Below are 70,062 nucleotides of genomic sequence, written 5' to 3' on the forward strand. Positions count from 1 at the left end.
TTCACAGATCTTCATAACAGCATATTTCTATTAAGCTGAACTAGTACTTTCTAAAAGGTAAAAGTTAAGTAACAGTAACATTATGATAGGTTAGCAAGAACTTGCACAGTGGTAGATACTTCTTAAGGACACGATCACTGTACTTAGAACAATGGCTTCTTTGTCTTACCTTGTTCCTTGCTGTATCTGGTTTACAGCACATAGACACAGATTCACTTGCTGCATTTTACTCAGAAAATGGTTAACACAGTTAAAATGATTACTTAACATAAGCAAAGGCTTAGCTATCATTCTGCCTTGTGGTCAGCGGCATTTCTAGGTCACAGGTCATGCCTTGTATTCAGCTGCAAAGCTAATACTTCTTAATAATCTAAATTATTGTTAACCTAACAGTATGATATCAGAAAACTATTTTATTTCAGGGTAATAACAAACATGCTCACCACAAAAGGTAAGCAGGTTCTTTCCATTTGGAAAACATCCTCTGACCTCAAACTAGCTCTTGTTCCCGTCTCGTGAGAACGGGTCACACGTGCAGTCTGGACCTAGGCAGCTACTGCACAGGGCTCCTCCTGCACCAGTGGCTGGGCCAAGCCAAACCCCTCTGCTTTACCAAACTGTGTCTGTGTCCACACGCAGCCTGGACCCAACCCCACCCGTTGCTTGTATCCACCTATCCCCCAACCTGCTGCAGACACAGCAGCAGCAGCACTCTCTCCACAAGGAAACAAGACTGTTTACTGTGGTTTCAGGTCCAGTGACCATGGAGCCTGTCAGGGGATGACTCCTGGGAGCCCAGCTCTGTACGCTTTGTAGGGATCCTGCCTTTTGAAGAGGTCTGTTTCTCACAGGACCAGATTGAAACTAGCTGTGTGCAGCTGGTGACACATAAGGCTCCAAAGGGTTGCATGATGGAGTTGTCCCCCTGTTGTAACCCTTGGCTCTGGATGACCATATTATTCAAGTTTAGTCTGGTGGCTGCTATGTGTCAGAGCCACAGGCTGGAACAATCCTGCTGCGGGCCCAGGCAGGCCAGTGTTTCCACCTGGCCACTGATGAATCTCCCTGCTCCTTGGCTGCAGCACAGCCCTGGCACAGCTCCTCCCTGCCCAGAGCTGGGCTGGTGCAGGCAAAGCTCCTAGCACCCACACGCTGCTGGAGCTCCCTGGCTCCCTGCGCTGGATCTGGCCTGCAGGCTGCATGTTGCTGGCTCCTGGTGTAAGCTTTCCTGGTAGCTACTAGAGCTCCTGTACTGAACCTACTAACACCACAAGCTGTTCCTTCCCCAAACCTGGTGGGACAGAGCCCAGCAAGGGGCCAAGGTAGTTTCTGGCTTTATGCTGGCCTTGCACTAATGGTTCAGCCTCCCGCAGCCTGCATCATCTGCTTCAAGGATTAACCCAGGAGCGGGACACTTTGGTAACTTCCCTCTTCTCCTCAGCTTTGCATTTTTCTCCTTCCCATTGCACAGCTGAGCCTGCTTTAGCCCTGACCCTGAACGTTAGACAGACCCTCTGTCAACTTCTTTTCCAATCCCACCCCCCTGCCCCACACCTTTAGCCAATCTTGCAGGGTCAGGTTTATTGCTCTGGTGTCCTGCTCTTTCTATACAATATACACACAATATATAGTGATCCAGAGCAGAACAGAGGGCAAATATCAGTGCCACATTGGGCGCCTATACACATGCAGCAAGGCTGCTCCGATACACTATATTTACAGCACATTGGAGCAGACTCGATTAATCGTGTCTACTTAAGCATGGTAATTACCATGCTCCAGCAGACTCCAGCATCATGTGTATCAGTTTCTCCATGCTGAAAAATGGTGGGGGGGAGCTTTAGCTAACGCTCACGAGGCGAGCTTTAGTTAAAGCACCCCTGCCTCCATTTTTCAGCATGGGGATGCTGATACACATGAAGCTCTGGGCATTTTAATTAGAGCAGCTCTTGGAGCCACTCTTATTAAAGAGTCCCCCTGCCACCCGCAGTCCCAGAGCACGTCTATAAATGCCCCTGGTTCTGGCTTCTGCCTTTCAGTCCCTTGCAGGCTCTTCCCCAGGCTCCAAGACCCTCCAGCAGGAGCAAAGGGTGCCATGATCCAGCTGAGGGGGCCTGTTTGCACCACACAGGTCTGCAGCCCATGCAGGCAGCCCTGGGCCTTGGACCGGGAAGACAAGCACAACCTGCTATTGCAGAAGAGCCCATCAGGTTCGGGCTTTTAGGAAAGGCACTCACCTCCAGGGCAGGACCCATTTCCTTCTCCAGGGCCAGTGGGGACACTTCAGTCCTGCCAGGGAGAAGCAGATTTTTTCAGAGCTGCTGCTTCCTCTAGCATGTGGCTCTTGGCCTCAAAATACTGCCCATCACTGCATTGCCAAGAGCTTCTCACCACTCGTCTGTAGCCAGCAGCTCTCAGGGGGCATCAATACTTCAAAACTCACCTGGATAAGGTTCAAAGCAGCCCACTTCTGCCATGAATTTGGTGGGACCCTAACAATTCCTGAATGAACCCTCTCCTTGAGGGAGCAAACTTCTCCAAGAGAGAAACCAGCATTTGTCTCACATAATATGTCCATGTATATGAGACCCACAAGTAGGTGGCATGTGGCATACTCTGGAAAGAGTTTGAGCTGCCTTTAACCCAGAGGAAGGATATCAGAGAACCTCTGGCAGGCGAATTACCACGGTCTTCCTATTTAGCAAAGAAGCAGGACAGTCCTTCTCTGCCAGGGCAATCTTTCCTACACCAAATATCAGCAACAAAGATGGGCTTAGCTTAAATACCCACAGAGTTTAGAGGGAAACAGTTCAGGGTTGGTATAACGGGCATGGGCAGGATAAGGACAGAAACATAAAAATCAGCACAGCCGCCAGCCAGAGATAAGAAACAACCCACCCCACAGACGGAGAAACCAGAGCCACAACTCCAGCCCAGCTCTCGCCGCACCTGATCTCTGCTCAGTAGCACCAGCCCCAGCCCCGAAACACCTGAGAAGACGTCAGTCCAGGGGCTCACATGAGATAACTCTGCAGCGCAGCCGACAAGAGGCACTCTCTGCCCTGGCCACTGGGACAGGAGGTGAGTGGAGCAAGGTGGCCTGGGAAGGGGCAGGGTTAGGAGAGTCCCTGAGGCTAATGCAACCAATCCCATGTCCTTGTAACATCTCTCCTTCCTGTAACACTGTTTATTTGTTCCTCACCGTGTGTTTGGTTCACCTGGGTCTCAAATGGGGACTATTTCCTCGAGTGGAGGGAGCGTGGAGGAGGGAGGTGAGCACTGCATCTGTTCTTTACAGAGCATGTCTCTATACCTGTGTTTTAGCTATGTATCTCAATAACATACATGCATGTTTCATTAGCATAACTTTTGCCCGCCTAGGGGTGTGATTTTTAGTATTTTAATGAGCTCTTTGACCCAGTACTCTGATTCTGCTTTTGTTTTCAAGCCTCCTTTATCTAAGACTGTCTCCTCCTTATCATTGCAGATGGGCATTCGTCACATAACATTCACTTTTGCTTAGGCTTTGCATGGTAGTTTCTAGGTCAAACCTCACAAGCAGTCATATAGGATGAGGGAGACCTGTTTTCTAGCCTCTTTCATCCGTGGGGAGATGAATGCACACTGTCTGGTGTGTAGGGCAGGGATGGAGGAAATGGGCCCTAGCAATGGCAGGAGGAGAAGGGAATGGGGCCCAGTGGAGAGCTGATGCCAGGCCAGGTGTCTTTGGGGACAGGGGGGACAATTCCCCACGCACCAAAGGGAGAAGGTTTGTGTTGGTGCCGTGAGGCTCCGTCTTTCTTTTCACAGGTCCCTGATCCGCAGGGGCAGAGGAGAGGGGACGGTACCTGCAGAAAGGACCTTGGGCTGCTGCAGAGGGCAGGGGGTGCTGGAGGAGCTTGCCAGCAGGCTGTGGCCCTGGAGCTCTCTGGGCAGCTGTTTGAAGCCCTTCATGAACAGCAGCTTTCTCATGATCCTGGCGGGGATTTCTTCCTCCTGTAAAGGCATAATCGCCAGTGAGAGACTCTTTTCCCTCTGGGAGGTGGCAGCCACAGGATTGTCACAGCAGCAGAAAACAACAGAGTTTACCCAGCCCCTCCCCATCTCTAAGAGATGGATCAAGCACAACTTCTAAGACAGACTCTTTTAGGCTGCTTGAGACAGGGACGATCCTTCTTGGAGCAGGGGTCAACCTAGATGAGTGCCTGAGGGGTCTACTCTTCTATGACTCCATAGCCCGGGTCCACTTTCAGTGACCTGGGGCTGTGAAGGGGCCCTGCCCTTAACCTAGGCAGTGGCAGCTTCTCCTGATGGAGATGTACATGTTGTCATAGGTCCTGGCTGGAGATAAGCAGCTGAAGGGGCCGTATTTGTGCAGGGGACAGGCTGGTGCCATCCCGAGCATACAGCTGAACAAACTCCTTGCTCAGAAGCACTTGCCAGGGTTCCCATTTCCTTTCACACTAGTTTCCCCAGGTCACCAAGTGTCAATGGGTGAAGGGGCCTAGAGGTGAAGTGCCCTGTGCACCTCCAACCACTCCCTGAGCCTGACTGTCTGCTTACCTTGTCCCCGATCAGGTGGCCGGCTTCCCCCAGGATGGCATAGAGGAGGATCAGCGCAGCACAGCTGGCACACATGTTCATGTCCAGCACCCCCGCAAGTGCCCTCTGCACGAAAGATCTCCTTTGCCCCTCTGATAAGATCTTTTGAAACACCTGAAACCAAGGGGACAGAAAGTGTTTGCATATCCCAGAGCCAGGCTCTATGTCCAGGCCAGCCCCTCACCAGGGCAGTAGGAAGAACCTTGTGAGCTGCACAGAAGCAGCAGGCCTTTCTCCACAACCCTGGACACAGCCACTATTGACTCACAGCCCCACACCCTAAGCTTTGTCAGGGCTGGGCAGAGCATCCTTACCTCCCCGACTTGGGCCAGGTCCATGTAGCTCTGGACCTGGCTCTGCTGTTCCCAGCTTAGATGGAGAAGCCCCTCTGCCTCCTGCATGTCTCGGCCTAGGACACACAGAAAGATCTGACTCGGAGTTGACATTGTGGCTTCAGTTTTTGGTGTCTGCCCAGTGGAGTCAACACTGCCGCATGGCACAGCGTGCTCAGGGCCCTGGAAGGGTTTCATCATCCTGGGTCGTAAGTGCTGATCCAGGCTCCCTAGGTTTCCTGTGTCTTTTATGTTCTGGGGGCTCTGGGACTGCCTGCTTGCAGTCAAGGCAAGTGCTGCTCCAAGTTACTTCCCTGGCAACACCCCCAGGCTCTTGCTTGTGGTCTGTGCTACTGCTCCTGCCCAGCGGGGGCTCTTTCCCACCATGTCTCTCCCAGCATCTTTCCTTTCCCCACATTCAAGGACAGACCCTGAACATGCTGATTTTCCTAGCCTAAGACCAAACTGGGTTCTGGAGTGAAAGGGCTGGTGTACATTTGCACACTAATCTGGGTGTGGGCAAACACTGGCAGGGAAAGCTTCTTGTCCCCGAGCTGGGATCAGCGTGTGGACAGAAGGATTGTTTGCATAGGGGTCTTGCACCCTGGCCAGGCTTCCTTACCCTTGTGGTGCAGCAGGATTTGGGCGAGCAGGTAGATGCCCTCCCTGGCCTGACAGCTGATGTCTGCTGCTGGGTGGCTGAGGGACAGACACAGCTGGGCCGCGGTGTCACCCATCTGGGGCAGGTCGGGCGAGTCCTAACAAGGCGGAGAGGGGAAGGGAATGCATCTGCGTCGTACCTTGCATCACACACACACTTTCCCAACCTGGGTGTCTCTTTCCATCTCCTGCTGCCCCATGCCGCAGGATAGGTCAGGGCAAAACAGCTAGTGCCAGAGCACTAAAGTCCTCTGTTCCCATCGCAGCCTGGAGCCAAGGGACCCAAGCTGGTTCCCTGGAGGTCTCCCTGCCCTGCTGCTCAGGAAGGCCAGGACCAAATGTGATACTGCCCGGAGCAGGGTGATCACATGGCAGCCTCAAAAGACCCAGGAGGCACCCCTGAGCCCAGGGACCCCTTACCTCAAACTGTGGGAGGAGGGAAACAGCAAAGTGGAGAAGGGCACTGCTGCTCCTCATGGCCTTCGCCCTGTCTATGGCGCCAGGAGACTGCAGCCAGGATGTCAGGTACTGTGGGAGAAACAGGGTCAATGGCCACTGGCCCCTGCAGTACCCACGAGCCCATGCCCTTCCTCTGCCTCGAGCCTATCTTGGAGGATCTGCCAAATGGTCCGAGGCTCTGAAAAGAGCTCTCCAGGCCTGGTACAGACAATACAGATGCCTCAAGACAGACCTCTCTCTCTCCTGACAGGGCATCTCTGAGGATAACCTTGGGCAGCTAACAGGGCACTGAGGCTGTCCCTCCCCAGAGCCCAGCTCCTCCGCACTGTGCTCACCTCCCAAAGGAACTGCAGCCTGCCCAAGCTGGGTGCGGTGGCCAACAGGCTCCTCAGCATGGCCTCCAGGTCCTCCACGTGCTTCTGCTGTTTGGTCTGGAGGGGAAGGATAGCCAAGGCTCAGTACCATGCAGCCCGGGGCTAGACGTGCCAGGGGCTGGTGCGCAGGGCTGTGTAGGGGGAGGAGGACTGACCCTGACATAAAGGCTGTTGTGTCTTGGGGACATCAGGCAGATCTTCAGGGTGGTCTGCACCAGGCACGACTCCATGGCTGGCTCCAGGGCTGGCTTCAGCTCGCTGTCAGGAGAGAGGAGCCTGTGTTAGCCTGAGCTCTGTGGGGCTGGTGGGGCACTGCTCTGGGCTGGACGGAGGTGCTGGAGTCGGTACCAGTTGGCAAGAGCGGAAGGAGGAGCTGACATGGTTACGACCCATCTGAAGTCTCCCAGCCCATCAGCATCAAGGCTGCAATAGAGCCCCCTCTCCCACTGCCCCTGTGACCCTGCTGCCCTCCTGCAAGATCTCCACAGCTATCCTCTCTTCAAGGCCCTCCTGACACCCCTGGAGGGAAATGCTCTCCAGTCAGGAAAAAGAGGTGCCCGTGCTGTATTGCAAAATTGTACACTGGGGGCATGTGATTTGGGTGGGGTGGGCGAGGAACTCCGACCAATGCCAGAGCCAATATTGGGGCTGGAAGTGTTGGGCCGGTACACCAGTACCTGAGGCTGCAGATGGCAGCTATGCTGTTGCACAGGATCCTGTTTGGCTCTTCATCCTGTGTCACTGTCTCCATCAGGCCCTGCGAGACCCAAAGGACCATGTGAGATTAGGGCCCCACAGGCCTATCCTGCAGGGGAGACCACCCAGTGCTCCAGGCACAGGCAGATGGATCCTGCTTGCTATGGCAGGACCCCACCCACATTTCCCTCACACCTGTCATGACCCAAAGGTCTGATTTTTTTTGTGTGTGCTTCGGCACTAAGAATTATCCCTGTGGGTTTACAGCTTCATTGCACGGTGGAGTTCTGCTGCGCAGAGAACCCGCGTGCAGGGAAGAGAGTTCCCGCCACTCTACAGCTGTCTTTGCAGGGTGCATTTCCTTTGCAACACAGAGATGCATGGTGCAAAGGAGTTCCTGCTCGTCGTATGCAAATTCGTGCCCCGCAATTGGCTAGTGCTAAATTATTCCTACATGGCGGCTAGCGATTGGCCTGCTAGCCGTATAAGAGGCTTGAGCAGTTTCTGCCCAAGCCGAAGAGGACTCCACATCCATCTTGTGGGGACTCTGGGTGTGCGCGGCAGGGTAATAGAAACCCTGTGTGTTGCTCAGAGGAGTTTGGCGGCCTGATCCACCACCCACCTCTTCCCGTCTTCGAACGGAGCCTTGTATAAGACGTATTGACGAGTTTATGCGTTTTTGTCCTGGACATCCGGAGTTTGTCTGCGTGGAGCCTAGCAAACTCCACGTGTGTTCATGTTTTCTTTTGTAACTGCAACTCAAGCAAGTTCTCAGCCTGCACCGCGACCATCTTGGTGTAAGTAAACAACCTTAAAATAAACCGTTACGTGTCTGTGCCTAATTCTAGCTTGGCGCCCACCCTCTCCGACTTGGCCTGCCCGGGCTGCTGGCCACAGCCCGCGTGCAGAGCGACGAAAAGGGCCCGGGGCCCGACCCGGCCCGCACAGCATCCACCCAACCAACGTGCCCGGCCCTCCCCTTCCAACTCCCTCTCACACACACCCCTGGACCCAGCTGCTCACACCCTGATCCCACCTCAGCTACCCTCCAGATGCAGGATTCGCCCACTGTCCTGTATGGCTTTAGCCCAGAATTTCCCTTCCCCGTGCTCCCTTGTCAAGGCCCGGGCATGCCTGCCCTCCCCTGTGTGCACCCCGCCTTCCTGGCCTTGGGAGCCCCTGTCTCTTCTCCCTCCCACTCCCCACAGTGCCCAGTGCACGGCCAAGCTCACCATGATCTTCTGTAGCAGAACCACTTGGCAGGTCTCCGGCTCCAGGGTGTCCTCTCCCCTCTGCTTGGTGGCTCTGCAGAGTGCGGGGATGGCAAGAAGGAAGCGGTCTCCATGCTCCTTGTCCTGCATCCCCCCGGAGTGGGATAGGAGGAAAGACGGGGTGTTTGCCAGGGACCTTCCTATCCTGCCCAAATCAAATGTGGGACTAAGACCCCTTTGGATGCCCCCCTTTCCTTGCACTGGTCTCCTGCTGGGGAAGCAGAGTGAGAAGCAGAGGCAGCACCTGTGATCGGAGGCTGGCTCTCAGACCAGCACACACAGGTGGATGTGTCAGAGCCCGTGGGCTGAGTGTCTCCATTGGGGAGACCTTGGTTCATATGGTATGACTGCCGTAAAGGCTGAATGTTGGGAGTCAAGGGTGGTCTGGGGGCCAGTTCCCTTAGGGGACTTTCCTACCTTTCCTTGGCCCTGGAGGTGCAGTATGATGTCTGTGAGGGCTTCTTCCTCCAGGAGCATCAGGTCTTCACCCTCCTGTTCTTCCTCCACCTCCTCACCTGGCCGGTAGGGAATCACTTCACAAGGATGAAAAGGGAGAGGGTAACTGATGCTGCAGCTTGAAGGGTGTAAAGGGGCACAAGGGGCGCAGAGATGCTTTCATCTTCTTTCTGCATCCTAGGGCCCTATCCCTATCCCAGAGCAAGTATCACACAGCCTCCCCGTGCTCTGACTCTGCATTTTCAACCTCATGCCCCCATGACTGAGGGGGACCAGACTGTCCCTGCTTCCCCGGCAGCTGCTGGCCCCTGCACTGACCATGGTTCCCCCTAAGCCAAACCCCACGGCGCCCTCCTACAGGGAATGGTGCCCATGACACTGGGATCACTGGAGATGTGTGGCTCAGGCCCTTTGTCCTGGCTAAGATTCAACTGCATAATGCCAGGGATGGATGGATTGGTCTCAGCGACCGCGTTGTCCCCAGATTTTTGGCACCCAGGCTGTCTCCGCACCTTTCATGGTGGTGCCATAGGGCGGGTTGCTCCCGGACTCCACAGAGCTGTCAAGGTCTCCCTGGGAAGAGCTGGAGCTGAGGCTGGGGCTCGGGCAGGGCTTGCTGACCTCGTGCCCCAGGGAAGCTGGGTCCCCCTCCATGGCAATGCAGGGGGCCGCCTCCTCTGGCCTGGTTTCAGGGCACAGCTCCTGGTGGCTGGGTGCCCTGGGAGGGGAGCTGCACGGCAGCCCTGCCTGGTGCTCTTCCTGTGCTGGGTCCCGCCTGCCCAAACGGAGCCGGGGCACCACCCTGCTTTCCGAGAGGGCTCCTCTGCCTCCTTGGTCTTTGTTCCAGGAGCTGCGGGCTTCCCTCTCCAGCACAGCAGGCATGTCCACCACCTGGTCTTGACTGTGCCCACTGCACCAATCGGGCTGCTCTCCTCCTCTGGCACAGGCCTCCTGCTGCTGACCTCCTCCCCTGGGGACACCTTGGTCGTCCTGTGCTTCAGCATCTGCCTCAGCCTGTCCATCCTGGCAGGGAGCAGAAGCAGTCGTGAGCCACACATCAAAGCATCTTCTCCCTAACCACCTGTCTGCCCTCCCTGGCCACCTCAGCTAGTCTCCCTTGTCTAGGAGACAGGCAGCTCGCTCAGCTTTTCCCTCCCCATCCTAGCAGCTTTGGTCCCAGGGGTCTCAGGCTTTGAGAGCTGCATGGTCAAGGACAAAGACCTTCAGTTGGTTTGGACATGCACTTCCCTCCCACTGCCGCAGCCCACTCCCTGCTCCTGACTGGGATGGACTAAAACCCGGGAGTATAGGCCTCCCGTTGGATGTACTCTCTGACTGATATACAGGTTCCCCAAACCAATGACATGTGGAGCCCCTTGCATGAGAGCTGTGGGTGCTCAGCAGCACCACAGGTTTAGGCTCCCAGAGCCATTCAGCCTGGGAAGCAGTTCCTGCCTGGGGAGGGGTTGAGAGTCCACACTTGGGGATCTTTCCAAACACCCTGCAGGTGGCCTTGGAGAGCCCTAGGGGCTGCGTCACTACGTGGAGGTTTTGATTCTCCAGCCAAATTTGCAAATATGTGAAGCTGGCAGGGGCACGCTGAAGGCCACTCACTTGCCCTGGGGGATGGAGCGCTGCTGGGCAGATGCTCACAGACCCTCCGGGTGTGCTGTGATCCACTTGAGGCTCAGGCACTGAGGGGTCCTGACGCTCTTCTCTGGAGCCTCCGCTGCTTCCTAGGAGCTGTAGCCGGTGGGTGAGGTCCGCTAGGTGAAAAGGGACTACAGGATCACATCACTAGGGTGGTTTGACCATAGCCCTTTAGACAGCCCCTTCCCTTCCAAGAATTTGCACTTCTCCTTTTTCCTGCCCTTTTCCCTCGGTGCTTCCCCACTCACAGGAGACTTGTCACTCCCTAACTTGTCCATGTTGGCCCTTCACTCCAAACCAGATTGAACTCCTGCTCCTTTCAGGTAGATGTTTGAATCCTCTCTGCTGCTCTCCGCCTGTCTTCTACCTTTGGGGGGTCTTTATCCCTGTCAATGCCCAGGAAAGGATCTATTCCCCAGCTCTGCATTACCAATATATCTCACGCTACATTTACTCTAATGACATCCAGTGTTCCTGTCCACACTGGCTGTGCACCATGCCTTATCCATCCTGGCTCTGAAGGAGACCCTGCATCAGGAACCATTTGGTGGCTTCAGGTTCACAGTTGAGGAAAAACCTGTCTGAATCAGAGATATGAAACACACACAGGGTTAAAAAACAAACATTTCTTATCCTGTCCAATTCAGAGTGTTGCCTCTGGACCATGCCCAGCTCCTTCCTGCTACATGTGGAGCTGGTAGGAAAGGTTACTCTCAAGGCAGGTCTTCTGTGGATGCAGAATTAGTCTTTACCTGTTTCTGACCTGCAGGACCTGGGCCTGAAATCAGAAGAGACCCTCGCTTCCTTGCCACCTCCACAAGGTTGTGAGCCTCAGGGTGGTTTGTCCATTTACCCGAGCCTTACCTGCTCCCCCTCAGCTAAGTGATCTCTAGGACAAATCCTCCTCTGGACTGGCTTTGTTGTCCTTCTCCAGCCGCTGTCAGGCAATCACTATGAGAAACCAAAAGTGCCATGAAGTCTCACAAGTTTGCATGAAAAACTCTAGCACCCTGAGCCTGATTTAAATAGGGAAATGAATCCTGAAGTGAGGTCAGTGAGGAAGGATCTCATGTGAGCAACACGTCTGTAGGTCAAGTGATGGAAATAGGCTACATGCTCAGGGGCGAGGCTGAGGTTGGGAAAATGTGGAGGAAAGAGGAGGAGGATTTTCTACGACAACCTCCATCATTTGGAGCTGTGACCCCTGTCGCTTAAGGTGCTCTCCTCGCCTGGTGCACACACTTGGCTGTCCTGGTTTTTTTTAAACAGGCCTGGAAAGCTCCGGTCCTGGTTCCTGCAGACCAAGGAAAAGGAAACAGACTTTCTGCGGGGGCCACCTAGGCTGAGCATGGCTTGGTGATCCTCTCCCCTGGCTTGAAAAACAACTGAAAAAAGGAGTAGGAAAAGGGACCAGCCAGTTGTGCCTTTCTCAGACTGTGATGTAAGGGGTGTTTTGCTGTATAAAAACTACAAGCTGAGGTCCCACTAAACCCCAAGGCCCCATGAGACTGAGAAGTTGGTGGAAATGTCATCAAGTCAGATCATGGGGAACCGGTGCTGCCTTAGTGAGGGGGACACATGCCCCCCTTGCAACGAGTCTCGCAGCACAGGGTGTGGGGGTCCCCCCTGCAGCCAATATCGCTGCCCGGAGGGAGTTCCCCTGCGGCCGATCGCTGCAGCCACTTCTGGGAGCACATCCAGCGATCGGTCTCCGCTTGCAGGGGGGGCACCGTCACTGCATCCTGCTACCCTGCCCGTGACTTAAGCAGCAAGTGCGAACGACCAGGGGCGGCAGGAGAGGGGCAGCATCCCCAACGTCCCGCATACTGTCCCTGCCCAGACACGGGGCGGCCGTCAGCACCGCTCCAGCCGCCGACGGCAACTGCCTGCAACTCCCGGGCGCCGGCACGATTATACGAGTGCTGCCGCGGCAACACGTCACGCTGCGCTCCACCATGGCCAGCCCCTCCGTCCGCCAGGGTCACATCCCTTTCCAGCTCGGCCCCCTCACGTGCTCCCGGGGATGGACCTGCATGTGGGCAGGGCAGTCACACCCTCAGATGGAGGCGCTGCATAAATACATGTACTTGTGGGTGGCCTTTGGCAATGACAATGGTGCCAGTGCCATTTGGGTGTCTCATGAGAGACCTCATTGTTTGGAAAGAGGTGCCCTGTTTTGGGGAAATGGGAGCTTCCCTTCGACGGAAAAACCCCCACCTGCCTGGCGGCGTGGGTGAGCGGGGAAGGCAGGGTGGGGAGGGACGTAGATTCAGAGATTCATAGTCCTAGGGTTCGGTGGGACCTCAAGAGATCATTGAGTCCAACCCCCTGCCTAGGCAGCAAGGAGTACTGGGCTCAGATGACCCCCGCCAGATGCCTATCCAGCCTTCTCTTAAAGACCCCCAATGTAGGGGAGAGCACCGCCTCCCTTGGAAGTCCATTTCAAAGTTTGGCCACCCTTACTGTGAAGAAGTTTTTCCTGATATCTAGCCGAAATCCGCTCTCTGTCAGTATGTGACCATTGTTCCTTGTTACCCCAAGAGGCGCCCTGATGAACAGAGCGTCTCTGATCCCATGCTGTGTCCCCGTAATGAATCTGTAGGTGGCCGCAAGATCACCTCTCAGCCGTCTCTTGCGGAGGCTGAAGAGGTCCAGGTCCCTCAGTCTCTCCTCATAGGGCTTGTCTTGTAAGCACCTAACCATACAAGTGGCCCTTCTCTGGACCCTCGAGTCTATCAACATCCCTCTTGAAGTACGGTGCCCAAAACTGGATGCAGTACTCCAACTGCCATGTGACCAATGCCGCACAGAGGGGAAGTATCATCTCCGTGGATCTATTTGTCATGCATGTGCTGATGCATGGTGAGGTGCTGTTAGTTTTGCTGATGATATCATAACCCTGATGATTTATGTTCACCTTGGAGTCCACAAAGACCCCGAGATCCCTTCCTGCTCCTGCGCTGCTGAGAGGGTCACTTCCCAGCAAGCAGGTATGCTGGATATCTTTGCGCCCTACGTGCAGTACTCTGCACTTGTTGTTGTTGTACTGCATCCTACTGTTGTCTTGTGAGGCCATGCCAACTCTCAGGATTTCTAAATTGCAGTGTTAGATGGTAGGGTACGACACAATTGCGCATATGCACATATGAAAATCAATTAGGCACATACACACCCTAATGATCATGAGACAAACTCATACACAATACACACATACATACACATATACACACAGGTGAAACACTGACTCAGGTGACAGTGTGTGTGTGTTGGTGCCTGCGGTACCTATGCTGAGGGTGCTTGGTAACTAAAGAGCAAGCGGCAGAGATCAGGAAAAAAGGCAGTGGAGATGAGGCAATAGCAGTGGCAACGAGAAGTGGAAAAGGCAGTGGAGATGAGGCAATAGCAGTGGCAGAGATTGGGGAAAAAGGCAGTGGGGTTCAGGCAATAGCAGAGGAAGAGATCAGGGAAAAAGCAGTGGGTCTAAGGCAATTGCAGTTGCAGAAATCAGGGGAAATGGCAGCGGGAATAAGGCAATTGAAGTGGTAGAGTTTGGAGAAGTAAGGCAGTGGGGATGAGGCAATAGCATTGGCAGAGATGGGGGGGAAAGGTATTGGGGATGAGACAGTAGCAGAGGCAGGGGTTGGGGAAAAAGGCAGTGCGGATAAGGGAATAGCAGTGGCAGAGATCGGAGGAAAAGGCAATGGGGTAAGGGAATAGCAGCGATAGAGATCAGGGGAAAAGGCAGTGGGGATGAGGTGATAGCTGTGGCAGAGAGCGGGGAAAAAGGCAGTGGGAATAAGGCAATAGCAGTGACAGAGATCAGGGGAAAGGCAGTGGGGGTGAGGCAATAGCAGTTGCACAGATCAGGGAAAAAGGCAGTGGACATAAGGCAATTGTAGTGGCAGATATCGGGGAAAAAGGCAGTGGGGATAAGGCAATAGCTGTGGCAGAGATCAGAGAAAAAGCAGTGGGGATAAGTCAATAGCAGTCACAGAGATCAGGGAAAAGGCAGTGGATATGATGGAATAGCAGTGGCAGAGATCAGGGAAAAGGCAGTGGGGATGAGGCAATACCAGTAGCAGAGATCAGGGAAAAAGCAGTGGATATGAGGCATTAGCTGTGGCAGAGATCAGGGAAAAGTCAATGGATATGAGGCAATAGCAGTGGCATGGATTGGGGGAAAATGCAATGGGGATAAGACAATAGCAGTTGCAGAGGTTGGGGAAATAGGCAGTGGATATGAGGCAATAGCAGTGGCAGAGATCGGGGGAAAGGCAGTGGGGGTGAGGCAATAGCAAAGAAACAGGGGTTTGCAGGCAGAGAGGAGCTCAGGACGGCTGGAGCCACAGGAGCATGGGACAGGTGCTGGAGGTGGCGGTGAGCCAGAAGCAGGAGGGGGAGATCTGCTCTAAACTGTAACTGAATTTCAGAATTACTGAGCTCCTGCTGTGGTTAGGTATAATGCCTTCTCTTGCTGGTTCAATAGCAAGTCAGTAGCAGAGAAGACTAAGCTCTGTGCTAAAAATGATGTAAATGTTTAGAACAAAAATGAAGCCTAAAAAAATGGGCTGCATTTCAGAAATGATTAAGCTATTTATGTAAAACAGAGAGTGTAAACAGCATTATGTGTTTGCTCTGTGCCTGTAGTGTACGGCAGAGACTGTCAAAACTGGCAGGGGTCATTGCGGGACCTCTGGCACAGCTCTACAAGCACTCATGGCGCTCAGGTGATGTGCTGGAGGACTGGAAAAGGGCCAATGTGGTCCCCAACTTCAAAAAAGGGAGGAAGGAGGAACCAGGAAATTATAGGCCCGTGAGTCTTACCTCGGTCCTGGGGAAGCTTTTTGAAAGAATTATCCTGGCACATGTCCATGAAGGGGAGGCAGGGGATGTTATGCTCAGGGGCAACTGGCATGGCTTCATTAGGGGCAGGTCTTGTCAAACCAACCTGGTGGCCTTCTACGATCAGGTCACCAAGTCCATGGATACAGGTGTCGCAGTGGATATAGTCGTTCTGGACTTCAGGAAGGCCTTTGACAAGGTCTCCCACCCCATTCTCAGTAAGAAACTAGGAGACATTGGTGTTGATGCCAACACGGTCAGATGGGTCACTAACTGGCTGGAGGGCGCACCCAGAGGGTGGTGGTGGACGGGTCTTATTAGACCTGGGGGGATGTGGGCAGTGGGATTCCCCAGGGCTCGGTCCTCAGGCCCGCACTATTCAACATTTTCATCAGTGACTTGGGCAAGGGGGTAAAAAGCACCCTGTTCAAGTTCGCAGATGACACTAAGATGTGGGGGGAAGTGGGTACGCTAGTAGGAAGGAACAGGCTGCAAGGGGATCTAGACAGGTTACAGGGGTGGGCTGAAGAGAACAGGATGGGGTTCAAGACTGACAAGTGCAGGGTAATGCACCTGGGGAGGAAGAACCAGCAGCACACCTACAGGCTGGGGAACTCCCTTCTCGCCAGTGTCGAGACAGAAAAGGATCTTGGAGTCGTCATTGATGCCACAATGAACATGGGCCGACAGTGTGGGGACGCAGTCAGGAAGGCCAACCATACCTTGTCATGCATCCACAGATGCATCTCAAGCAGGTCCAAGGAGGTGATCCTCCCCCTCTACACAACACTGGTCAGGCCGCAGTTGGAGTACTGTGTCCAGTTCTGAGCACCGCACTTCAGGAAGGATGTGGCCAATATGGAGAGGGTCCAAAGGAGGGCCACCCGCATGATCAGGGGGCAGCAGGGCAGGCCCTACATGGAGAGACTGAGGGACCTGAACTGGTTCAGCCTCCAAAAGAGAAGGCTAGTGGCAGTCTACAAACTAGTCAAGGGGGACCAGCAGGCATTGGGAGGGTCCCTGTTCCCCCGAGCAATCCCGGGAGTTACAAGAAACAGCGGACACAAGCTGGCCAAGGGTAGTTTCAGGCTAGACATTAGGAAGCGTAATTTCACTGTCAGGGCAGCTAGGATCTGGAACCAATTTCCAAAAGCAGTGGTGCTGGCTCCTACCCTGGGGGTCTTTAAAAGGAGGCTGGATGAACACCTGGCTGGGGTCTTTTGATCCCAGTACTCTTTCCTGCCATGGCAGGGGGTCGGACTAGATGATCTCCTCAGGTCCCTTCCCACCCTACCAACTCTGAAACTATGAAAAGTATGAATGTGTGCAGTCTCATCGGTAATGGGATGAAATAGATCTAAAAACAGCGTGGGGATAGCCTAAATATTCTACAAAGAAAAGTGTTAGCAGCTATTAAAGTTTTTGCTGTATTTGAGTAATTAATAAAGTTAACCAAAACAATTAAATAAAAACATTTCCTAAAGTCTGGCAGAAAAAGAGTTAAAACACAGCAAGATACCAGCATGTTTTCTTTAAATATGACATTAAGCTTCCTCCTTACAAGAACAGTGTAAAAAATCACTATGGGATAAAATAAAATTATAATTCATAATAGATAATTTAAGTAAAAAAAAAGTTTAGTATAGATAACTCATTAATTTCTGTCCATTTTAAGAACAAACAAGAACCTAGAAAGTAACAATGAACTTCAAAAAACTTTGAATGAAGTAATAACTGTTATAGCTCCTGATATAGCAAAATACCGTAAAATTCCGGAATCCCTAGCAGAAGGAATATATTTCATATTAAATTTGACTCATATAGGTTTTCTGGTTATTTTCATGGCACAAAAGTGCTAGTGTAATTTAAAATTTATATTAAAAAACCCCACAACACTATCGTTTTATCCTAATTGAATATGTTAATGTGTGTGTGTGTATCTATCTATCTATCTATCTATCTAGATAGATAGATAGATAGATAGATAGATACACACACACACATACACAAGGGAGAAGAGATTGACGTCATATATCTCGACTTCAAAAAAGTTTCGATCTGATATCCCTCAATGGTCTTACAGGAAAACTGGCCAATTGCAGCCTTGGCTACATCACAGTCCGCTGGCTGGGGAATTGGCTCCGTGGTTGGACGCAGAGAGTGGTAATTGATGGAAGTCACTCATCCTGGTGTCCTGTGACCAGTGGGGTCCTCCAGGCTCTGTCCTTGGACCTATCCTTTTCAACATCTTCATTAATGATGTGGACATTGGTGTCAGGAGCGGACTGACCAAGTTTGCTGATGACACCAACTTTGGGGTAAAGCATCCGCACCCAAGGACAGGATGGTGATCCAGGCCGACCTTGACAGGCTTGGAAAATGGGTGGACAAAAACCTGATGGCCTTCAACTTCGAAAAATGCAAGGTAGTCCAACTTGAGAAGAAAAATTTGCAGCATGCTTATAGGCTCGGCAGTGCTACAATTGCTAGCACCACGGCCGAAAAGGACTTGAGGGTCATGACTGACCACAAGATGAATATGAGCCATCAATGGGATGTTGCAGATGGCAAAGTGAGCAACACTCTGGCTTGCAAAGATTCATAGATGTTAGTGTCGGAAGGGACCTCAATAGATCATCGAGTCCGACCCCCTGCATAAGCAGGAAAGAGTGCTGGGTCTAGATGATCCCAACTAGGTGCATATCCAACCTCCTCTTGAAGACCTCCAGGGTAGGGGAGAGCACCACCTCCCTTGGGAGCCCGTTCCAGACCTTGGCCACTCTAACTGTGAAGAAGTTCTTCCTAATGTCCAATCTAAATCTGCTCTCTGCTAGCTTGTGGCCATCACTTCTTGTAACCCCTGGGGGCGCCTTGGTGAATAAATACTCCCCAATTCCCTTCTGTGCCCCTCTGATGAACTTATAGGAAGCCACAAGGTCGCCTCTCAACCTTCTCTTGCGGAGGCTAAAAAGCTCCAGGTTCTCTAGTCTCTCCTCATAGGGCTTGGTCTGCAAGCCCTTAACCATACGAGTGGCCCTTCTCTGGATCCTCTCCAGGTTATCCACATCCCTCTTGAAGTGCGGTGCCCAGAATTGCACGCAGTATTCCAACTGCGGTCTGATCAGCGCCCAATAGAGGGGAAGTATCACCTCCTTGGATCTATTCGTCATGCATCTGCTGATGCACGCTAAAGTGCCATTGGCTTTTCTGATGGCTTCGTCACACTGCCGGCTCATGTTCATCTTGGAGTCCACTAGGACTCCAACATCCCTTTACACTTCCGTGCCACCCAGCAGGTCATTCCCTAGGCTGTAGGTGTGCTGGACATTTTTCCTCCTTAGGTGCAGCACTTTGCATTTTTCCTTGTTGAACTGCATCCTGTTGTTTTCTGCCCGTATCTCCAACCTATCCAGGTCTGCTTGCAGCTGTTCCCTGCCCTCCGGTGTGTCCACTTCTCCCCATAGCTTTGTGTCATCCGCAGACTTGGACAGAGTACACTTCACTCCCTCGTCCAAGTCGCTGATGAAGACATTAAACAGTATCGGTCCAAGGACCGAGCCCTGCGGGACCCCACTGCCCACACCCTTCCAGGTTGAAACTGACCCATCCACCACAACTCTCTGGGTTCGACCCTCTAGCCAATTCACCACCCACCGGACTGTGTAGTCATCCAAGTCACAGCCTCTTAACTTGTTCACCAGTATGGGGTGGGATACCGTATTGAAGGCCTTCCTGAACTCTAGGTATACAACATCCACCCCTACTCCTGTGTCCAGGCATTTCGTAACATGGTCATAAAAAGAGACTAGATTAGTCAGGCACGATCTGTCTGCTATGAATCCGTGCTGGTTTCCCCTCAGCATAATTTGTCCTGCCGGGCTCTCGCAAATGTGAGCCTTGATAATTTTTTCAAAGACTTTACCAAGGATGGAGGTGAGACTGACTGGCCTATAGTTGCCCGGGTCCTCCTTCCTCCCCTTCTTGAAAATGGGGACCACATTGGCCCTTTTCCAGTCCTCTGGGACTTGGCCCGTGCACCACGAGCGTTCAAATATTCCCACCAGTGGCTCTGCAATGATGTCGGCCAGTGCCTTCAGCACCCTCGGATGGAGCTCATCCGGGCCTGCCGACTTAAAGGCATCCAGTTCTTCCAAGTGACTCTGCACCATCTCAGGATCTACGCATGGAAGTCTGGCACCTTGCTGCTGCCTCTCTACAATCCCAGTGAGAGACTTGTCGTGCCCCTCGCTTAGGAACACTGAGGCAAAGAACTCGTTGAGGAGTTCAGCCTTGTCCCCCCTGTCCGTCACCAATTGTTTCTGCACATTTAGCAGGGGTCCTATTCCTCCCTGGGCCTTCCTTTTACTCCCTATATATCCAAAAAACAATTTCTTGTTGTCCTTTACTTGGGATGCCATCCTCAGCTCCATGGTAGCTTTGGCCCGTCTAACTGCCTCCCTACATGTGCGAGCAGAGGAGGTATATTCGTCTTTGGTGATTTCTCCCTGTTTCCACTTTTTATGTACTCCCCTTTTGGCCCTTAGGCTGCCCTGGATTTCTCTGGTCAGCCAAGGAAGCCTCCTGGCCCCTTTCCCTCTTTTTCCTCGCATTGGGATCATCTCCCTTTGTGCCCAAAGGATCATTTCCTTAAGGAACAGCCACCCTTCTTGGGTTCCCATCACTTCAAAACTCCTATTCTGCAGTGCATTCTTGACTAATCACCTGAGTTCATTGAAATCAGCTTTCCAGATTTCAAGCATGAAATCAAGCATCCATAGATGCTTCTCTAGTAAATCGCAGGCTGTCATCCTTCCACTGTATTTGGCCTTGCTGAGGCCGCAGCTGGAGTACTGTATCCAATTCTGGGCTCCACAATTTTAAAAGGATGTGGACAAGCTTGAGAGAGTCCAGAGGAGAGCCATGCACATGATTGGGGACAGGAAAACAGGCCTTATGAAGCAAGGCTGAGAGCTATGGGACTATTCAGTCGGGAAAAGCGCAGGCTCCGGAGGAACCTGGTGGCTGCCTATAAGTATGTAACGGGTGTACATCAGAATCTGGGGGAACGCCTGTTCACCAGAGCACCCCATGGGATGACAAGGTCAAATGGTCATAAACTTCCCCAAGACTGTTTCAGGCTCGACATCAAGAAGAACTTCTTTACAGTCTGAGCCCCCAAGACCTGGAACAGACTGCCACTAGAGGTGGTGCAAGCACCTACTCTGGAGTCCTTGAAGAGCCAATTGGACAGTTATCTTGCTGGGATCCTATGACCCCAGCTGACTTCCTGCCCCTGGGGCAGGGGGTGGACCCGATTATCTTCCGAGGTCCCTTCCAGCCCTAATGTCTATGAAATTTATGAAATATATATATCTGTTGATGAGCAGACCCCACTGTGGTTTTGGGCATTACAGGGATCTTTGGCTTAGGTAAAAGAAGCGTTGCTGCAGAGCAAATGGGGAGTTGAAGGGGAAGGAAGAGTAGGTGAGGTTCAGAGAAAAAGTATAGCAACAGCTTGACTATAAAAGTTATTTCTTGCCAGGTACAAGAACTTATGATGATACCAGTAATAACAGGCATACAAGAGAGAGACAAATGAACACTTACAAAATGACATAGTTTCAGTTAGGTTTTTGAGGAAGTCTAGCTCGACTTTGATTAACAAAAGTCAGGTTTCGAAAACTGTGCCTGCAGTAAGAGAATAAAAGCCAGGTTCCTGGAGTCAGAGAGAGAGAGAGAGAGTTGGGGTCTCACCACTCAGCAAAGCTTGAACTGGTCGAGGTTCCCAGGAGTTGCTGGAGCTGGCAGATGGGCAGAGGTCTGAGCATGGCCCATGGGGGGAGTCCAGGCAGGAAAGGAGTGGACCTGGTGCACATTTGGATGCAAGCACCAGGACAGAAACTTGAGCTTGGGCAGGGGTTTTTGTAGAGAAGTAACAATGGCTCTGTGGCATCCAGGAAATGCAACCACCGTGCTACACCACTGGCCCCATTGCCCATTGGCAGGAAGACAGGGGCAGCCGGCTGCTCGGACAGCTGGGACACGTTCTCCACCACCCAAGTTCCCCGGCAGCGGTGCAAACTTGTGTGCCGCCCAGCCAATCGCCGCCCGTCCCCTCAGGGGTGCATGCACAGCTGGCTAGAAGCATTACGGACAGACATTCAGACAGTCAGACTAAGCCTTTTATAATGTTAATGGATATGGGGGCTGCAGGTAGCAGATCAGAGTTGGGGTCCCCTAGGGGGGAAAAGCACCTGCCCCTTTCTCCACAGCCACTTTGCACTCTCACCACAGCCATCTCTTCCACCCTCCTTGGCATTGCCCTTCTCCTTCCTCACACCAGGGCCACTGGGCTCTAGTCCTCACCTCAGCCAGGGCTGCCCCATGGGCTAGCGCTTTCCAGTCCTCGGGCCATACGGGCAGGGAGGGATCATGACCACACACTAGAGAGAGCAGCCAGAGGGCTGCAAATGGACCCAGAGGCTGCCCCACAGATTCACACTCGGTTGGGGGCACCGTGTGCCCAGATGGAGCCATGAGTCCTGAAAACAAGCAGACTAAAGAAAGGAGACTCCCAGGAGCTCACCAGGGCTGCTGCCCTCGCCTGGGCGCTCCAGGTCCCAGTGGGCACCAGGGCAGCCGGGCAGCATTGTGACATCAGCCAGCTCCCAACAAAGGGCGGTGAGGCTGGCAGCGCAGATCCCTGCGCCAGAGGACGCGGTGCTCACCTCCCTCCTCCACGCTCCCTCCACTCGAGGAAATAGTCCCCATTTGAGACCCAGGTGAACCAAACACACGGTGAGGAACAAATAAACAGTGTTACAGGAAGGAGAGATGTTACAAGGACATGGGATTGGTTGCATTAGCCTCAGGGACTCTCCTAACCCTGCCCCTTCCCAGGCCACCTTGCTCCACTCACCTCCTGTCCCAGTGGCCAGGGCAGAGAGTGCCTCTTGTCGGCTGCGCTGCAGAGTTATCTCATGTGAGCCCCTGGACTGACGTCTTCTCAGGTGTTTCGGGGCTGGGGCTGGTGCTACTGAGCAGAGATCAGGTGCGGCGAGAGCTGGGCTGGAGTTGTGGCTCTGGTTTCTCCGTCTGTGGGGTGGGTTGTTTCTTATCTCTGGCTGGCGGCTGTGCTGATTTTTATGTTTCTGTCCTTATCCTGCCCATGCCCGTTATACCAACCCTGAACTGTTTCCCTCTAAACTCTGTGGGTATTTAAGCTAAGCCCATCTTTGTTGCTGATATTTGGTGTAGGAAAGATTGCCCTGGCAGAGAAGGACTGTCCTGCTTCTTTGCTAAATAGGAAGACCGTGGTAATTCGCCTGCCAGAGGTTCTCTGATATCCTTCCTCTGGGTTAAAGGCAGCTCAAACTCTTTCCAGAGTATGCCACATGCCACCTACTTGTGGGTCTCATATACATGGACATATTATGTGAGACAAATGCTGGTTTCTCTCTTGGAGAAGTTTGCTCCCTCAAGGAGAGGGTTCATTCAGGAATTGTTAGGGTCCCACCAAATTCATGGCAGAAGTGGGCTGCTTTGAACCTTATCCAGGTGAGTTTTGAAGTATTGATGCCCCCTGAGAGCTGCTGGCTACAGACGAGTGGTGAGAAGCTCTTGGCAATGCAGTGATGGGCAGTATTTTGAGGCCAAGAGCCACATGCTAGAGGAAGCAGCAGCTCTGAAAAAATCTGCTTCTCCCTGGCAGGACTGAAGTGTCCCCACTGGCCCTGGAGAAGGAAATGGGTCCTGCCCTGGAGGTGAGTGCCTTTCCTAAAAGCCCGAACCTGATGGGCTCTTCTGCAATAGCAGGTTGTGCTTGTCTTCCCGGTCCAAGGCCCAGGGCTGCCTGCATGGGCTGCAGACCTGTGTGGTGCAAACAGGCCCCCTCAGCTGGATCATGGCACCCTTTGCTCCTGCTGGAGGGTCTTGGAGCCTGGGGAAGAGCCTGCAAGGGACTGAAAGGCAGAAGCCAGAACCAGGGGCATTTATAGACGTGCTCTGGGACTGCGGGTGGCAGGGGGACTCTTTAATAAGAGTGGCTCCAAGAGCTGCTCTAATTAAAATGCCCAGAGCTTCATGTGTATCAGCATCCCCATGCTGAAAAATGGAGGCAGGGGTGCTTTAACTAAAGCTCGCCTCGTGAGCGTTAGCTAAAGCTCCCCCCCACCATTTTTCAGCATGGAGAAACTGATACACATGATGCTGGAGTCTGCTGGAGCATGGTAATTACCATGCTTAAGTAGACACGATTAATCGAGTCTGCTCCAATGTGCTGTAAATATAGTGTATCGGAGCAGCCTTGCTGCATGTGTATAGGCGCCCAATGTGGCACTGATATTTGCCCTCTGTTCTGCTCTGGATCACTATATATTGTGTGTATATTGTATAGAAAGAGCAGGACACCAGAGCAATAAACCTGACCCTGCAAGATTGGCTAAAGGTGTGGGGCAGGGGGGTGGGATTGGAAAAGAAGTTGACAGAGGGTCTGTCTAACGTTCAGGGTCAGGGCTAAAGCAGGCTCAGCTGTGCAATGGGAAGGAGAAAAATGCAAAGCTGAGGAGAAGAGGGAAGTTACCAAAGTGTCCCGCTCCTGGGTTAATCCTTGAAGCAGATGATGCAGGCTGCGGGAGGCTGAACCATTAGTGCAAGGCCAGCATAAAGCCAGAAACTACCTTGGCCCCTTGCTGGGCTCTGTCCCACCAGGTTTGGGGAAGGAACAGCTTGTGGTGTTAGTAGGTTCAGTACAGGAGCTCTAGTAGCTACCAGGAAAGCTTACACCAGGAGCCAGCAACATGCAGCCTGCAGGCCAGATCCAGCGCAGGGAGCCAGGGAGCTCCAGCAGCGTGTGGGTGCTAGGAGCTTTGCCTGCACCAGCCCAGCTCTGGGCAGGGAGGAGCTGTGCCAGGGCTGTGCTGCAGCCAAGGAGCAGGGAGATTCATCAGTGGCCAGGTGGAAACACTGGCCTGCCTGGGCCCGCAGCAGGATTGTTCCAGCCTGTGGCTCTGACACATAGCAGCCACCAGACTAAACTTGAATAATATGGTCATCCAGAGCCAAGGGTTACAACAGGGGGACAACTCCATCATGCAACCCTTTGGAGCCTTATGTGTCACCAGCTGCACACAGCTAGTTTCAATCTGGTCCTGTGAGAAACAGACCTCTTCAAAAGGCAGGATCCCTACAAAGCGTACAGAGCTGGGCTCCCAGGAGTCATCCCCTGACAGGCTCCATGGTCACTGGACCTGAAACCACAGTAAACAGTCTTGTTTCCTTGTGGAGAGAGTGCTGCTGCTGCTGTGTCTGCAGCAGGTTGGGGGATAGGTGGATACAAGCAACGGGTGGGGTTGGGTCCAGGCTGCGTGTGGACACAGACACAGTTTGGTAAAGCAGAGGGGTTTGGCTTGGCCCAGCCACTGGTGCAGGAGGAGCCCTGTGCAGTAGCTGCCTAGGTCCAGACTGCACGTGTGACCCGTTCTCACGAGACGGGAACAAGAGCTAGTTTGAGGTCAGAGGATGTTTTCCAAATGGAAAGAACCTGCTTACCTTTTGTGGTGAGCATGTTTGTTATTACCCTGAAATAAAATAGTTTTCTGATATCATACTGTTAGGTTAACAATAATTTAGATTATTAAGAAGTATTAGCTTTGCAGCTGAATACAAGGCATGACCTGTGACCTAGAAATGCCGCTGACCACAAGGCAGAATGATAGCTAAGCCTTTGCTTATGTTAAGTAATCATTTTAACTGTGTTAACCATTTTCTGAGTAAAATGCAGCAAGTGAATCTGTGTCTATGTGCTGTAAACCAGATACAGCAAGGAACAAGGTAAGACAAAGAAGCCATTGTTCTAAGTACAGTGATCGTGTCCTTAAGAAGTATCTACCACTGTGCAAGTTCTTGCTAACCTATCATAATGTTACTGTTACTTAACTTTTACCTTTTAGAAAGTACTAGTTCAGCTTAATAGAAATATGCTGTTATGAAGATCTGTGAAGCACCGCCCAAGTATTGCTTTTGTTAACCCTGTAGTCTTGCCTACTTGTAAAAATTATAAAAGAACGCCCCACCCTTTAGGGGGGGCCATTTTGCCTTTTTGCTGGCTTAATGGTCATTGCTCGAGCAAATAAACTGCAGTCAATTCTTTACCCACGTTACCTGGTCCCTATGCAGCTAGACAACGAACTCCAGGGAGTTTTCTCCCACCACACTTTTGCCTTTTTTCAGCGAAGGCTGGGAGGAGCCCCCATGGTGAGGGTCGTGTCTGTGATTCTGCACCACAGCCTGCCTCCTGCCTTGCTGACTGGTGGCTATGTGGGCAGAGGTGTCCTTTGTGAGTGAGTGGGCTTGAGAGACGTTTCCTGCTTCGTACCCTGAAGGGCGGTTAAGCTGTGTCCCCCACTGCCCAGGATATAGCCCAAGGCCCAGAGGCCAGTGCCTCCAAGGTAATCGCAATAAGAACTCACATCTCTGTGTTGCTATGGAGGAGGCGGCTTTGGATTTGATTGGTGGTGTCCATGCTTGCCTGTCTTGTTATCCATGTAGGAGGGCAGTGTCAGGGCTGACGAGGGCATTGGCAGTCGGGCCTTGCAGTTCATGCTAGGATCAGAGATGAGACTCCTAGCTGGGCCTGGGGCAGGGGGTATGGCACCCAACCTGATCTGGCCTATGCAGCTCTGGGGGCATTGTTGGGGCCGGGGCTGAGGGATTGGCAGTGGGCCTGATCTCGCATTTGTAGGGGTGGAGCCAGGACAGGGGCTGGGGTAATGGGCTGTATCTGGTGTGTGCATGGAGCTAAGGCCTGCTCGAGCTCAGAGCCAGGGACCACGCATGCTGGATTGGCCCCACGGCCATGCCTGACTCCAAAGCACTCATCCAGCCTTCAGGACCAAAAGGTTGGGCACCACTGCCCTATGCCATATCCTTGCCAGCCTGTGACATACAGGAGCCCGCCCTATGTCCTTTCATCTGTGCCTGGATGTGTCCCAGCGCAGCTAATCCGACTGACCAGAAGAAACAGAAGTCACTAGGGCTGTTGTCCTGCAGGGTTGGGCTTCTACCACTCCCAGGACTTCAGGGGTCCAACCCTGTGGGACAATGGCTTTGGGTGCCACCCCCAACCTGGAGTATGTGTTTGCAAGCAGCAGACTCCCCATAGGGGTTCTCCGGCTTGCTGACCACACGCCCCAGGAAGCCCCCTGGAAGAGACACCCTGGGCACACATTTCACACTGGGATGCCAGCCATGAGATGTGTCCCCAGGTAAAAAGTGCTTATGATGGCACAAGGTATCCAGGGTGTAGCTTTGTGCTTTATGATGGCACAAGGGTGATGTACGCTAGCATCCTGAAACAGCCATGCAGGAACATGAGGCCCTTGGTGTACTGCAAGGAGCTGTAGATTCCTCTCTTGCTCTGTCAACCAGGACTCCTTTGCTGAGAAAGTAAACTAAAAGGTATTAGTTGTTTGGCTGCATTCCCCAGTTGGAGTGTCTTAATTGCAGTTGTTTTAATAAGGCCCCATAGAGCTCATTTCAGTGGCAAATAATTGGAGCTCAGTACCCAGGTGCTGCCCCTTTTAGGTGACACAGCTTCCAGGGAAAAGGAAAAGGAGAACAAATACTGAAGAAGATTCTGTTAATTAAACTTTTCTAGCAAACTTTGTTTGTGGTGACCTGACTCTCTCTCTCTCTAGTGCTTCCTGCCCATTGAGATCAGGGCTGGGAAGTAATGACAATGTCCTGTCCACCCCTTAGCTCTGCCTGGATCCAAGAAGTAGACAGGATGTTGTCATTTGTTGTCCCAAATACGTTGTCTTGTCTTCTAGTGAATGATGTAGCCGATGGGACAGCTGTGCTTCCTCATCTTCAGCTCAGAACGAAGGTTTGGAGCCTAAGGGCTAAATTCAGCTGTGGATATTAGTGTAATGGGTGCAATTGAAGGGGAGCCCTAAGCATTTGCACCCATTTTCCATGTGGCACATACATTTATGGCATCTGCTGAAAATGCCCACAGCCGTCCAGCTATGTCAGAACTTGGTCGTGCTCAGAGTAACCCAGAAACCAGTGGAGGCAGTCAGGAGTTTTCTCCAGCCTTAGTTGCTTCCAAGGAAGCAGACTTGGTGCATTGGAAAGTGCCTGGTGCCGCACAGGTTCTCACTGTGACAATTGGCTTCTTCCTTGCAAGATATACATCTGAGGAGAAATCTTAACCTGACTGAAATCAGGAAGAAAACTCCCATTGACTTCAGTAGGGACCAGATTTCATGCCCAGCCCTAATGCAATAATATTGTGGCACTGCTACTGCCTGGTGTATGGGGCTGCTCTGTTAGGCTCTGGTGTAAAGGGCTCAGCTCCACTGAAGTCCCTGGGGAATCATCTCCTTTTGCTACCAGAGAGCATGACTCTGTGACACATTTGACCTATCCCATTTCTTAGGTATTGCACACTTTTGGGCCACAGTGTTCAGACTCCCGTGTCCAGAGTTAGCTGCCCAAGTACAGCCTGTGACACCTCCATAAAAGTCACCTGGTTTTCAGGCTTCATCAGGCCACAGCGGCAGGAGGGGAACTGCCCCTCACACAACCAGGCCCTCTGGTGAAGTAGCCTCTGGAAAGGTTTAGTTACCCAACCCAATGCCCCCAAGCTGGAGGGTTTGTGCGGGAGTTTCTGCCCTCCCTGACCTCTTCCTTCTCATGCTTTAGGCAAACCAGTGCTCTTCACTTGGGCTGTTCTGCCCAGCAGGCCAGGTACCATTGTCCTAGCACAGGGGTGGGCAATTATTTTGGCAGGAGGGCAACTTAACAAGTTTTGGCGAGCTGTCGAGGTCCGCACAGGTAGCCCTGCCCCTTGACAGATCCCCCGCCCCCTGGTCGCCATTTGGGGACCAGAAGTCCCGCCCCTAACCCCGGACTTTAGCTGCCTGAAGTCCCTTCCCTTGCCCTCCAGGAGTTCTCCTTTTGGGAGGCGCGGGTGCCATCTCGATCCCAAAGAAAACCAAATCATATACTAAAAGTCAAACACCTGCTTTAACATATTTCCATTTTATTACAAAATTTTTTTTTTACGTGATTTGTGTTTGCATGGTGTATATAGAGGCAAATGCATAATTACTCAAAAATAAAGTCTTACTCTTGTTTAGTTTGGCGGGGAGGGGGTTGCGGCTGGGAGGGTGTTGGGGGGAGGGGTTGTGAGGGGGTGCAGCTGTGTGTGGGGAAGCATAAGGTATGCTGTGGGGGTGCGTGTGGGGGCAGGGCGTGCGTGTGTGGGGTGTGAGGGAGGGTGGGAGAGTGTGGGGACCCCCAACACCCACCCCCAATGGCTCACAGCCCCTGCCAGCAGCAGCAGCAGCAGGCAGCAGGCACTCGTAGCACTCATGGCCTGCGCAGGCACTGCTGCTGGGTGGCGTTTGGCTCCAGCCAGAGCTGCACATGATGGTAAGGAGCACAGCCAGGCCGGCTCACCTCTATTGTGGGGGGTTCCCCATGGCGAACATGCAGCTCCTGGCACTCATGCGCCACTGAGGATAGCCCCGTACAATGGAGCCAGCTGCCTTCCCCACTGGCTGCCGTGCAAGTCCTTGGGACTCCACTGGAAGTGGGGGGGAGTCCTGCCCTGCTACTTCCCAGCAGTCTGGGGACCTGCACAGCAGGGGGCGGGGAAGGCAGCCGGCTCCATAGCACGTGGCTTTCCCCGGTGATGCACGTGTGCTGGGAGCTACATGTGCCCTGCGGGGAGCCCTGTGCGATAGAGGCGGGAAGGCTTGGCTACACTCTTTGCCACCATGTGCAGTGGTGGCTAGAGCCGTGCGCTGCCAGGCAGCAGAAGCTACGCAGGTCACGTGTGCCCCAAGCTCCTGCCACCTGTTGCTGCTGCTGCTGCTGCTGCCACTCACAGTGGGGCCTGTGCGCCATAGGGGGAGTGTCTGGGAGGATCCCCACACACCCCCACCTTCCCTCACACCCATACCCTACCCACCCAAGCTCCACACTCCTGCTGCCCCCCTGGGTGCAGGCTTCGTATTCTCACAAGCCCCATGCTTTGCACACCTGCCCAGCTGTAGCCTTGCCTCCCCCTGCTCCAACCACTTCCTTACCTGCTTCCCAGAGCAAGCGCTGCCACAAGGAGATAGGAGAAGCTGCTGGGACACGGGAGGCTGAGCAGGTCCCCCAGTGGCTGCAGTAGTGTCAGCAGCAGCCGCACCCAGAAGTTTCATAGATTTCATAGACATCAGGGCTGGAAGGGACCTCGTGGGAGGTCCCGCCCCCTGCTGTGCAGGTCATCGGGTCCAGCCCTATGCCCAAGAGGCAGGAAGTCATCTGGGGTCAGATGACCTCACCAAGCATCCAAGCATTTCTTAAAGGTATCCAGAGTAGGTGCTTGCACCACTTCTGGGGGGAATCTATTCCAGACTCTGGAAACTCAGACAGTAAAGAAGTTTTTCCTTATGTCCAGTCTAAAATGGTCTTCCAGCAGTTTGTGACCATTAGACCTCATCTTCCCTTGGGGTGCCTTGGTGAACAGGCATTCTCCCAGTTCCTGATGCACACCCCATATATACCTATAGACTGCCAAATCACCCCTGAGCTGTTGCTTCCCTCGGCTGAAGAGTCCCCTGCCTCTCAGCCTCTTCTCATAAGGCCTGTTCTCTTGACCTCTACTCATGTGTGTGGCTCTCTTCTGGACTCTCTCAAGCTTCTCTATATCTTTTCTAAAGTGTGGAGCCCAGAATTGGATGCAGTAATCCAGCTGCAGCCCTCACCAAGGCTGAGTAAAGTGGGAGGATGACTTCTTGGGTCTTGCTTGAGATGCATCAGTAGATGCAAGCCAGAGTTCTATTTGCTTTGCCGGCTGCGGCATCGCAGTGGTGGCTCATGTTCATCATGCTGTCAATCGTGATCCCCAAGTCTCTTTTGGTGTTGGAGTTAGTGAGTGTAGCACTGCTGAGCCTATAAGTATGATATGGATTTTTTCTCCCAAGGTGGAGTACCTTGCATTTCTCTGTGTTGAATGTCATCAGATTTTGATACACCCACCTTGTGAACCTGTCCAAGTTGGCCTGTATTGCCAGCCTATCCTCAGGATGACTGCACTTCCCCATAAATTAGGGTCATCTGTGAACTTAGCCAGTCCGCTTCTGACACCTGAATCCAGCTCATTTATGACTATATTAAAGAGTAATGGTCCTAGTCCTGAGCCCTGGGGGATGCCACTAGTCACCATGCATCATGTTGACTGTGTTCCATCAACTATCACTCTTTAGATCCAACCACAGAGCCAGTTTCCCAGCCTTCGGACCATAAGGTTGTTGAGGCCACAGTTCCCCAATTTTATCACGAGGACACCCTGGGAGACCAAGTCAAAGGTTTTTTGAAATCTAAATATATGAAGTCAACCTCTTCTTTTTTGTCCAGGTGTTGCATCACCTGGCCATAGAAGGAAATTAGGTTGGTCAGGCAAGACCTACTCGCAACAAAGCCATGTTGGCTATCTCTCAGAACATTGTCTTCTGTTAGCTTGTTGTTAATGGTTTCTTTGATTTTTTTTTCCAAGATCTTTCCAGGGTTTGAGGTCAAACTGATTGTCCTGTAGTTCCCTGGATCTTCCTTCCTTCCTTTCTTTAAGATAAGCACTACATTGGCCCTCTTCCATTCCTCAGGAACTTCTCCTGAGCACCACGAGATCTCAAATAACCTCGCCATTGGTTGTGCGCTGATGTCAGCCACAATGGGTGCATTCCATCTGGGCCAGCTGACTCGTGGATGTCCAGCCTCTCAAGCTGTTTCCTCACAAGATCTTCACCAAGTGTAGGCATATGATTGCTCTTACCCTGGTAGTCCTGCATCCTGTCAAGTAGAGTGATCTCCTTGGGCTGGTGGAAAACTGATGCAAAGTAATCGTTGAGGAGATTAGCTTTCTCCTGGGTGTCAGTTGTTAGTAGCCCCATTTGGTTCAGCAAGGGTCCGATGTTGCCTTTGTTTTTTTTCCAACTTCCCACATATTTGAAAAAGGACTTTTTAATGTCCTTGATTCCCATTGCCAGTTTGAGTTCGGTTTCAGCCTTTGCTTTTCTGGTCTGCTCCCTACAGGTGTGGGCCTGTGCTGCATAATCCTCCTTAGGGATGGTTCCAGCTTCCATCCCTTAGAAGCTTCTCTTTCAGATTCAGGAGGTCCATGAGTTCCCTAATGAGCCAAGGGGTCTTCCAGCCCTTTTTCTACCTTTCCTATGGGCTGCAATAGACTTCTTTTGTGCTGTTAGGATCACGCCCTTAAGGAGCGACCACTCATCATGGACTCCCCTCCCTGTCAGATCGTGGTCTCTCAGAGCCTCAACAACCAACCTCCTGAGGTTGTGAAATCAGCTTTCCTAAAGTCAAAGATTTCTGCATTGCTGACTTATTTGCCAGCTTTGTGATGGATAGAGAAAGCGATCAACTTATGATCACCGTCACCAAGCTTCCCTTCGATCCTCAGGTCACTGACTAGATAATCCCCTTTGGCCAGTACCAGATCCAGTAGTGCCTTACCTCTTGTCTGCCCATAGATTTCTTGGGTCAAATAGAGCTCATCAATGCAAGTGAGGAAGCTTCGTGATTGATCAGATTTGGCTGAAAGCTCTTCCCATGAGATGTCAGGGTGGTTGAAGCCACCCACAACGACCATGCACTGAGAGCGTGTAGCCTCTGCCAGTTCCCTAGTGAATTGGTTTTCAAGCTCTTTCTCCCAGCTAGGAGGTCTGTAATAGACACCTACAGTTATATCCCCTTCACCACACTCTCCCTGTCCCAGCCGCCTGCGGAGGGTTCGGGATTGAGAGTATGGTCGGGGGTAGAAAGGTAAGAAAAGTTTATTGACTTAAGAAAAACACAACTACGCGTAGTAACAAAACAAATAATGACAGACAAAAGCAATTTGCATTTGCAACTGATCGGCAGTCCCTTCTGATGCCTGATACACAGAAAGCTACTCTTTCCACAAAGTTCAGCGAAGTCAGGCATCCCCAAACAGCGCTGTCCGAAGGGTACCAGGAAGAACTCTGGAATGCAGTTCTTGGGCTCCTTGAGGTCCACGGGCCCACTGATCCAGGCAACAGTTAACTAATCCTTTTCACAGAGCTGTATCTTCCTTCTGAATAGTTTCCACATATTCTAGCCAATTTAAAGCTTCTGAATGGTTCTGATAACGTACAACCACTGAGATTCCTTTTACTTCAACTGTCCTTAGACTGACCAATAGCAGTACAAGCCTTGCATTCCTTTGATAAGGTAATTTTAACTATGCCACAGGACCTTACTACTTCAAGGCTTTGCTAAATTTACTAGGCCTTACTTTATACAAGGCCTCACTACATCTTAAACTTTAATTAGGCTTTTAGCAACAACATATAGCTTAATATCTAAACAAAAACAGAAGAACACTTGGTCTAATCTTCCTTGTGCCTTCAGCAAGCACCTTTATCACACAGACACACTTTTCAGCTGTCACATCTCCGCATATTCTAACTCAGAGGGTCTCATGTTGTCCTCCTTGGGTGCCAATCTCTACTTGTAGGGAAGTGTACTGCTCCTTCACATAAAGAGGGACACCCCTGCCCCTCCTTCTGTGCTGGCTGGGCCAGGGCCTTTGCATGAGGGTGGGAGTGAGGCACGCAGGCTGGGCAGGGCGCAGTTAGTTGGTGGGTGTCCATGGTCAGGATGAAATTGCCTGGCAAGCCAGATCAAGACCGCGGGCCATATTTTGCCTGCCCTTGTCCTAGCAGAACATACCTCCATGGGTTGTCCAGCCTTATGTAGCAGCTTAGTTTTCTCCATGTAGCTCCCATGAGATAACCAGATCATTTTGGATTACCAGTGTGTGCGTGCGTGCGTGCGTGTCTGTATGTATGTGTAGGTGTGCGTGCATGTACGCGCATGCGTGTGTGCTGGGTGGGGCAGAGTGGGAATGAAATACAAGCAGAAGGTAAGGAGTAGAAATTTGGCTTATCGGCAGGAGGAGGGATAGCATGTTCACAGCTGCCTGGCTCCTTATTACCGGGGATAAAGTAAAATGTTGTCATTTTCTGCTAAGCAGAATACACTCACTTTGATGGATTTTCCAGGGTTTAGCCTAACAAGGATCTCACTGGGATTGTAGAGAGGCAGCAGCAGGACGCCAGACTACCGTGCGTAGACCCTGAGATGGTGCAGAGTCGCTTGGAGGAACTGGATGCCTTTAAGTCGGCAGGCCCAGGTGAGCTCCATCTGAGGGTACTGAAGGCACTGGCTGATGTCATTGTGCAACCACTGGCGGTAATATTTGAGCAGTCGTGGCACACAGGCCAGGTCCTGGAGGACTGGAAAAGGGCCAATGTGGTCCCCATTTTCAAGAAGGGGAGGAAGGAGGACCCAGGCAACTATAGGCCAGTCAGTCTCACCTCCATCCTAGGCAAAGTCTTTGAAAAAATTATCAAGCCTCACATTTGCGAGAGCCCGGCAGGACAAATTATGCTGAGGGGATACCAGTACGGGTTCGTAGCAGGCAGATCGTGCCTGACTAATCTAGTCTCTTTTTATGACCAGGTTACAAAATGCCTGGACGCAGGAGTACGGGTTGATGTCGTATACTTAGACTTCAGGAAGGCCTTCGATACGGTATCGCACACCATACTGGTAAACAAGTTAAGAGGCTGTGACTTGGATGACTACACAGTCCGGTGGGTGGTGAATTGGCTAGAGGGATGCACCCAGAGAGTCACAGTGGATGGGTCGGTATTGACCTGGAAGGGTGTAGGCAGTGGGGTCCCGCAGGGCTCAGTCCTTGGACCGATACTGTTTAATGTCTTCATCAGCGACTTGGACGAGGGAGTGAAGTGTACTCTGTCCAAGTTTGCAGATGACACAAAACTGTGGGGAGAAGTGGACACACCGGAGGGCAGGGAACAACTACAAGCAGACCTGGACAGGTTGGACATATGGGCAGAAAACAACAGAATGCAGTTCAACAAGGAGAAATGCAGAGTGCTGCACCTAGGGAGGAAAAATGTCCAGCATACCTACTGCCTAGGAAATGACCTGCTTGGTGGCACGGAAGAGGAAAGGGATCTTGGAGTCCTAGTGGACTCCAAGATGAACATGAGTCGGCAGTGTGACGAAGCCATCAGAAAAGCTAATGGCACTTTATCGTGCATCAGCAGATGCATGACAAATAGGTCCAAGGAGGTGATACTTCCCCTCTATCGGGCGCTGGTCAGACCGCAGTTGGAATACTGCGTGCAGTTTTGGGTGCCACACTTGAAGAGGGATGTAGAATAACCTGGAGAGGGTCCAGAGAAGGGCCACTCGTATGGTTAAGGGCTTGCAGGCCAAGCCCTATGAGGAGAGACTGGACCTCTTCCGCCTCCGCAAGAGAAGGTTGAGAGGCGACCTTGTGGCTGCCTAAAAATTCATCACGGGGGCACAGAAGGGAATTGATGAGGTTTAATTCACCAAGGCGCCCCCGGGAGTTACAAGAAATAATGGCCACAAGCTAGCAGAGAGCAGATTTAGACTAGACATTAGGAAGAACTTCTTCACAGTTCGAGTGGCCAAGGTCTGGAACGGGCTCCCAAGGGAGGTGGTGCTCTCTCCTACGCTGGGGGTCTTCAAGAGGAGGTTAGATAAGCATCTAGCTGGGTCATCTGAACCCAGCTCTCTTTCCTACCTATGCAGGGGGTCGGACTCGATGATCTATTGAGGTCCCTTCCGACCCTAGCATCTATGAATCTATGAATCTATAAGGACTACTTAAAATTATGTGGGCCCATGCTTTTGTTTGGCAAAGTTGCCCAGCATGTTTGTATATGCCCTTGTGTTTAGCATCACCACACCAAGCACCTATGGAAATATCCAGAAAATACCAGACCCAGAACACAGAAAACAGCAGTGTGTTCAACATCAATGTACATTGTATCTGTGCCTAGTTAATTTTTTTTTCAAAAATATTAAAAACTCCAAGAGGCATTACTCTTGGTCTGACCTTTGTAGTAATGCGTCAGACACTTCTGTTCTGTCCATTGTGTTCTCCAACACCAAATCCATAACCTGCGGTGCTCCCTCATGTTATAACACACCATGAGTTCATATCTCATCCTGTGCTTGTGTTGCAAATAAACTTGGAACTATCCCTACTCAACATGCTGTTTACAGATGAATTAAGGAAAAAAAAACATTTACATCTTAACATACACTAACGCAAAAAGCCTGGAAAGAGGTTTCTGAAAGGAGAGTCAAGTGAAAACAACGCACTGTGTTCAGTAGTGGGGTTCACGGTAACATTAAACAGCTAATCCAAAAAAATATTGTGTCATTTTAAGAGTGAAATACAGGGAGAGGTGTCTACAGTAAAAGCTATGCATTGACATCATTGTGTGTTTGGGAGACGGTCCCTGGAGCATTCTGCATCTCTTAGCTTAATAGTACAGAGCTGCATTAGCAGGTACACCCTTCTTGCAAGGAAGGCTCAAAGACTTAATTGCTGGGAGCCATTCTGGTAAGATTTTGCTTGTCTCATAGCACCAGTCCTTTCAGGTAGTTGTGGGATCATTTGGAAGTCTCCTGTGAGTCTCTGAGTTTCTAGCACCAGCTGACCCATAGGTTTTATTGTGTATATTGTAAGCCAATTGTTTTGGCCAGATGAACCCTTCTGCACATCCAGCATAGGAGGTGGCTCTCACCCTGCTCAAATGCTGACATCTGAACTTGACTGCATTGTAGCAGGTGAGTTGAGATTCCCTTTGATTACCTTTTTGTGCCTGTTTCTCTCCCTGCTGACTCTTGGGACTTCCAGGGCCGGCAGTCTGCACAGATGAGGAGGGGCTCTGTCCTGGCTGGCACTGCTCTCCCTCAACTCCAAATGACTTCCCTGGGGCACAGCTCAATGAGGGGCTGAGCCCACAGCTTGTGGTCCTGTGAGTCTAACAAATCCCTAGGTATACAAAGAGTTTTGCATGGCCAGGGTGTGTCCAGAGCAGAACTGAGATCCAAAGTCCTGTCCAGGATTCCTGTGCGAGGCTTTGCTTTGCATTTCATGCAAGGAGCACCAAGTCTCACCAAGTCTCCTCCTTATTTCAGCAAGTGCTTTCGTGTGTGCACCAGGCACATCTGTAGGGGAACAGCACTGCCATGATCCACTTCAGAAACCAGAGCTATTCTGCTTTTCTGAATCAAAAGTCAGACTTGTTTTGGCTACAGGGACTTAATGTTACTTGAGTCATTCCAGCGATCAGTCGCTTCCTGCTCTTGGCTTTTCCCCTAATGCTCCACAGAAAGCACTGGCAGACTCTTCAAAGTTAAAGGCAGAAGAAGGATGTGCAGTGTACCTTCACAAACAGGTCACCTTTCTGCCTAGGGTCCAGTCCAGGATATGGGATGCTCTCTCATCTCTAGTCTCTTACGGTCAAATTTGGATACCCAAACTCATTCTGGATAGCCCCTTCCTCCATTGAGTTGCATGGAACAATTCAGGATGGCAGGGGTGCTGAGTGTGTGAGGGGCCATGGCAGTCTGGCACACCCTGTGGTGTGCAGAGAGAAGAGCAAATCACCCCACTAAAATATCATCAATGCTACAGAGCTCCCTATGTCCACTCACTGTGGGCCAAAATCTCTCACCGCTCCTTACTTTTGGAAGTGCCACTGAGCTAGAAGTAATGTTCCTGAGGAGTGTTTCCTCTCTGGTCATTTGATGATCTAGAATTAAATTCTCATAGCAAGTGCTCTGGGAAGCTAGCACAAGAACAAAATTGTTTAGGATTGACAGAAAAAAAACAAGAGGGAATGTTATACGCATCCTTTGTTTTTTGTTGTGCTGAATGCAGGTATTGCATTTATAGAGCTAGGTAAAATCTGTGGGTCAGTTCTGATGCACTGGGCATATTATGATTATAGTACTCTGCGTAAATGTTTACCGCTCTCGAACATTGGTGTTGTTTTTTCCTCTGGACTTGTTTCACCACTTAGTTAAACATCTGTGAAGTCCCAGTAGGATTTTTGTTTCCTGTTACAGGCAGACCTGCATAGGAGGGCTCTCAAACCACCTACTTAAACCCTGTTTCCAACTCAAGAGGTGGCAGATTGAATCTCTACTCCTACTCATTGTGCAACATCTCCTAACATCAGGGTCAATTCCCATGCTGTCATTCTAACCCACAATTCCTTTTGTCCCTTTCTGCAGGCCTGTGCATATGTCCATCCACATGTGGCCTACACAATTCTGGGTCTAGCATGGAGAGCAAGGTGGGAAAGAGGAACCACAGTGTGGTCATAGCGATCATTTTGCTGGGACTTTCTGACCAGGGAGAGCTGCAGTGGCTCATTTTTGTGGTTTTTTCCCTGGTCTATGGTGTCGCTGTGCTGGGAAACCTCACTATAATCACACTGGCCTCCTTGGACTCTCAACTGCACACCCCTATGTACTTCTTCCTCAGCAACCTGGCCTTCTTGAACATCTGCTATGTCTCTATTGTCATCCCAAAAATGCTGACTAACATCATAACAGGGAGAAAGAGCATCTCCTACGAGCTGTGTGAAACTCAGGCATTTGTCACTCTGTTCCTGGGCTCTGCTGAATGCTTCATCCTCACAACGATGGCTTTTGACCGCTATGTAGCCATATGCAACCCCCTGCGCTACAATACTATCATGAACAGGAGAGTGTGCATCAACCTGGCAACAGCTTCATGGACAACTGGCTTCCTGGCAACAGCCATTCCTTCACCTTTCTTGTGGCCAGTGCTGTGTGGCCCCAATGTCATCAATCATTTCTTCTGTGAAACCCCAGCCCTGATCAAGTTATCCTGTGCAGACACCTCCAGCACAGAGAAAATGATGGTTATAGGGGGTTTCTTCACCCTCATGTTCCCTCTCTTCCTTGTCCTGGTGTCTTACATTGGCATCATCCAGGCTATACTGAAGATTGGCTCTGCTGTGGGGCGCCAGAAAGCCTTCTCCACATGCTCCTCTCACATGACTGTGGTGACCATATTCTATGGGACGGGGATGTTCATGTACATGCAGCCCCAGGCACAGCACTCCCCAGACAAGGACAAGGTGATTTCTGTCTTCTACGCTGTTCTCAACCCCATGCTGAATCCCCTTATCTACAGTCTGCGCAACAGGGAGGTGAAGGGAGCCCTGGGCAGAGTGCTACAAAGGTACAAGGCCTTTGGAAGAATATAGCCTTCCCTTCCATATCCATGCAATGCGGTGTCATGTAAAGGGCGTTTAGACACACACAGTATTGTTTGGCCATTTCCAGCTGCCTATAAGCAGGCCAGGGGGAGTCATGAAAGGGCAGATAGCACCTCACAGTGAACTGCCAAAGTCTGTGTGATAACCATGGAAGTCAGTTAAAGAAGTTGACCCCAGCAGGGATCTTGCCCCTTCACTACATGTGAAATTTATCTGTCACAATGATCTGTGCTTAGTCTGTGACCAGAAGTCACTGTTTATGGGGCTGTAAAGGTTTAGTTTTACAAGGACACACTGCTCTAGCATAGTAGAGGTCACATGGACAAAAAGGAAAGGAAGAGGAGCACCCCTGTCCATACGGGAATGGAAATGGGCCAAACAGTCAGCTTGAAGGAGCTTTTATCCAGTCTGCAATGAAGATGCAGCCTTGTTTTGCCAGACTGACAAAAGTACTGAGCAGCATGCACGGATACTTTCTTCCACTCGGGGCAGAGCATTGGCTGCTGATGAATAGATGGACCGGACGGAGCCAGTGAGACTGCAGAAATCATGAGGGGCTGAGGAAAATGCTCAGAAATGCTCAAAAGACATTTTTTTTTATTCTTGGAGCCATTACTGTTAAATGTACGTCTTTCTCACATTCCTAAAATGAAATAAAGTTTTGGCCATCTTGATAGTGCATCCAATGCATGTTGTTTTTGCACCTGAGTTAATGTGTTTAGCTTGAGTTAAAAGCAGTTTGCAGAGCTATACTGCCAGGAGCAGTGAGGAGACAGCAGAATTGCAGAAGAAATAAAAGTTTTATTAGTGGGACATTAAGGCCATTTATTTGGGGGTGGAAAAAAGGACAGCGGTTTGGTAACACCTGTGAAATGAAGAGTTGGGAAGGAACCAAGTGGATTATAATGAGCCATGAAGTCAAGTGACTTCCTCACTGCTGCCTGAATAGAAATGATGCTGCCACTCCCAGGCAGTTTCTTTAAACTTTGGGTAGGCCAGCAATGAAAGAAAAGTGCAAGTGCACCCCCACCCCACTCATCTGCCCCTGCACTCATGTCCTGGTCCTGTACAGATATAGCTGCCTGCTCTGGAGTCCCTGTTATGTGGGCCACACCCCACAGCTGAAGGGGTCCAGCTGCCAGGGCTATGGGACCAGGGCCAGGGCGCACAGCCCCCTGCCCCCAGCAGTGCCCGAGCCCCAGCTGCTGTCTGTGGGAGGTGGTGGTTGCTCTGGATGGAGTGGAGCGCGGAGCCGGGTTGCCTTGCCCCCACTCTCCCTTCCCCACAGGCGGCACGGCTGGAGCGGAGGCTGTGGTGGGGAGGCGGATGCAGACTGCCCGCTGAAGACTCAGGGCTTCGCACCATGCTGCCCTCCCACTAAAGCATCTGGCACTCAGTTGGACGAACCTGGCACTGGTGGGTGGGGAGGCTCAGTCCAATGCCAGGAGCCCTACTCCAGCCGCAGCACCATGGCAAGGTGCCCCCTGCCTGCTCAGCAGCAGTGGCAGTGTGGACTCATGCCCCCCATTGCTGCCAGGCAGGCAGGGGGTGCATCAACATGGTGGCGCAGCCGGCAGGGGGATCCATGCAGTGGCACTGAGCCTCCTTGCTCCGCTCTGCCCTCAAGATCGCCTGGGGGGAGGGCAACAGGGCACCAAGCCCACAGGAGGGAGCCCACATCTACCCCCACCCCACGCACAAATATGGGAGGCATGTGCCCCCTTCCATACCCTGCTGGGTGTGCGCGCAACAGTGGGGAGCTGGCCGCACCACTGCCCCCCCAGACAAGCCAACTGTGGCTCCATCCCGCTCCCTGACCTGGCCCCGCAACCTCACATTGCTGGCCTGGCTGGGTGATGTCCCCAGTCCCTGTCCTACTCTGCCCGCTCCCTCCTTCCCGCCCTCCCTCACTGGGGGCCTCAGTCTGCCCTCCCCTCCCCTGCATAGGCTTACCTGGAGGGAGCTTCTCTCCCTACTGCCTAGCTGCCATGTGCATCTGTGTACACGCACATGTACATGGTGCCCTCTGCTTCTGGTCACCCTCCTCCTACTCCCCGCAACCCCAATTGCCCCTTGCAGGCTGGAAATCTGTCATCCTGCAAAGGGAAACCCGCTGTTTCCCGCATTTTCTTTTTCTCCTGTAAAGGGGAAAATCCATGTGTTTTTCCTTAAAATGGGAAAATCTGCATTTTTCCACATTTTTCCATGGCAATCAGAAAACCCAGATCCCTGACTTTAACAAGCTGCAGGCAGCAATCTTTCCTTTTTTTTTAACAGCATGTCACATGGGTCACAGCAGTGTGCTGATTGGGCCACAGGTGGCCCATGGGCCATGGGTGGAGAACCACTGCTCTAGAGCAGGGGTGGGCAAAATGCGGCCCGCGGGCTGGATGTGGCCTGCCAGGCCGTTCTATCCAGCTTGCGGGGACCCTAAAAAATTTAGAAAATTAATATTTATTTGCCCCTGGCTGCCTGTCATGCGGCCCTAGATGGCTTGCCAAAACTCAGTAAGTGGCCCTCCGCCCAAAATAATTGCCCGTCCCTGATCTAGAGTCAAGCCACAACTGCCTAGCTCCCTGTCATACATTCATAGACGTTAAGGCCAGAAGGGACTTCAGTAGGTCGTTGAGTCTGACCCCCTGCCCTCGGCAGGAAAGAGCGCTGGGTTCAGATGACCCCAGCCTGGTACATAACTATCCTCCTCTTAAAGACCCCTAGGGTAGGGGAGAGCACCATCTCCCATGGGAGCCAATTTCAGATTGTGGCAACCCTTATGGTGCAGAAGGTCTTTTCAATGTCCAACCTAAATCTGCTGTCTGTCAATTTGTGTCCCTTGATCCTAGTTACTCCAGGGGGTGCCCTAGGAAATAGAGCATGCTCATACCCTTATCTTGCTTACACTGCATTAAATGGCAAATGGTATAGAGACGAGACCCTATTGCATTTGCACTTGAGTAAAAGTAAAAACTAGCAGAAAGATCAGGTGGTCTAAATTCCATACTATATTCTCCTAGCAAAAATATGAACATTGCAGTCTACATGAAACCATGCTATACAGCGATAACCTTTAACTTGTTGTTAATTTCAGTGTCCTTTTAACAACTTGTGTTTTAAAAGTAATTATTGTCCATGGGCTACTTTGAAAAATATCTTAAATGTAAAAATGTATGTGAAGACAGCCTCTCTTCACCCAAGGTTGAAAGTTGATATTCTTTTTCAAAATCTCAATAAATTTAGGTAAAGGAAGAATCAGTGCCTCCACTCCTGTAGGCTTGGATCTTGCCTGGTAACAGGCCTGAATGGGCCCTATTAAACAGATTTTGTTTTTAAGACTTACAACATATGTGCCAGGTAAGAAGCATTGGAAATGCAGCTCCAGCAAAGCTAGGATTGTACATTCCAGTCTCATACAGAACCTGGGAATCCGGGTCTCCCCCAGGTCGAGCCCTGACAAGGTTGTAATCCCCCACATTGGCCTGGCCTTTGCTTTATATCTCTTGGTATAACCCTAGGTAGTGCAGTGCTCAACTTGCCTCTCTTGCCAAGTGACTGTTTCCTGTTGCTTGCTGTTCCTCTCACTTCACCGCGCCGTGCAATTCAGTGGCATGCGCCAATTTGGGAACACGGTGTTGGGACCCTTTGCTTTTACATGAACGGTTCTAACAAGCCTGCATTCAGGCCAGGGCAGGAAAAGAACGTTTGCAGAAACTGGCTGCAAACCCTTTCCCCATGTTTCATTTTTAAAAGGACAAGTAGGTAGAAATCTGCCAATCCCTTTCTCTTGCTGGCAGTTTCCAGAATGCTGGCAAAATACACCGCAAGGAAGAAGCCTCCTAAGAGGGCTTCTTTGCTGAGGAACAGGTTTGGTTTTTCATTTGTTTTCTTATTATTTAAATTTTCTGTATTCCAAGCCAAATTAGCCAAAACAAATTCCAAATCCGAGAGTCAGTCCAGAACCATAAGTGGCCCTACCACCGGCAACCATCCTCCACCCCCATCTGGGGCTTCAGGTGTTCCCAAAACCTTTGGCAGGCATCCTACTTGCAGGCCTGAGCTCGGAGGCTTACACACCCCCACCCACATACCCCATCCCCACCACACATACACACCCACTCCCCGCATGTTCACCCCCTACCCCCCAAACACAATATAAAAGAGGAAGACTGTATTTTAAGCTGTTATGCAATTGCCTCAATATACACTACACAAATGTGCATAAACCAGGAAAATAAATATTTATTGAAATAAAATTAAAATATGTTATAGTAGATCTTTGATTTTTAGCATATGATTTGTGGGGCCAGGTTTCTGGTTCCAAAATATCACTACCTTTCCCCTCCTCCCTTCTGCTCCATCCCCGTGCCTCCCAGGAGGAGTACTTGTGGGGTAAGGGGGGAGGCAGGGTAGAAACTTGTGGTGACAAAGGTCAGGGGCTAGGGGTGGGACTTTCGGTCCCAAGATCCTGACCGGGCTGGGGTGCCTGTCAAGGGACAGAGCTACCCTTGTGGCCCTTGACAGCTCACCAAGACTCGTTAAGTGGCCCTCCAGGCAAACTAATTGTCTACCCCTTCGTTAGGACTTCCCCCTTGGCTTGTTAACAGAGGACCCACAGCTTCCTTGGTCTTACTTTTATGGCCAATATACTTCTAGAATTTCTTCCTGGTGTCTTGAACCTCCCTCCCCAGATAGAGCTCATTTCTTTACCTCTGCCTTCCCCATCTTTGTCCCTGCAAGTTCTTGCTATTTCCTGATACACTTCCTTGGTGTCCTGCCCATTCTTCCCTTGCCTGAATGCTTTCCCTCTGCATTTGAGACATCCTAAAAGCTCCTTGTGCAGCCACATTAGTCCCTTGACATTCTTGTGCTCCCATTGTTGGGAGGCTTCCAGTGCTCTGGCCGTTAGAAGCTCCCAGCTCTCCTGGGTGCTTTTTACCATTCAGCCTGTCTCCCTATGGCACCTTGGCTATTAACTCCTCGAGTTGGGGGAAATCTTCCTTTTTGAACTCTACCAGCCTAGTTGTGCTGACCTTGTCCTTTCCCTCCTCTCAGGACCTGAAATTCTATCAAAAGCGTCAGGGACGCTTGGAAGGGCTCCCCTTCCCTGCACTTCCCCCCTTCCTTGTGCTCACCCCTGGGGTCAGACCCCGACTGCCAAGTGGTGTTACGCCTCAGCTCTGTATTCTTGGGCAACCCTGGCACAGGATGCAGTCTGTCTGACTCACAAAGGACTCACCCCCCTCCCTCCCCTCCTCTACCTAAACAAAACTGATTAAGATGCAGTGAGAGACGCACCTAAAACTCTCCAGATAAGGGTGATAAGAGTGAAACAACTGCCCTAGGTCTCATTTACATCCGAGATGGAACCAGATGACCATACATTTACATGAGAGATGGAAAACAGAAAGCCTGAAGCAGAGACTGCAGTGAATTCTGGGACCAGAGAAGCAGGAGAGCGCTGCATGATGGGGAATCTGTGCTTCCAATGTTAATCAACCCATGTTCACACACACCCAGCTCAGCATTTATCAGACCAGTTCTAATCTGGATTTGCTAAGGACTTTTCCCCCCCCCAGACACACACACACAGCTCTAAGTTTAATAGGCATCTCGGGCCGTACATTCCCTGGTCCCACTATGGGAGGCCTATTTAAACTTGATTGACTAAAACTCGGTTGCCGGGTTAGGGAATGCTGAGGCAAGAGACCGAGTCAGAGGGGGTATGGGCAACATTTGAACAATGGTTAAGGGTTCATCACAGCATCCAGCCTGCTGGAGCCCTAATCCCAGGTGTTGTCGTATCTTTCCCGAGACGACTGGTGGGAGTCCTCTCCACAAAAGGTTATGAGCACCCCAATAATTGCTTTAAGTCTGTTAAAAGACTATAGTAAGATCTGGAAAAGTCATGCTAAGCTGAGGCTTGCGCACAACAAGTAAAAATCCCAAATCCTGATGCTGCAAGCTATCTATTGTTCCTGAAGAAGCCATGAGATATCCCATCAGTATATCTGCCATCCATAGGAATCTCAAGCTGGCTCCCAAGTATTTGGGTTACTCCCTAATCTTAAGAGTTTCCTGATTATCAATCAGTTTCCTGAGATGGTCCAAACCAGATAACCCCTTGTCAATAGAAAAGACAATGATTTACACTACTGAGGGTGCTTCGAAGCAGCTGAACTGAGGGTATAAAAATCTGTAAGTGTGTGTGCTTAAAAAAAAAAAAGAAGAAAAAGAAAGAAAAAGAAGAAGCAGGAGGAAAGAGGGAGAAAAGGAAAGAAGAAGAAAACTCCTGTGCTGACACCATCCCCTGTCATTCTTGGGACGCTGGAAGAACAGATCATCTCTCTCTTCAAGGACTGTGCTACGGACTGTGCCTGTCAGCTTTGCAGCCTGCGTACCGTGGACTAGGTGAGATTCCCAGCGTTCTCTCTCGTCTGTCTAGGCATAAACTTCTGAACCTGAACTGTATTAGTTAAGCTTGAGCTAAGTTTCCCCAAATACTTAGTGAAACCAGGGTAGTATTGTCATTGTTTGTGTTTGTTTTTCTTTTGCATGTCTATTACTACTAGTACTATTATATATTTCATATGCTTAGCAATAAATAACTTTTATAGTCAAACTGGTAGTAATTGGGTATATTTTTCCTTCTCTGCTTCTCTTTCCTCCCGTGCTCTGCAGCAACGCTTCTTTTACCTATGCTAAAGATCCCTGTGAAGCCTAGATTATTGTGGGGTTTGCTCACCAAGAGGCCAAAGATTGGGACGTGCTGAGTTTGAAACACATAAGGGGATCAGCTTGTACAGGCTGATTGACCCAGTTTGACTCAGACGTGCCCTTATGAACTGAATGCTGGCCCATGAGGGTGTCAGCTGGACACCCAGCCGGATTCAGAGGGATTCTGTTTACCTGTGTGCTTGTGTTTGACTGCATTTTATTGTTGCTCTTATGAACTGATTCTTGGCATATGAGGGTGTCAGCCTGTCCATGCTGATCAGCCCGGCCAGGTCAGGCGTGTCACGTTAATGTGTGTGTGTTTGTGTGTATGACTGATTTGGTGACTGGAGGAACCCAGTCCCATTGAGATTGAGTCCTGCAAGATAGCTCCACTGGGGGTGAGGGCTTGCAGAAGGGAGAAATACAGCTCCATATAGTAACACAAGCAGCACATTGACAGAATCACCAAAACCCTAGAAACTATCCCTAATAAATGAGCACACCCCAAAGTAATGGGCAAATTTGGTAACAGTGGGTCCTTCCAGGGTAAGAGGTGGTGGCAGATAATGTTGGAGAAAAACCTCCCTGCCTGCTGACCCTGGCTAGGAGGGAGCTCCAGGCAGGACAGGGCCTGGATTCCTTCTCTTGCTTGCAGCTGATGCACCTAAGGCCGAGTGCCAGCTGTGGGCTGCCTTCATGCCAATGGCTACAGGAGCTCCCTCTGTAGACCACAAGTACACTGCAGCCACCACTGATAGGCCTCTTGCAATGTCATGGAGCAAGGTAGACATTTCAGTGGTGGCCTGGACCAACACCTGCTGCGTGGCCTGGCCTGTGCGTGGTTGTGGCTGGCTGGATGTCTGAAGTGGATTAACTAGAACCATTTCCCTTTAAGCATTGCTTGGAGCTCACCAGGTCAGAGGAGTGTCCCTAGGCAGCTCCCTGATGTGTGGGTAGGCTGGAATTGCAGTTACTTAACTATGGCTTCCCTGGCCAAAGGGCAATGGAATTGGCTGTGGCATTACTTGCGTTAGTGCTGCTTCTGAATGGGCTACGGTGCACAGCAGTGTGTGCAGAGCTTGCAGCTGAGGGCAGAGCCTGCCTGGAAAGACTATGTCCCTGGATGAATTGCTGGGTACTTTCAGTGAGCTCTGGGCCTGCTGCCTGGCAGTAACTGCAGAGCTGTCCCTCTGCCTTCCTTGGCTGCATTTGTGAAGTGCCTGTGGAGGTCTGCAACATTAATGGGGTTGACTGGTGAAGCACGGCTGGCAACTGGGCACTCCCCACCCTCCAGTCTTCAACCTGCTCCCCGTAGGCGGAGCTGCTGGGGGTGGGGGGGAGCGTGCTGAGGTACCCCACATAGGGGCAGGGAGGTGCCAAAGTGTCCTGGTGGCCAATGTAGCAGGTTGCCTTATAAACTGTCATGGCAGCTCCTTGCATGCTCTGGGAGCTGCCTGTCCTTGTTTGCCTTGTTTAGTGGTGGGTGAGTGTGTATATGTGAGTTCCTGGGGACAACTCTTTTTCAGTGATGTGGTGACCTTTCTGCGGGTGTTGACCTGCCTTTGGGCACTGTCTCAGCTGCCCTCTGAGCCGCGAACTGGGGATGCACAAGCCAGCCATCACCCTCTACTGGGTGAAACAGGGTCTTGAAAGCACAGATTCACTTCGACAAGACAAATTATCTATGGCCACATCCTGAAAGCAGCAATGTCAGTAAACTAAAGTTAGTGATTGTTTTGATGCATTGGTGTGTCTTAATGGCTTCTTAACAAGGCCCAGGGCAACTCATTTAAAAGGCAAATAATTAATGCTGAGGAAACAGATGAGCCTCTTAGGTGACACTGATCCCAGGTGGAAGGAAAAGGATAACAAACACAGAGTAAGTTTCCAAGTGAATTAACTTTTGGTTCAATTTTGTTTGTAATGATGTAAGCCTCGCTTTTGTGCTCTCCATGCAAAGTTTCATTGAAATTGGGGGTGGGAAGAAACGTGTCCTATGCATCCTTTGGCTTTGCCCACATTATCCACAACAGGAAAGTTAACTACTCATGTTGTCTCCGGGGAGTGAGACAGGAGATGGAAGAACTGTGCATCTTTCATCTTGAGATCAGAAAAAAAAGATTTGAAGCTTAATGGCAATCAACAGTGGGTGAAGTTTTGTTCTCTTTAAGAAATGGTGTCTCTTCACATGGGTGGGGAATGGACCATCACAATTTAGCTCAGGTCTCTGTCAGGCAGAGCAGATTTGCTGCACCTGCTGAAAATGCCCTCAGCCTTCCAGTCATTTCAGAAGCTGTTTGTGCTCTGTGCAGCTGATCAGAAGCCTTCTTTGGCCTTAGGAGATCCCATGTACGAGACAGAACTGAACATGTCTACACAGTACACGAAATGTGCAGTAAAGTAATTATACTGTGCATTAGCATATCATGGTAAAAGCCATGTGAATGGGCCAATGTGCAGTACAATTAGTCTATTGTGCATTAGCATCACTTTAAACACGTTAGCCATTGCTAGTGCGCAGTAGTGTCAGTTACTACACATTGAGTTAGTACCTGTTATTACAGGAATTATACTTCATGCACTGCAACCACAGTGCATCAATGCATATCTAGATGTATCCATTGTGTAGCAAGGTGCTAGCTGTCCAGCAGAGTCAACATTGTTGCCAAGTACACATGGGAGGAAAATTCCAGGCCTGTGTGAAGACAGTGACAAAACTCACCTTGACTTCAGGACAGCAAAGATTTCATTAATAACCCTATCACCATAACAGCAGGGCACATTTCCATCTTTAATGGCATTAAGCTCATAAGAGACCTGGGAGGCAGCCAGCCTTCTACTGTAGTGGTGGGGTCCTGAGGCAGAAGTACATCATCTCGTGGTCACTGTTGTGACAGCTGAAAATTACGTCTGTGTGATAAAGGTGCTTGCTGAAGGCTCTCTGAAGATTAGACCAAGTGTTTTTCTGTCATTTGTTCAGATATTAAGCTATATGTTGGTGCTAAGAGCCTAATTAAAGTCTAAGATGTAGTATGAGGCCTAGTAAATTTAGCAAAGCCTTATACAAGTAGTGATGGTAGGCTCTGTGGCGTAGTTAAAATTAACCTTATCAGAAGAATGCAAGGCTTGTACCACTATGGGTCAGTCTAAGGAGAGTTGAAGTAAAAAGAATCTGAATGGCTGTAAGTTATCAGCACAGCTCAGAAGTTATAAATTGGCTGGCACATCCGGAAATCATTGAGAAGGAAGAAACAGCTCTGTGAAAGGAACTACTAATTAGCTGTTGACCTGGATCAGTGGGCCTGTGGATCTCAAGGAGCCCAAGGACTGAATACCAAGGTCCTTCCCAGCACCTCTCAGACAGTGCTGATTGGGGACACCTGACTTCGCTGAGCTTTGTGGAAAGAGAAACTTGTACATCAGGAATCAGAGGGGACTGCCAATAAGTTGCCAACGTGAATTATTATCATCTGTCATTATCTGTCTTATTATACTACGCGTAGTCGTGTTTTTGTGAAGTCAATAAACCTTTCTTACCTTTCTACCCCAGACCATACTCTCAATCCCAAACCCTCCACAGGCGGCTGGGACAATTGTTGCCCAAGTTGCCATTCACTATTACCTTTCCCACCAATTCTTCCCAGCTGCTCACAGACAGGGAAGTATAGGTGGGGAATGTAGTAGTGGATAGCCACTTGGGCAGCAGTGACCACAAGAGGATTGAGTTCAGTATCCTGAGGAAAGGAAGGATGGGGAGCAGTAGAATAAGGACCCTGGACATCAGAAAAGCAGACTTTGACTCACTCAGGGAAGTCATGGGCAGGATCCCCTGGGAACCCTGACTAAGGGGAGGCCAGGAGAGCTGGCTGTACTTGAAAGAAGCCTTACTGAGAGTGCAGAAACAAACCACCCTGATGCACAGGAAGACTAGCAAGTATGGCAGAAGACCAGCTTGACTTAGCAGGGAACTCTTTAGTAAACTAAATCACAAAAAGGAAGCTTATAAGAAGTGGAAACCTGGTCAAATAACTAGGGAAGAATATAAGAGTATTGCTCAGGCCTGCAGGGATGAAGTCTGGAAGGCCAAAGTGCAATTGGAGTTGCAGATTGCAAGGGATGTGAAGGGTAACAAGAAGGGTTTCTACAAGTATGTCGGTAGCAAGAGGAGGATCGGGGAAGTGTGGATCCCTTACTGAATGGGGCAGGAAACCTTGTGGCAGAGGATGCAGAAAAGGCTAAAGTGCTCAATACCTTTTTTGCCGCAGTCTTCACAGGCAAGGTCAGCATCCAGACTATCACACTGGGCAGCGCAGTTCAGTCTGGGGAGGAGGTGAAAAGCCCTCAGTGGTGAAAGAACAGGTTGGGGACTACTTAGAAAAGCTGGATATGCACAAGTCCATGGAGCCAGATGGGATGCACCCAAGGGTGCTGAGGGAGTTGGCTGATGTGATTGCAGAGCCGCTGGCAATCATCTTTGAAAACTCATAGTGATACAGAGGCATCCCAGATGACTAGAAGATAGCAAACATAGTGTCCATATTTAAGAATGGGAAAAAGGAGGATCCAGGGTGGTACAGACCAGTCAGCCTCACCTCGATCCCTGGAAAAATCATGGAACAGATCCTTAAGGAATCCATTTCTAAGCAGTTGAAGGAGAAGAAGGTGATTAGGAACAGTCAGCATGGATTCACCGGGGCAAGTCATGCCTGACCAACCTGATTGCTTTCTATGATGAGATGACTGGCTCGGTGGATGCAAGGAGACCAGTGGATGTGGTGTACCTTGATTTTAGTAAGGCTCTTAATATGGTCTTCCCCAGCATTCTCAGAGGCAAGCTAAGGAAGTATGGGCTGGATGAATGGACTGTAAGGTGGATAGAAAACTGGCTGTAGCATTGGGCTCAGAGAGTAGTAATCAATGGCTCGATGTCTGCTTGGCAGCTGGTATCAAGTGGAGTGCCCCAGGGATTGGTCCTGGGGCTGTTTTTGTTCAATGTCTTCATCAATGACCTGGATGATGGCATAGAGCACACCCTCTGCAAGTCTGAAAATTATGCCAAGCTCGGGGAAGTAGTAGATACACTGGAGGGTGGGGCTAGGATTCAGAGTGACTTAGACTAATTGGAGGATTGGGCCAAAAGGAATCTCATGAGGTTCAACAAGGACAAATGCAAAGTCCTGCACTTAGGATGGAAGAACCGCACGTACTGGTACAGGCTGGGGGCAGATTGGCTGGGCAGCAGCTCTGCAGAAAAGGACCTAGTGGTTACAGTGGACAATAAGCTGAATATGAGCCAGCAGTGTGTCCTTGTTGCCAAGAAGGCTAACAGCATACTGGGCTACATTGGTAGGTGTGCTGCCAGTAGGTCAACGGAAGTGATTATTCCCCTCTATTCACCATCAGTGAGGCCACCATCTGGAGTACTGTGTTCAGTTTTGGGCCCTCACTACAGAAAGGATGTGGACAAATTGGAGAGAGTCCAGCAGAGGGTAACAAAAAGGGTGAGGGGGCTGGGGCACATGACTTATGAGGAAAGACTGAGTGACCTGGACTTATTTTGTCTAGAAAGGAGAAGACTGAGAGGGGACTTAATAGCGGCCTTCAATTACCTGAAGTGGGGTTTGAAAGAGGGTGGATGAATGGACTGTAAGGTGTTCCCTGTCCTCAGTGGTGTCAGTTGACAGAACAAGAAGCAACCATCTTAAGTTGCAGCAAGGGAAGTTTAAGTTAGATATTAGGAAGAATTTTCTGACTAGGAGAGTAGTAAAACACTGGAACAGGCTACCTAGAGAGGTGGTGCAATCTCCAACCTTGGGGGTTTTCAAAACCCGGCTAGACAAACCTTTGGCTGGGATGATCTAGCTGGGGATGGGCAGGGGGTTGGATTAGATGATGGAACCTGGCTCCACAGGGGGCAGAGATCAGCAGGTGGGCAGCGGCACCAAGAAGACCCCCGGCACAGATCTCTGCTCCCTGAAGAGCCGAGTTGCACGGCAGGGACCAGCAGGGTTGCTCACCGCTCTGCGCTGCTTCCTTGCCCCGTGACCTGGCATGACAGGGATCAGAGATTCACTCCAGGGTCTCCTTGTCTCCATGAAGTCCAGTGGCCCTCCCCATCCCCCAGACAAGCCACTCATGGCCCTGTCCTGCTTCTCCCTGGGGCGCTGCAGGCCTTGGCCCAAACCCCGCCTGGCTGAGCAGTAGAGCTGTGCAAAGCTTGCAGCCCGTTCAAAACAGATTCGGAGGAGTTTCAGCAGAGCCAATCTCCAAAAGAAATTTGGCTGAAACGAAACAGGACAGTGATCTGAAACACCAAAATGAATCATCAGGGGAGGACAGCAGGGAATTGGGGATGTGCTGTTTTCCAGAGCACCCCAGGGAATATCTAGGAATAATGGGTGCAAACTAGTGGAGAGTAGATTTAGGTTAGACATTAGGAAGAAATTTTTTACAATAAGGGTGGCCAGAGTCTGGAATGGGCTTCCAAGAGAGGTGGTGCTGTCACCTAACTTGGAGGTCTTCAAGAGGAGGCTTGACAATCACCTGGCTGGGGTCATCTGACCTCGCTCCTCTTTCCTGCCAGGGACAGGGGGTCAGACATGATGATCCATTGGGTCCCTTCTGACTCTATAATCTATGAATCTATGAATCAATGTCCTCTGAAACGGTCGAATCTCAAACCGAGTCAAAACACAGCCGTTCCACACAGCTCTAGTTAAGAATAGACCACAGTGTGAACATGAGCCGGCAGTGCAACACTGTAGCCAGCAGGTCTAACAATGCCCTGGCATGCATCAATCGATTCATCTGCAGCAAAACCAAAAAAGTGATTCTCCCACTCTAGTTGGCACTGGTGAGGCTGCAGGTGGAGTACTGCATCCAGTTTTGGGCTCCTCAATTCAAAAAGGATGTGGAGAAGCTTGAGAGAGTCCAAAGGAGAGCCACGTGCATGATCAGAGGTCAGGAAAACAGACTTTACGACGACAGGCTGAGAGCCATGGGACTCTTTAGCCTGGAAAAGTGCAGGCTCAGGGGCGATCTGATGGCCACCTATAAATTTATCAGGGGTGCTCACCAGGATCTGGGGGAACGATTGTTCACCAGAGCGCCCCAAGGGATGACAAGATCAAACAGTTATAAACTCCAGCAAGACCGTTTCAGGCTGGACATAAGGAAGAATTTCTTCACTGTCTGAGCCCCCAAGGTCTGGAATAGCCTGCCACTGGAGGTGGTTCATGCACCTACATTGAACGTCTTCAAGAGAAATTTGGATGCTCATCTTGCTGGGATCCTATGACCCCAGCTGACTTCCTGCCCTTCAGGCGGGGGGCTGGACTCCATGATCTTTCAAGGTGCCTTCCAGCCCTAATGTCTATGAAACCACCAAGCAGGGGGTCGGACTTGAAGATCTACAAGGTCCCTTCTGACCCTACTTCTATGATTCTATGATTTTATGAAACCTATGCAATCTATGAAACTCAGTGTGCAGATGAGATGGGATTGTGGGCTGCGGGGAGGGATGTTGAAATTGGATTTAGGAGGCAGCATCAAGATGCTTCACAGAGAAAATCCCATGGGGCAGAGGAGTGAGGCCAGAACCAGAGGGCAACCTCTGACCCACACAACAACTGACCCCAGAGCAGAAGGATCTGACTGGTATGAAAAATGCCAACAGTGCGGGGCCAGCCGTGTGGGAGTGACGCTGCAGAGCAGAGGGGAGCCCCACACCAGGCTGGGGTCCCAGGGCTGACACGGGTAGCAGTGATGTGGACGGCCAGTGCATCCCATTGTGATCATTGAGTGCTGAGGAAGAGCTCTGCATCTGTGATAGAAACACGTGTGCACATTAGAGTGAGCATTGTAGCCAGGGGTAGCGGGGAGACCAAGGGATTTGCTTGACAAAACCTTTCCTCGCTCAAGCCTCAGAGTTAAGAAATGCAGTTGACAAGCTTTTGGGCACAAAATACCCTTTCAGAATCAGCATCTTCCTTGTCCACCATCTCTTCCCAGCCTTCAAGTCTCTCCACGAAAAGTTATTGTCAAACATGTTCTGCTCCTAGTATTATCGTTCATATTTAACAACACAAGCTGGTTGTAAGAGGAAATATTCATTTAGTGACTGCTTACTGACAACACTTCAGCAATGATTGCCAACAGGTTGGTATCTGTCGCTGCAGGTGGTACAACGAGAGGCAAATGCAGCAAATCCCATGGCCTTGTAATATCTCTCCTTCACGTAACAATGTTTATTGTTTCTTGCTGTTTGTCCTCACTGTTTCTTTGGCTCACCCTGGGTCTCAAAAGGGGACTATTTCCTCGAGTGGAGGGAGCGCAGAGATGGGAGGTGAGCGCCGCGTCCTCTGGGGCAGGGATCTGCGCTGCCAGCCTCACCGCCCTTTGTTGGGAGCTGGCTGATGTCACAATGCTGCCCGGCTGCCCTGGTGCCCACTGCGACCTGGAGTGCCCAGGCGAGGGCAGCAGCCCTGGTGAGCTCCTGGGAGTCTCCTTTCTTTAGTCTGCTTGTTTTCAGGACTCATGGCTCCGTCTGGGCACACGGTGCCCCCCACCGAGTGTGAATCTGTGGGGCAGCCTGTGGGTCCATTTCCAGCCCGCTGGCTGCTCCCTCTGTGGCCATGATCCCTCCCTGCCTGCACGGCCCGAGGCCTGGAAAGCGCTGGCCCATGGGGCAGCCCTGGCTGAGGTGAGGACTAGAGCCCAGTGGCCCTGGTGTGAGGAAGGAGAAGGGCAATGCCAAGGAGGGTGGAAGAGATGGCTGTGATGAGAGAGCCGAGTGGCTGTGGAGAAAGGGACAGGTGCTTTTCTCCGCTAGGGGACCCCAACTCTGATCTGCCTCAGGGGAGGGCATTGCCTGGCTCTGGGGCAAGGCATGGGGTGAGGGGCCTCCCCCTCCTGGGCTCAACTCACCCACTCTCTAGATACACCACCAGTGATGGCAGCTCCAGCCCTGGCCCCTGCGGGACAGTTGTGGTTGTGGCCTGGGGCCCAGGTCAGGATCAGAGTTGTGGCAGGAGCCAGAGCCACAGCAGCTGCCCTGTCCCTGCACTGTCTCCTGCCAGGGTCACCCCACCACACACCCCCTCCCTCACACTCCCCCGGGGCCATACACCACACAATCTCTCCCTCTCTCCTTCCACCACCACCCTGTGCTCACGCCTGCACTACCCCTGCTGCATGAGACATCCTGTCCGTGACCCGGGCCAGCAGCCGGACCTGCAGCAGCCTCCTGCCCCGAGCTGGTACTTGAATCCAAGTGAGGGTTTTCATTCTCCATGTTGAATGGGGAAAAGCCTTGTTTTGGATTTGAGTAAATATGGTATTGATATTGCCACACAGCTGATTGCCTTATAAATGCCTGATATACTGGTGTAGTATAGATTTAGCTACCCTTGTACAGATCAAGACAAACAACAACTGCCAAACACTATAACAAGTTTAATGGAGAAAACATGCACAGAAAAATACACTAAGGTGCACAGAGCACACACAATGCATTTATTAGATTGGGAGACCAGGGTGCAAAAAGAGAGGGCAAGAGAAATGTGATTGGACCCTTGCCTATGCCGAAAAAGAGGGATTGTGCTCATAGGCCATTTGCACCCAGACACAACAAGGGCACCATTTTGCAGCTGCAGCGTTAGTGCATCTCAGATCAGACCCCACAGAGCATGTGCGAGAGGTGAAGCAAGAGCTTGTGAGCTTTGCCAGATGGAGCCAAAAATGGTGGAGCTGCAGGGTCACGGGGACGTGTACAGGAGGGCACAGCCCAGGCCTTGTGACACTTCACCTCATCTTGCAGACCCAAAAGTATGCGGTCAAGCTGCTTGAAAGCAGAGGTGCTCTGCTACAGCCAGCTTGCATGATGCAAGAGGGAGGTTTTTCCTACAGCATGGTGTAGGCACAGGTTTTCATTGATTTCATAGATATTAAGGCTGGAAGGGACCTCGCAAGTTCACCTGGTCCAGCCACCCACCCAAGGGGCAGGAAGTCATCTGAGGTCAGACGATCCCAGCAAGAATCCAAGTGTTTCTTGAAAGTGTCCAGAGCAGGTGTTTGCACCACATCTGGAGGGGAGTCTAGTCCAGACCCTGGGGACTCAGACAGTAAAGAAGTTGTTCCTTAGGTCCAGCTCAAAATGGTCTTCCAGGAGTTTGTGGCTGTTGGATCTTGTCTTCCCTTGGAGTGCCCTGGTGAGCAGAGCAGAGGTGCTAGGAGAAAAACCTGCTACTGCCACAATAATCCCAATTCAAGGTTCTCACACCCTCTCTCCAAGACACCTTCCATGGCAGGAATCGGTGTCTTTAAGGGTGTCCACCACCTGCATCTGCAGACAACGTTTGTTCTGGAGCTACCTCTCAATTGCAGCTCCTGCCACGACACTGCCCACTCTCTCCCACCAGGACAGTTTTCAGAAGTGTCTGCTCCTACCCAGACTTTATTTCCTCCAAGGAAAAGATGGACAAGATCAGAGATTTAACAGCCTCTGTGCAACAGTCAGACGGACAAAACAGATCGTAAGAGAGAGAGAAAGAGAGAGGGGGAGACAGAGAAAGGGACATTGTACAGGCACAGCTGTCTAGTTCTCTACCCATCTCCCCCACAGGTACCGTGAGCAGTCCCAGCTTTTCTCAAAGCCCCTCGCTATTTCTGCAGTCTCACATCTATTTATTAGCCAATTCTCTGCTCCAAGTGGAAAAAAGTATCCTGCTATGATGTTCAGTCCCTTTGACTTTTCAGTCCCCAGCCTGGGAATTCAGTGGGAGGTGCAGGAGTCCAGTCCCTCACAGTATGGGGCTCCACATCTGCACCTATTACTGGGCTGGGAAGGCCCAAGAGTCATCAGAGAGAGCAGCAGGCACAAAAAGGAGATCTAAGGGAATCCCCGCTCTCATGCTGAGGTGTTGCTAGTGAGGACTAGAATAGACTCATGGGACTAACATTTTGGTGGCTTCAACAGGCTGTGTCCCAAGCACTCCAGTTGCGTGAGTCAATAGAGACGACGGAGGGGGATACAAAATGGGATTTGGAAAGCGTCCCAACTCACCTGCAACTTCAGATGAGCTGGGACAACCAGCATGCTATGCTGTGCCTGCTGGAGGGTTCTCCTGGCCAAAAGTGTGGGATTCTTATAAACACAACCAAAATGCCCATCAGCTAATTCTAGGACTGCAGCACTCACATCTGACTGACACGGCACCCTAACAGGACTGATGTTACAAGACAGTGGAATAATTCCAAGTAATGAACTCTTTGAGCCAGGTGACCCTTTGATGACGTGGAATTGCAGAAATCCTGCATCCCGCCCTGCACTATGTGCAGGGACTGTCTCCCAAACATACAGTGAGAGCAACACTAACTGCTGCTGTCCTGTCCTTTCCTTACGCCCAAGGTTTTATAGGGGGCGCAGTTGAATCTGATTTCACAGCTGACTCCCATCTATGTCCCAGTAAAGGCCTTGTACCTTTGTAGCACTCTGCCCAGGGCTCCCTTCACCTCCTTGTTGCGCAGACTGTAGATAAGGGGATTCAGCATGGGGTTGAGAACAGCGTAGAAGACAGAAACCACCTTGTCCTTGTCTGGGGAGTGCTGTGCCTGGGGCTGCATGTACATGAACATCCCCGTCCCATAGAATATGGTCACCACAGTCATGTGAGAGGAGCATGTGGAGAAGGCTTTCTGGCGCCCCACAGCAGAGCCAATCTTCAGTATAGCCCGAATGATGCCAATGTAAGAAATCAGGACAAGGAAGAGAGGGAACATGAGGGTGAAGAAACCCCCTATAAACATCATTTTCTCTGTGCTGGAGGTGTCCGCACAGGATAACTTGACCAGGGCTGGGGTTTCACAGAAGAAATGATTGATGACATTGGGGCCACACAGCACTGGCCACAAGAAAGGTGAAGGAATGGCTGTTGCCAGGGTGCCAATTGCCCATGATGCTGCTGCCAGGTTGATGCACACTCTCCTGTCCATGACAGTATTGTAGTGCAGGGGGTTGCATATGGCTACATAGCGGTCAAAAGCCATCACCATGAGGATGAGGCATTCAGTGGAGCCCAGGAACAAAGTGATGCAGACCTGTGCTGCACACAGCTCATAGGAAATGCTTTTGCTCCCTGTCAGGATGTTAGTCAGCATTTTCGGGACCACAATGGAAACATAGCACAAGTTCAAGAAGGCTAGGTTGCTGAGGAAGAAGTACATAGGGGTGTGCAGTTGAGAGTCCAAGGAGGCCAGTGTGATTATAGTGAGGTTTCCCAGCACAGTCACACCATAGACCAAGGAAAACACCACAAAAATGAGCCACTGCAGCTCTCGCTGGTCAGAAATTCCCAGCAGAATGACCTCTCTGCCCATGCTGTGATTCCTCTTTCCCACCTTGCTCTCCATGCTAGACCCAGAATTGCGTAGGCCAAATGTGGACGGACATATATGCACAGGCCTGCAGAAGGGGACAAAAGGAATTGTGGGTTAGAATGACAGCATGGGAATAGACCCTGATGTTATTAAATGTTGCACAACGGGTAGGAGAAAAGATTGAACCTGTCATCTCTTGAGTTGGACACACAGGTTTTAACTGTGCGGTTTGAGAGACCTCCTCTGCAAATCAGCTGGAAAAGGGAGACAAAAATCCTACTGGGACTTGGTGGATGTTGAACTGAGCGGTGACACAAGGCCAGAGGTGGAAAGAACGCCCAGGTCTGAATGTGGAAATCATTTACAAAGACTACCATGAACACAATATGCCCAGTGCATCAGAACTGACCCCAGATTATACCTAGCTCATGCATGCAGTGTTTGCATTCAGCGCAACAAAAACAAATGCTGTGTATGATATTCTCTCTTGGTTTTTTTCCTCCGTCTTCTCTCAATCAAAAAACAACCTTGCTCTTGCCCTAGCTTCCCAGAGTACATGCTTTGAGAATTTCATTCTAGATCACCAAACGAACCAGCCAAGTAACACTCCTCAGGACCATGACTTCCTGCTTACACGTGGAGCAGCCTTTTACCTGCAGCGGCACTTCCCAAAGTAAGGAGCGGTGAGAGATTTTGGCCCACAGTGAGTAGACATAGGGAGCTCTGTAGAGCTGATGATATTTTAGTGGGGTGATTTGCTCTTCTCTCTGGACACCACAGGGTGTGCCAGACTGCCATGGCCCCTCACACACTCAGCACCCCTGCCATCCTGAATTGTTCCATGCAACTCAATGGAGGAAGGGGCTATCCAGAATGAGTTTGGGTATCCAAATTTGACCGTAAGAGACTAGAGATGAGAGAGCATCCCATATCCTGGACTGGACCCTAGGCAGAAAGGTGACCTGTTTGTGAAGGTACACTGCACATCCTTCTTCTGCCTTTAACTTTGAAGCGGCTGCCAGTGCTTTCTGTGCAGCGTTAGGGGAAAAGCCAAGAGCAAGAAGCGACTGATCACTCGAATGAATCAAGTAACATTAAGACCCTGTTGCCAAAACAAGTCTGACTTTTGATTCAGAAAAGCAGAATAGCTCTGGTTTCTGAAGTGGATCATGGCAGTGCTGTTCCCCTACAGATGTGCCTGGCGCACACACGAGAGCACTTGCTGCAGTATGGAGGAGACTTGGTGAGACTCGGTGCTCCTCGCAAGGAATGCAAAGCAAAGCCTCGCACAGCAATCTTGGAAAAGATTATGGATCTCAGTTCTGCTCTGGACGCACCCTGACCATGCATAGCTCTTTGTATACTTGGGATTTGTTAGACTCATAGGACCACAAGCTGTGGGCTCAGCCCCTCATTGAGCTGTGTCCCAGGGAAGTCATTTGGAGCTGAGGGAGAGCAGTGCCAGCCAGGACAGAGCCCCTCATCTGTGCAGACTGCCAGCCCTGGAAGTCCCAAGAGTCAGCAGAGAGAGAAACAGGCACAAAAAGGTAATCAAAGGGAATCTCAACTCACCTGCTACAATGCAGTCAAGTTCAGATGTCAGCATTTGAGCAGGGTGAAAGCCACTTCTAATCCTGGGTTTGCAGACGGATGAAATGATGGGCTCACAACGTACCTAACAAAAACAGTGGGTCAACTGGTACTAGAAACTCGGAGATTCAGAGCAGACTGACAAATGATGCCACAACTGTCTGAAAGGGCTGATGCTATGAAACAAGGAAAATCTTACTGGAATGACTCCAAAGGATTAACCCTTTGAGTCTCCATTGAAAGAAGGCTGCACCTGCTAATGCAGCTCTGTAGTACTAGGCTAAGAGAGATGCAGAATGCTCCAGGGATGATGTCCCAAACACAGAATTAAATCAAGGCATAGTTTTGATGGTAGATAGCTCTTATCATACGTCATGCTTAGGATGACACAATTCTTTTGGATTAGCTCTTTAGGGTTACTGTGAACTCCATAATTGGAGGGAGTGTGTTGTTTGCACTCTATTCTCCTTTCAAAAACCTCTTTTGGAGATTTCTGTATTAGGGCACATCAAGATATAATCATTCTTTTTTTAACTCAGCTGTAAGCTGCACATTGAGTAGAGATAGTTCCAAGTTAATTTGCAGCACAAACATGGGATGAGCTGTGAACTCACAGTGTGTTATACCATGAGGGAGCCACATATATGGGTTTGGCATTGGGAACACAATCAACAAAATAGAAATGTCTCATGCATTATTACTACAATGGTCAGTCCAAAAGTAATTCCTCCTGTTTTCTTAATATTACCCAAAAAAAGAATTAACTACGCATAGATAAGATATGCATTGATATTGAATGCACAGCTATTTTCCAACGTAGCCCCGTCTCAAACAATGGCCTTTTTCCTCTGGTGGACAAGGGCACGTATGCTGATATTGTATGAGGGTGAATCGGAAAGTTTGCATCATAATTTTTATCTCCTAAGTATGCTATAGACATGGAGGGCATTCTTTGTGACCTCTTGCCTACGGGGGACATTATCTAGTGAGAGGTTCATAGATTCATTGATTGTAAGGCTGGAAGGGACCTTGGAAGATCATCGGGTCCAGCCCCCTGCACCAAGCAGGAAAGGTAACTGGGGTCAGGTGACCCCAGCAAGGTGACTGTCCAGTCTCCTCTTGAAGATTTCCAGGGTAGGCGACTGCACCACCTCTGGGGGGAGCTTATTCCACAGTCTGGACACCCTAACTGCAAAGACATTTTTCCAGATCCCCCAGGTCCCTTTCCTTCGTAGTGTTGGTCAATTTGGTGCCGCCAAGCCTGTAGGTGTGTAGGGGGTTGTTCGCCCCCAGATGGAGCACTTTACATTTCTCAATGTTGAACTTCATGTGCTACCGATCAACCCAACTTGCCAGCCTATCTAGGTCCACCTATATCCGTGGCCTATCTTCAAGTGTGACCATGCTTCCCCATAATTTGGTGTCATCCAAGAGAGAGAAAAACACTTAGTACAATGAGGTCACCTGATTTCCAGATGGTAACCCTGCTCCAGAGAAATGGTGGCACGTCACTTCTTGAAGGCAGAGGCTGTATCAGTGGAACATTTTTATGGCTGGTAAAATTCAGACAGGTGTTGAAGGCTGGATTTATGATGAGACACCCTTAACTTTCTTGCTGCCCCATTTTATGCTTTCTTCAACTTCACTCCTCTAATGACTCTTTGCTTCCAGAGAATCCCATCCTGTGACTGGGTTCAACAGACTCATCACATGTCCACATCTCAGTTTGGTCTTTTTCCAGTGTCCCAATCTGGCCGCTGTCCATTGGTCTCCTCTCATCACGTTTCATTGACATAGCCAATCATTTCATCCCTCTGATTCAGCTGGTTAGTGCCAAGTTCAGTTAATCTGAGCTGGTAACAAGGCTATTACTATGTTATATTAGAAAAACTTCTCAGTGATAAAAAGGAAAGAAACAACATGCAAGTAAACTCAAGGGCATCAGCTTCCTGCCAGAGGCTGTAATGTGAGAACAGCTCAAGGCCAGCTGATATTGCAGACAGTGGGAAAATGACAAGTTCAAATAATAATAAGGCTATACAATACTTAAGCAATGGTAAAATAAGGCTAAATATAAAACAAAAGTTTAAATAATACTATAATGCACATTCAGGCAGGTGCAACCTCAAGCAGAAATGTGACAATCTACCCTAACAGCTCCACCCAGCACACACGTGCACAGAGCGCTAATCCAAAATTAATTATCCGGCTGTCTCACGGGAGCTACAGGAATAGTGAAGCAGCCTGGTAAGGCTGGGCAACCCATGGCGCTGTGTCCTGCACGGCGCACGGCACCTGGCTTGCTGGGCAGAACAGCCCAAGTGAAGAGCACTTGTTTGCCTAAAGTGTGACGAGGAAGAGGTCAGGGAGTGCAGAAACTCCTGCAGAAACCCTCCAGCTTGGGGGCCTGGAGTTGGGTAACTAAACCTTTCCAGAGGCTACTTCACCAGAGGATGTGGTTGTGCGAAGAGCAGTTCTCCTCCTGCCGCTGTGGCCTGAGGCAGCCTGAAAACCAGGTGACTTTTATGAAGGTGTCACAGGCTGTACTTGGACAACTAACTCTGGACACCAGTGTTTGAACACTTTGGCCCAAGGGTGTGCAATACCTAAGAAATGGGACATGTCAAATGTGTCACAGAGTCATGCTCTCTGGTAGCAAAAGGAGATGATTCCCCAGGGACTTCAGTGGAGCTGAGCCCCTTACACCAGAGCCTAAGAGGGCGGCTCTGTGCACTGGACAGTGGTAGTGCATGAGGCAGCAGCAATTCCCAGCAGCAGCTGGTTGGCTTCCCAATAGAGGCAGGGCTTCTTTGTTTGCACATTGCCCCTTCAGTCAGTGCCCACCGTCCCACGTGGCCTCCAGCAGTTCCTGGGACCCAGGTCCTCATTGCTACGAATATCAGGCTGCTGCCTGCTGGGAGTTTTATGATGTCCCTTGCATTAAGGATGGACAGGTGCCACAATATGAGGGCTTTGGGGCTGGAGTATGGAATCAGGTCCCTACTGAAGCCAGTGGGAGTTTTGTTCCTGATTTTACCAGGTGAAGAGTTCTCCTCAGATGTATGTCTTGCAAAGAAGCAGCCAGTTGTGGCAATGAGAACCCATGCAGCACCAGGCACTTTGCCGTGCACCCTGCCTGCTTCCTTGGAAGCACTAAAGGCTGGAGAAAACTCCTGACTGCCTCCACTGGTTTCTGGGTTGCTTTGAGCACAACCAAGTTCTGACATAGCTGGAGGGCTGAGGGCATTTTCAGCAGGTGCAGTAAGTGGACGAGCCATGTGGAGAGCGGGTCCAAAGTTTAAGGCTCCCCGTCAATTACAACCACTAATATTCCACTAATATCCAGCACTGATTTGGCCCATAGGCACCAAACCTTTGTTCTGAGCTGAAGATGGTGAATCCCAGCTGTCCCATCAGTCACATCATTCACTAGGAGACAAGACCACACATTTGGGAATGTTCTTGAGCAGAGGATCTAGGCAGAGCCAAGGGGCGGGCAGGATGTTGTCATTACTTCCCATCCCTGATCTCAATGGACAGGAAGCACTAAAGAGAGATTTGGCACACTGAAGCAAAGTTTGCCAAAAAGTTTAATAAACAGACTCCTCTCCAGCATTTGTTCTCCTTTTCCTTCCACCTGGAACTGGTTACCCAAAAGGAGCAGCTCCTGGGCCCTTGGCATTATTATTTGTCCTATAAATGAGCTCCACTGGGACTCGTTAAGATAACAATGATTACTACGGTTAAACTGAGAAATGCAGCAGAACAATTGATGACTTTGATTTCACTGTCTCAGACAAGAAGTCCAGAGGGGCAGAGCAAGGCAGCATCCCAAGGCTGCTTTCTGCGCTCCAAAGGACATGTTTTGGTGCTTTGTTATGCTGATGTGGAGATGGAGAACAGAAGCTTGTACCTGATGTTCTTCCTTCTTGCCCTTTCCCCAGCATTTAGGCCAGAAGGTCCCATTGTCACCATCTTCCCTGACTTGCCATGTAACAGAGACCAGAGAATCCCATCCTGTGACTCCTGCCCCCAGCCCCCAACTTGTGGCTAAGCTGCACATGACCACAGCATAAGGCAAAGTATCAGGTGTTCAAAATGTCAGAAAACCGTAAAGGCTGCCTATAAACATGCTTGGGTATGGAGGGAGGGTGTTTCAATTAGAGCGGTTCTAATTGGTAGACAATCTAGAGCCAACACTGCCTAGGCCCAGACCTATTCAATTTCTTAACTTGAATGGCTGCCTTTTCCCTTCCCTCCATTGCAACGAGCCATGACATACCTGGAGGACGTTATACAAATTACAGCAGATAAAACATAAGCGGGGAGGGGCGGGAGGGTGTGGGGCGAAGTGGGCAGCATGGGTAACATGAGAGGGAGCATCTATTACAAAGCACCAAACCAGATGGGGGACAGGGAAAAAACCAAGGATGATGTCCTACTAGGGAATGGGGGGGAGGAAAAGAGAGAGGGTGTTGCCATAACCTGTGCCCATTACAGCCCATCAAATCCAGGCATGGGGACCAGCAAGGATGATGTCATAATGCACAATTACTACAGACCTCCAAATAGCCTGGGGGATGGGCAGACTGCCCAGGTGATGTCAGAATGCATCCCTATGACAAACACCAAACCAGGGAGTTGCGGGGACGGGGAAATAGCAATGTCAGAATGGGTGTGTTGGAGACCTTCAAACTGGGAAGCTGGGAAAAGAAAGGGTGACAATGACATTGCAATGGGAGTTTAACCAGTCAGTGGGAGGGGAGGACACCAGGGATGATGTCACAATGTGTCTCTTACAGACCCCAAATGGGGTGGGGGAAGAGTGGGAGACTTCATTAAGCGAAGAGGAGCAGGCTGATAGAAATGGTCAGGGAACAGGAACGTGGCGGAAGGATTTGCATGAACAGTTAGCAAGTGTGCAAATGAAGAGCAGTTTAGATAGTCACTTGGCTAGGTCACGACAGGGACCCATGCACACAGCCTCAATCCAGCACACCCCACACCTGGCTGGGCTCTAAATAAAAGACATACCGAGGGTCCTTCCAGGCCTATAATTTGATGAGTAAGTAAATGCAATGCCCCACCCCTACTCCACCCAGTACCTTCTCTGTCTGCAACTTTCCAACGGAAAATCAGTTGATTCCCTGCAGTTGAGTCCCAGGATTGGAAAAAAATGCCTGTTTCTGCACAGTCTAGCCCAACAGCACAACAAATCCTGAAGTCTCTGCAAACAAGAGAGGAGAGGATGTTGTATATAGAGAATGGGTGAGTTGAGCCCAGGAGGGGGAGGCCCCTTGCCCCATGCCTTGCCCCAGAGCCAGGCAAAGCCCTCCCCTGAGGCAGATCAGAGTTGGGGTCCCCTAGTGGGGAAAAGCACCTGCCCCTTTCTCTACAGCCACTCGGCTCTCTCATCACAGCCATCTCTTCCACCCCCCTTGGCATTGCCCTTCTCCTTCCTCACACCAGGGCCACTGGGCTCTAGTCCTCACCTCAGCCAGGGCTGCCCCATGGGCCAGCGCTTTCCAGGCCTCGGGCCGTGCGGGCAGGGAGGGATCATGGCCACAGACTAGAGGAAACAGCCAGTGTGCTGGAAATGGACCCAGAGGCTGCCCCACAGATTCACACTCGGTTGGGGTCATCGTGTGCCCAGACGGACCCATCAGTCCTGAAAACAAGCAGACTAAAGAAATGAGACTCCCAGGAGCTCACCAGGGCTGCTGCCCTCGCCTGGGCACTCCAGGTCGCAGTGGGCACCAGGGCAGCCGGGCAGCTTTGTGACATCAGCCAGCTCCCAACAAAGGGCGGTGAGGCTGGCAGCGCGGATCCCTCCCCCAGAGGACGTGATTCTCACCCTCGTGCTCCAGGCTCCCTCCACGTGGGGAAATAGTCCCCATTCAAGGCCCAGGTTGAACCAACAAAGCAGTGAGGACAAAACAGCAAGAAACTATAAAGAGTAGGGAGAGATGTTACAAGGCCATGGGACTTGTTGCATTACCCAGTCTTTATACCACCAACAATTAATCAACATGTTAGCAATGACTGCTTAAGTGTTATCAATAAGTAATCACTAAATTGTATATTTCCAAAGACATTCAGTTTGCGTTGTTAAATATGAACAATAATACTACGAGCAAAACAATTTTGAGAATATCTTTTCTTGGAGGGACTTGAAATCTGGGCAGAGGTGGTGGAGAAGTAAGATGCAGATTCAGTAAGGGCATCTTGTGCCCAGGAGCTTGTCAGCTGCATTTCTTAAGTTTGGGGTTTGACCAATAAACGTATTGTCAAGCAAATCCATAGGACTCCCAGCTACACCCCGCTACAATGCTCACCCTAATGTGCACACGTGTTTCTATCACAGATGTAGAGCTCTTCCTCAGCACTGAATGATGAAGATGGGATGCACTGCGTGTCCACGTCACTGCTCCCTGCGTCAGCCCTGGCACCCCAATCCGGTGTGGGGCTGCCCCTCTGCTCTGCAGGGTCACTTCCTCACTCCTGGCCCTGCACTGTTGGTTTTTTTCAGGCATTTGGATCCTTCTGCTCTGGGGTCAGTTGTTGTGTGGGTCAGAGGTCGCTCTCCGGTTCTGGCCTCACTCCCCTGTCCCATGGGATTTTCTCTGTGAACCATCTTGATGCTGCCTCCTAAATCAAATGTCACCACCCCTGCCCCCAGACCACAAGCCCATCTCATCTGCACACGGAGTTCATTCAACTCTGCAGCAGGCCGTGGCCAAATCCATTCGGCTTCTTCCTGGTGGTCTCCATGGCACGAGTGGAGAGAAGGGCCACCCTTGGGGACTCTCTGCTGTCTTGCACACCCTGCAGTGCTGCCACTTGACACCAGTGGGCAGGAACCCCTCAGATGTGAGGAAGGGCAGGAGCCCAGGACCTGGGGTTTGGGGTTTGGGCTGCCAGGGCCAGCCTGGGCGGGTAGACTCAGTGTGCATCAACTTGTACTGAGACCAGTGAGTGCCAAGTGAGCTAGGTCAAAATGGTCTTGGGGAGAAAGATGAGGTTAGAGAAGGCAGGGCTTGGGTGCTTGGACTCCTGGACTCTCTGCCAAGGTCTGGGGGGTGAGGAGGGCCTAGTCATTAGAGCAGGGGGTGGTGGAGTATGGACATAGCTGGACAGACAGAGGGTTGGGGGTGGGGGGCAAAAAGCCATGACCTCATATACAAAACTATGTCTACTTGCATTCACCAGCCCCTACACACCACTGCTCTGCACCCTGGACCCACCCCCGTCTCAGGCTCTGTTCCTGCCTGAGGAAGAGCTTTCTGGGGACCCCAGGGAGTGCTCCCCTCAGGGCAGGAGACCTGAGAGCAGGGGGGCAGGGGGAGCTCCAGTCATGGGGAGACAAGAGCCTGTGGCAGTGGATCATGCCCATGGCAGACCTGTAGCACAGGCAGGGATGCATGTCTCAGCACAACTGATGACATCTGTGGCATGTCTCCAGAAGTCCTCCAGCTTGACAAGGTATTGCCTGAGTCAAGGGCGATGCATAGTGGGTGCATGCAGCTGTACATACAAACCCTGAGCGTGGCGGTGCACCCCCTACAGAAAGGTGCCGCCAACACTGTCGGTGGTGCTTGCAGGCAGTTGCTGCTCACTACCCTGCTACCAACACCACTGGTGGCATCTGCGGGCAGTCCGAGATCCCTACTGGAGGCTGCCAATGTCGCCGGCAGCATCTACGGGTGGTCCACGACCCCGGTCAGTGCTCGCCATGCCACGCCACCCTCCCCCTTTACCTAGGCCATGGCAGCTTCTCCTGATGGAGTTTTACGTGTTGTCATAGGTCCTGCCTAGAGATTTGCAGCTGAAGGTGCTGTATTTGTGCACCGGACAGACTGGTGCCATCCTGAGCATACAGCTGAACAAGCTCCTTTCTGAAAGGCACTTGCCAGGGTTCCCATTTGCTTTCACACTTGTTTCCCCAGGCCAGCAAGTGGCAGTCTGATGAAGTGGCCTAGAGGTGAGGGGCCCAATGCCCCCCCCCCACCCACTCCCTGAGCCCAACCCTCTGTTTACCTTGTCCCTGATTAGGTGCCTGGCTTCCCCAAGGATGGCATAGAGGATGATCAGCGCAACACGGCTGACACATATGCTGATGTCCAGCAACCACAGAACCTGGCTTCTGTAGTTCAAGAGAGACATGTTCCCCTCCTCAAGAGCATGGTGGCCACCCAGCAGCTGCTTCTAAAGCATGCAGCCTCTGAATTAGAGCTTCCTAGACTGCAAACCCTGGAGGCTGCAAGAGGGAGAGGGAAATTGCAAAATACCTTGGTCTGATCCTGGTTGCACTGCCTTTCAGCATCCGCAGTCAAGCACTGTGTGACACAGGATGCTGAACAAGAGGGATCTATGATTTGACCCAGGAAACAGTAATTTTTATGAAGTAGGGGCAGCCAGAGCCTCAGCCCCAGTCGCCTAGTGGATAAGATACTTGCATTTAAAGCCAGGGGTTGTGGCATCATGCCCCACCTGAGGTGCAGTGATGTAATCCTTAACCCAGATGCAGAAAATAAAAGTATGTCCTCATTGGCCTTGTCAGAGTTGGGCAAACTAACTGATCCGTACTTATTTTTTAGAACTGAGTTCAAGGAACTTCAACTTTAAAAAAAAAGAACATCATAAATACAAGTATAAGAAGGTTGATCATGCTAACAAGGGACGAATGACTGGGATGTCTTGGTAGATCTCTAGAGTGCCTGTGACTCTGCAGGGATAAATATGCAAGCAAGTTCAAATGCCTCACCAAAAAGAGATGGGCATGATTAGGGAGTGTTTAATGCAAGTTGGCTCAAACTTGGTTTGGTCTTGTCCAGAGTACTGTGAACAGTTCTGGCTTCTGTCTTTTAAAACAGGCAGGGAGAAGTCAGAGAGGGTCCAGAGGTGGGCAGCTAGGACGGTCCAAGACCTCAACAGCAAATCATACAATAAGAGGCTGTAGAAGCAAGGGCATGTCATGTCAGTCTTGAAGTACTAGCAGGGCTGCCATACAGAAGAGGGAAAGCACTGTTTTTTCTCTTGCTGCAGAGGGGAGGAAGCAGGCCAGTGGTCTGAAGCTGTAGCAAAGGAGGATTAGGTTGAATATCAGGGAAAGCTTCTCCACAGGGGAAGAGCCTGCCTAGGGAAGTCGTGGACTCTCCATCAGTGGAGTTGTTCAAGAGGTTGTGCAGCAACTGCTCATGGAGGACCTAGGACAAGCTATGCCTATGTTGTGCCATGGGTATTTCCCAGGCTTCTGCTCATTGCCTCCTGCTCCACTTTCAACTACATGTCTCATGAGGTTTCTAAGCCTTTCTCAGAAGTATTACGTATTGACTGCAGCCAAGGCTGGGGATTTTGATGGATATGCCTGTGGCAGGCGAGCAGGGGGAGCTCCTGTGCTGAGCCACCCACCTCATTGCACCCGACCACCTTCCAGGCTCCGAGTGCCTCCCTGGGAGCGCCTCACGTCTGGCCAACCCCCTTCCTGGAGCACACCTGCTACCCTGGGGGTAACACCGCCACCACCCAGGGTCTGGACTGATCCTGGCTCTGTGCCCCCTGGGAAACACAGGCCTAGTAGCCCCTGAGGGTACTTGACCCACTTCAAGAACTTGAGGTGTTTCCCTTAATCTGAAGCAGAAATAGCAGTCTCTTTTAGTCAGCCAAACCAAGGGGACCCCAAGGCATAATCTAGCTCCTCTCCCAGTAAGTCTCCCACGCTAGGTATACAGGAGAACTTTATTGGTTACAAGGAGTAGGTTTGGAATAGGATACAGGTTAGAGCCATATCAAAGAAATCCCATAGAGCAAACAGGGTGGCTTTGTAGCCTTTGACCATGCATCTGAGTTACTGCAAGGTATATATCTAGTTAGATCTCAGGTAGCTTACTCACGAGTATCATCCAGAGGCAGGTGGAGATTCCCTCTGGAGGTACGCAGTTCATTGATCGTTTCAAGAAAGAGAGCAAATTTCAGATGGTCCAGCTTCTCTCTCTGAGTTCTTTCATAATGACTACAGCCCCTTCTCCTGGTCTGTCCTTAACTTATGTAAACCTTATGACCTCATTTACATGGTCCAATGGAGGCCAGCACCTGTTGGCTGCCAGCCAACCAATTTGAAATGCATCACTGGTTGCCAGGTAGACTGGCATTGCTTGGAACAACAGGGGGGCTAAGCCCCGCACCCAGGGGTGTGATGCCAGCCATGTAGGCAGAGGGAGCAGGTTTCCCCGCTCCCTCAGGAATGTATCCAGCTCACGTTACAACTCAGGATCACTAAAGAGATGGGATGTCTGCCCTCTCCGGGCCCACGTTAACCAAACTGTCACATAGCAGAGTTTTTGGGGAGAGACAGAGGTGGCATTCTGCCACAGTGCCAATGCACCTGCTGAAAAAGCTGGCAGTTCATGCTCCAGAAAGAGGGCCTTCCTTTTTGCTCGGTGGTATGGCCTGGGCGGGGAGGTTGCCTTCCTCTGTAGAATCATAGCTTGAAAGAAACTTAGTATTTCAGGTTTGAAAGGGACCTCAGGAGGTCACATTTAGCCAATACGACGTGGCAGAGGGTACCCTCTGCCCCATGGTTGTGCGAAACACAGTCCTCAAAGGGCTTGACTCCATGCCACCTGCAATGCCACCACCCACAGAATGGGGCTCCAGGGCATGAGCTGGGTGGATTGTGACAGGGGAGCACAGCCAACCCCAAGCAGGTCATGGTGAGGTCAGCGGGAGCCCATACGCTGACTGGGACTGGGAATAGGAAGTAGAGAAGGAGGATGCATGAAGAGCTCCGCAAGGCCAGAGCAGCATGCCTGGAGTTGGAGAAGAGAGAAGGATGGATGGA

General features: G+C 50.9%; 3 protein-coding genes across 4 annotated transcripts in view; 1 reads left to right on the plus strand and 2 right to left on the minus strand.

Annotated features, from left to right (window-relative positions):
* The window catches only part of LOC132249385 (uncharacterized), a 25,337-nt gene extending 13,885 nt beyond the window's left edge, over nt 1-11,452 (minus strand). Inside the window, exons 1-12 of the mRNA XM_059724416.1 lie at nt 10,465-11,452; nt 9,363-9,873; nt 8,812-8,927; nt 8,356-8,478; nt 7,105-7,184; nt 6,583-6,685; nt 6,389-6,484; nt 6,015-6,122; nt 5,557-5,692; nt 4,917-5,011; nt 4,564-4,716; nt 3,849-3,996 (exon numbers count right to left, since the gene is read on the minus strand). Of these exons, the coding sequence (XP_059580399.1) occupies nt 3,849-3,996; nt 4,564-4,716; nt 4,917-5,011; nt 5,557-5,692; nt 6,015-6,122; nt 6,389-6,484; nt 6,583-6,685; nt 7,105-7,184; nt 8,356-8,478; nt 8,812-8,927; nt 9,363-9,732 (1,528 nt within the window). The 5' untranslated portion in view covers nt 9,733-9,873; nt 10,465-11,452. The remainder of the gene's footprint in view (nt 1-3,848; nt 3,997-4,563; nt 4,717-4,916; nt 5,012-5,556; nt 5,693-6,014; nt 6,123-6,388; nt 6,485-6,582; nt 6,686-7,104; nt 7,185-8,355; nt 8,479-8,811; nt 8,928-9,362; nt 9,874-10,464) is intronic.
* Nucleotides 11,453-37,401: 25,949 nt separating this feature from the next.
* On the plus strand, nt 37,402-39,227 carry LOC132249386 (olfactory receptor 2B6-like). Its single transcript, XM_059724417.1, has one exon. It carries the CDS (start codon nt 37,581-37,583, stop codon nt 38,532-38,534), a length of 954 nt encoding a protein of 317 aa, XP_059580400.1. The 5' UTR covers nt 37,402-37,580; the 3' UTR covers nt 38,535-39,227.
* A 15,468-nt stretch (nt 39,228-54,695) lies between these two features.
* Nucleotides 54,696-61,220, minus strand: LOC132249387 (olfactory receptor 2B6-like). Of its 2 annotated transcripts, XM_059724419.1 has the most exons (3): nt 60,687-61,220; nt 59,205-59,307; nt 54,696-57,717 (listed from the first exon to the last, which is right to left on the minus strand). In XM_059724419.1, exon 3 carries the CDS (start codon nt 57,663-57,665, stop codon nt 56,712-56,714), a length of 954 nt encoding a protein of 317 aa, XP_059580402.1. In that variant the 5' UTR covers nt 57,666-57,717; nt 59,205-59,307; nt 60,687-61,220; the 3' UTR covers nt 54,696-56,711. The 2 variants fall into 2 exon arrangements, with proteins under 2 accessions (XP_059580402.1, XP_059580401.1); XM_059724418.1 differs by lacking the exon at nt 60,687-61,220 and having other exon boundaries at nt 59,205-59,869.
* Nucleotides 61,221-70,062: the final 8,842 nt, after the last annotated feature.

This window comes from Alligator mississippiensis, chromosome 3 (assembly GCF_030867095.1).
Source record: "Alligator mississippiensis isolate rAllMis1 chromosome 3, rAllMis1, whole genome shotgun sequence".
Classification (NCBI taxonomy): domain Eukaryota; kingdom Metazoa; phylum Chordata; order Crocodylia; family Alligatoridae; genus Alligator; species Alligator mississippiensis.

Coding starts and splice junctions, on each gene's coding strand:
- LOC132249386 (XM_059724417.1), top strand. CDS start 37,581: ATGGAGAGCAAGGTGGGAAAGAGGAACCACAGTGTGGTCATAGCGATC.
- LOC132249387 (XM_059724419.1), bottom strand. CDS start 57,665: ATGGAGAGCAAGGTGGGAAAGAGGAATCACAGCATGGGCAGAGAGGTC.